Genomic DNA, 66,107 nt, shown 5'->3' with positions numbered 1-66,107 from the left:
ACCAACTACTATGATTTTAAAAAGTAAGTTTTGTTATGAAGTTAGGATTGCATCTACGATGTTATTCGTCGATTTAAGTTACAAAGACATCGGCCTCATTCTTAAACAAATCATACTTATTATTAAAACTGCCAAATGCGCTAGCACTGGCGCTAGGGTTGTCCTTGATAAGCAATGAGTCCTACGATCGGGAGTTTTGTTTTTGTTTTGCCTCTTTATGTAGAAAAAACACACACGCCCAAAAACCAGACACATACCACTGGCGGTGCGTTCTACGAAAAACAGTTACTGCAAAGAAATCCAGCACTATCACTACAGTACACATTGCTCCTGTGCGAAATAGTTTTGATTACTGTAGTGTCATGTGGAATATATTATAAGCATTATGTTTGTGCCGTCTGCACCAATTACCGAGGCCACACATTGGTTATAGTTTGTGTTACTTTTTTCTTTCCTTCATTTTTCTTATGTGTGTTCTTGGTTCGGCTTTAAATAAATAAATAAAACTTACTAGGTATTTTTTACTTTACAGAAATCAGAAATCCTGAAACAAGCAAAATAAAAACAAAAAATTTCAACGCCCCTAATATGTTTAATTAATATATAGAATATATATATATTCTATATATTAATTAAACATATACCTATAGTATAGTATATATATATATATATATACTATACTATAGGTAAATATAATTATAAATATATATATAGTGTTTAGTCCGTTTTTCATAAATAATAGTTTTAAAAGATAGCAGAAAATTAAAAAAATAACCCACTTAAACCATTAGTATGGGTCGCACTGTCAAGAAATTGTCAGACCTCGTGTAGCCAACTGCCAAAATGATATCGCTTTAAGCCCTCTTCTTCACTCTACACCTCACAAACAAATGCAAAACAAGATTGCATAAGCCATGCATTCAATTTTATTACTGTGGTGGTGTGGAGGCCGCATAAACATGGCTCTACGATTGTTATCTTCGCCACTTCTTGGACACTGGTTTAGTAATCGACTATTTCTGATAAGATAAAGCTAGAACGATGAGAAATCATAAATATCGAGTTCCAATTAATACCTAATTCAATACACATCTCACCCTCCAAAATGAAGACTTTGATTTTATTGTTAAGTATTTCCTACGCAACGGCTTGGCTGGATTTAAATGAATTTCCAAACTTCTACCCATTTGATAGAGAATTGCATAAAAGGGTGCTAAATTCAGAATTATGTGAAAAACAGTTAAATTATCTGAGGGATAACGATAGCACACTACTTTTAAACTGTAAGTATTCTTTGTTAAACTTATAATTCACGCCTTAACATAGAGCACGTCACGATAGTCGAATTTTAATATGGTTTTGAACGATGATTGTAGTATTTTTTTTATTTCAGTTCTCGATGCAGGGGCAAGAATTCCAAAAGGAGTTTTTGGAGGCAATTTTCGGGACATGGGTAATTTTTACCAATGCCTCGGCATAAGGAAGCGCGTTGAAAATATGGATATAGAAGGAAAGTACTGCACAATAAATATCCCCCTCACACCCGATATACCATTTGGTATAACCGAAGTGTCACCAAAACCTCTTAAATGGTCAACCTTAATTGAACTCGTGACACAAAACAAACACAACTATTTTAATCAATCCACGGTTGATCAATTCAGTGGTGCAAAATACTTGTCATACGCTCCTTATGTCATGAAATCAACGAGGTACATTATATTTGGTTTGTATGTGAGATCTGCAAAGGTTTAACGCGGCTAATTTTATAATTTATAATTATTTATAGTAGGTCGGCCCGAGACACGGTTCAGACCATAGAGGTCCAATTAGCTTTATGTATTCCAAAAGCTTGCACCACGAGCGAGGTTTTAAACAAAGTGGGAAACATCACCACCTTAGGTCTTCAATATGAGGACAATTTATGCCGACTTCCCAACGACAAGCATTGGGTGACTGCAGATTACATAGCCATGTAAGTGAAACTAAACATTACCGTCATGTATAATATACATCCGCCAACAGCACTGAACTACACACTATTTATTTATTCTACATCATTAGCCTACATAAAAAAAACATTAAAAAAAATATATTTATATACCAAAATCTCATAACTAACAATATAGCAAGCAACTCTTGTGAACTTGTGTCAGTGTACAAACAAATAGGTCTACCTTAATAGAAATTTTGTTTATTATTTGTATTTCTCGCCTGAGTGGCGCTTCGCAAACCAAGTTGGAATGTGCGCGCGGTACATTAGACGGAAGCCTCAGGTTTCTATTTGGTACCCGAAAACCCAGTCTCTCCATTTTATCCAGATTATGAACCCGACCCGTAAGTATCTTAAATAAATACACTGACACAGCTAGCTCTCTTCTGAGGCGTAGCTGGTCGTAATCCACCATACCCAGAACAAACAGGGTCGGGTACATGAGCGGATACAAGGGATACACTCCATACAGTCCCTTGTAGAGGCAGCGAGTGAATTTGTTTTGTACTCGCTCTAACATGAGACTGTATTTAGCCTAATATGGGGCCCACACCATAGCGTTACACTCCAAATAAGTGAATTCTCACTAGCGCATTGTTTAAAATTTTAATTGCACTGATATTCGTGAAGCCACAAACTATTCGTAAAATGAACCCCAGATGCTCTAGCACTGCCTTCGGGGGGTAATACCTCTCCGTTCTCAATAATACCCGATGGTTCTCTGTATATAATAACTTGGGATCTTCAATCACATGTGACTCATCAGCCTTAGTATAATTTTCAAGAGCCAATGCAATTAATTTCTTGACTTCAGCTTTGCAACGGCTAAACTCTTCGTAATCTCCTGGGTTTAGTGACCTTATATCTCTTATGCAGCGTGGCTTTTTGTTATATATTTATGTATTTATTTTAAGCCTTAAATTATTGCCCGATCCACTAATATGTGTTAGTATGTATCAGGAACCCTCTCTGGTAAAGGCCTCCTCCAAGGATTGCCATCTTTCTCTATATTGAGCTATTTGCATCCATTGAGGACCCGACATTTTTTTGATGTCATCATCCCATCGAGCGTGAGGTCTGCCTCTGTGCATATATATATATATATATATATATAGGACAGAGCGTTGTAATTTAGATAAAAGTTTAATTATATATTATTAAGATCATATATTAATTCAATTCTTGATTTCAGCGTTGTTTTTTCAACATTTGGATTAATTATATTGTTAAGTACGACGTATGATTTACATCATATTTTTTACTTAAAAAAAGGTATGCAAGTACTACACTTACTTATTTATACTTTAAGTACTGCAGTTTCTATAATATAGATACCTCGTAAATTTTAATTTTTGAGGAAATACATTATAGTGATAAATTCAGTAACGCTTCTGAACCAATTCCCAAAACAACATTATATCTTAAATAATATTGATTTAAAATTATAAATTAGAATTATAAAAAACTACAAATCTATCTCTAATCTATCTAATCTATCTATCTATCTATTTACAGAATGTAAGTTAAGAATTTTTCTTTTCAGCTTTTAATGACAAGAATATGTTTCGCATTTTTTCTGCGTTTACAAATTTGTCTATGTTATGTAACTTGACAAATAAACGTGCATCATTGCAATGTCTCGATGGTATTCGAGCAATCGCCATTTTTTGGGTGATCATTGGACATGCTTTTGTAGCGAGTAATATAACTGCGTTTAACTTCCTTGATATTCAAGAGGTACGTACAATCACCATCGAATAGAACAAAACAGTGGTACTACAGCCTTTTAGGTTTGGGCCTCAGATTGCTATATCTGTTTCGTGATAATTTGTTTTTTCTAATAGGCAAGTCAGTGATCAGCCTTATGTGCTGAATACAACACACGTTCTCGTTTTCGGTCCACGGCGTGCCGGTTTCCTAACGATCTATTCCTTCACCGTACCAGAAAGTGTTAAATGCGCACATAGACAGAAATTCCATTGGGGCACAGCAACATGAGAGTCGCACAGTGAACGCCTAAGCATTATAATCATCGAACAAGCAAAGTGTCTTTGGCAGGCCTTTTGCTAAATTTTCGACAGGCATAGAGATAATTTGGCGAATAGTAAACAAATAAAAGCAGCTCTATATTGTCATAATAAAAATCACCATGTTTACAGTGGCTATCTTCTATAAAGTCGATATGGATAACGGGAGCACCCATCACAGTGGACACGTTCTTTATGATCAGTGGACTGCTACTGGTATACACCAGTATGCCTAAATATACGAGCCGTGAGTTTCTTTTTTAACATTTGTCCTTTGTATTATGCCTCGCCGTTTCTGAGACAAAACAACACTTAAGTATGTAAAGTGTTTATTAATGTACACTACGAAGTATAAGTATGATTCTACAAATTTTTGATAAGCAAAGTAAATTGATTGATATTTCAGAACACGGCCTATTGAGCTGACTCACAAGTGGATGTTATTAAAATAGTATTGCAATAATAATCACAAAATACACAGATAAACGGAGTTTAAATGTTATCGTAAATCAATACGGACTAATGTGTTTTTCTGTGATTTATATCTCAGATATAAACATACGTACCTAATTTATTCTATTATCAGCAGGAAAAAATTTCCTACCTCAATCTATGAATGGTTTAGCGTCACAACTAAAAAACATACCTATCAAGATTCCAAGGAATCGGCAAATTAAGTTGTTTTTTCCTTGGCGCTTTAACCAAACCATATAGATAACATATTTATTAATGTATCTAATTAGTTATAACACAAATCTTAAAAATAAATGTATTTGATTCAGACAGAGAAGACATCGTAGATGAATAAAAATATACTTTGCAATTTGAAGAAATAATTCAAAATATTATTTAATTTACAGTGGGACTACTGAAAAACCTTCACGTTTTCTACTTGAGCAGATTATTGCGAATGTTTCCCGTGTTGGCATTAGCGGTTCTCTTCGAGGCATCGCTCTATAACAGAATATCAGACGGCGCATTTTGGCATGTCGCGGGGAATGGCGTTCACACCTGCAGAGCTCTTTGGTGGAGCACACTGCTGCATCTTCAGAACTTTGTTAATCCATTAGCAGAAGTATATCACTCTAAATTATGATTGTATTTATTTCCAAATATTCTGAACTTTCAATCAAATTGCTTGCGAATTGTTGAAAAAAGGCACTGTGTACACTATTGTACGTTGATTCAGTATGAAAAGACTTTATTGTTCAGGTAGATTTAAATAAGAGACAGACCCACTTGTTTTAAAATAAAATAGGTGACGCCGTTTTGTATTGGCTTTTCAGCTTCAATTCCGTTAATTGCCGTTATATTCCATTAAGCTTTATTTTTTTGCAGTGTCTCCCAGTTACCTGGTACCTAGCAATCGATGTCCAGCTCCATATTATTTCACCAATAGTTCTATTTTGGTTACTTCGAGGTAGTAAAAGAACATCTTGGACAGCTCTCATCATAGGATTCTTGGTGTCTATAGCTATTGCTACTACATACATATTTCTAACAGATGTCCATAGAAATTATTTTGTGTATTACTACGTAAATGTATTAGTCCGTTCACCACCATTTTTCGTGGGTATGATAGTTGGATACTGTCTCCGTGTTTATAGGGATAGAGAGCTTAATATTTCAACGGTATGTATCAGTGTTCAAATTTATTATGTAATTTTTATATTTAACTTAACGAACAGCTATGTGTCGGAAATTCTTCTTTGCAAGTATATAATAATTACCATACTAATAAGTGCCTGAAAAACTAAAGCATCCAGCTTATGGAATTCGCGAGAAATTATGCAACTGCGCTGAATGACAGATCGGAGCACCAATGTTGACCCCAGTTCCCAAAACTTTTTCTTCTGCATGTCAATGACATTGCCACTAAGCAATATTCAATGCTATGTGGATGATAACACTGGGAATACTCTTTACATTTGTAGGGAAATTAGCCAACAAGAAGCTTGGTGTGCTTTAATTTAGGCCATCGCTTTGCATCAAGCGGTTCGAATCGGTGACGATCAGTCACTTTCCGAGCGGCTAAGGCTAAGATGGGGTCTCATTTATCATGAAAAGTGTTCCGAAGATTTGTTCGGATTAAAACCTACAGTTGAGGAACTGAGTTTTTTTATTGGACGTCGATGCAAAATACAAAATTTCACCTCGACGTGCCTTTTATCACAATTACGGGTTTTAAGGTATTTTTGCCGAGCACCACCGTATTGTAGAACCAGCTGCCGTAAGGTATTTTAGAATCAATACGACTTATTGTTGTTTTCACTTAACATCAGTTGAGCCAGCCTTCTTCCCGTTTGTCCCCGGTATATAAAAAAAAAAACAAAAATATGTAAAACTTTAAAAAATATCTCCACATCCTTACCAATATTTCTTTTTTTTTAGATTCTCAGCGCATGTATGACCACTATTAGCCTTGTATTATTGTGCTTAGTAATATACGTGAACTTCTTAAAGGACTACAGTGCTCATAGCAAAAACTGGGCTAATAGCTCTGTCGCTAACATAATTGACTCATTCACTCGATCTATTTGGTCTGCGGCTTTAGGTTGGATCATATTTATGTGCGTGAACGGATATGGTGGTATGTAGAACTCATTCAAATACATTATTACGCTTTTAAATAATAATAGTAATAAATAAACATTTTATTTACTCTAAAATTTGGAGTGGATTATTTATGATTTAGTAGTACTTTATTTTATTAGGTTAAAACTGTCAATAGTGTTAATAATTACGTATATGATAAGATCGTATCTTGGCGCCTCCCCCATTTCCTTCGTTCCTCGTTCTTATTTTAAATTGAAAAGCCCTTGTCTTGTTCCTTCCTAATAATTAAATTAGTTAGATTTTCTACCTTTCGTATTTTTAGAAGACTTGTTTTAGGTACACGTTTGACAACCGGCTGAGAGACATAGCAGACACGTGGTGTATCGAGAATAGTATAGAGTCGCCTCTTAGAATTTCTTTTAAAGACTAACTTTTTCCAGATATTTTAGGACACTAGTTTACCCAGGTGTAACCTTGAACATATTCTATATCGTTTTCTTGTTTTTCTATAGACAACTATCTATATTGCCCATAATTAAGTTTTGTTTATCTTGAATTGTTTCAACTTTAATCAGTTGAAATCAACTTGTGCACTTTCTTGGTTAGATTAACTCATTACTTGTAGGTTGGTAGCTATTTCTGCGAATAAAACTGGAGCAAATGGTTGTAAAGTTTTGGAGATTTTCAACACTTGAATTCCTAGTCGGTACAAGAATACTTAGTATTGTCTTTTGTTAACACAGCTTTTACACATCGAATGTAAACACTTTTTTACCGGATTGAAGCTATGTATTGTTATGAAGCGACGTTTCGCGTGCTTTACAGCGTGCGCGGTAACGGTGACTGAAGACACCAAGAAGGTATTGAATGTCAAAAAATATCACAGCTGTAGAGAAAGTTGTATTATCTGTATTTATTTCCCCAGAGGTTGACTTAAAGATGACGGATTTTTGCAGAAATGCGAAAATAGAGGACACCGTGAGTCATTTAAATAATTATTTCGATAGCATAAGTCAGTTACAGGGATTTAGTTTTAGGACAAGGGATGAAAGTAGAGTCTTCTGGCTGGCGGAGAGTTATTTTGTTAATGTTGGAGTTGTCAATTTTTCCGTTGATTATCATATATTGATATTAGATATTGATAGAAGCTGGTCATACATTTTTTCAGCCTTGATTTCCTTCTCTTTTGCTGTGTTAAGTTTAATCTTTAAAAGTTTAAATCTTCTTTTACATAATATACAGTGTTGTAATTTTTAAAATAACATCTATGATTTCAAATAAAGATTATCTTGTATTTATTTCTCCGCTAAAAGTGATATGTACATTTCAGGCCCCATTAATAAATTCCTGAGCATGGATATGTGGAAGATAGCATCTCGAATTTCTTATGCGATGTATATAATCCATTTCTCAGTTATAAATGCATATTTTTCTTCTATGGTTGAAAATCATTACTTTACAGTTGGGACGACCGTAAGTTAAATAATATATTCCCATTGAAAGCTTATACTTAGATTAAGTCAATTCCAATATGACTCCTGGGGATACTCAGAATACCTTTTAATATTTTCAGGTATTCATATTCTTCTCGTGCTCGGTCGTTACAGTAGTGGTTTCGATTCTCTTGACTGGACTCATTGAAATACCCTTTTCTATACTGTTCAAGCATATGCTGGATAAAGGTAGTTATGGTCTTAGTTTCAATAACAATAGTATTTCCTAATTACGAATGCAATATGCATTACACAATCATTCATTTAGAGATTATATCAATGTAACTAATTCAATTGATTGCATTTAAAAACAATATCAATTGTTCTACTCACACTGAGTTGTACACTAATAATATGTATTGTCGTCACAGTAAACATAATAATTCTAATAATCTACACAATCAGATAACAAGCGGGTGTAATACCAGTTATGAGGGTTGTAAATAAAAGTAAACAGTGTATTTTTGCTTTTCTGTTTACTTTTTTTAAATGTCATATAAATATAACTCAGACAGTAGATTATAGTTGATTGACTTTATTTTCTGAAATGTTATTTTTATAATTTTTGAATAAATATTATAAACTACTGAAAATAATAATGATTAAATATTAAGAGGATTTTCTCATGTTTAGGTAGTAATGTTTGTGGAATAAATAATGTGTACCTTCTAATAATATTATTTTAATTTCAGTTAGTGTTAACTATGAAAAACCCTTAGTTAAACCCTCAAGACCTGTTGAAATTGAAAATTCTAATAGCAATGGAAATATTAATGACGGATTTCTTTGTGAAGAAACGAAATCTAAAACTAACCTATAACTAAGACAAGAACGCAGTTATGTTTGTGAGGTTGTAGAGGTAACTCGGTAATGGTGTCTGGATCTACTTCATTCTATAATAACAAGAATACTTTTATGACTTAGTTATTTTTTTTACACTACACACACCCTTATTAAATATAACACAACAGGCTTGGTTTTTTTAATATGAAACATGATTTGTGTTTAGATTGATCTGATATGTCATTGAATGATTTTTAGTGTTTAGTTTAAGGGCTACTTATTCAATATAACTTTATGTATTTTATCACAAACCACAGTGTACGATTCTGGATGGCTCGAAGGACCAAAATGTACGGTTGCTGGGTCATCGGGGTGCTTTAAATAATAGAGGTTTCTTGTTTTACTCTATATTACCAGTCGCGTATTACAATAGAATATGAGTGAAATAATGCCGTGCTAATTGCGATATACCTATGTCTGGCTATGCTCTCGGGGTGTAACTCCCATGATTTAGTTAATTACTTTGAAACGCATAACTATAATGTAGAAGAGAGTGCCTGCGCCTGGCTATACTCTCGGGTCATAACTCCAACGATTTAGGAAATCGTGAAGCTTATAAGTGATCAAAATGTACACCATGGCATGTACATACATAGGAATTCGTCACGATTGTAAAAGAGCAAAATGATCCCAATGTACGTGCCAAGGTCCGTAACCATCACGCTTATAAAACTAAGTAAGCCTGAGTGAGCAAAATGTACAGCCTTGGCTCGTACACACAGTATACAATATATATATTGATATATATAATTGCTTCAGCGAAATGTCTGTAATCGCCTTTTAAAGTGATGATTATATTGTCCATAACCGAATATAATATTGACTATTGACCGATAATGTAATATTGACGAATACAATCAATAAAATAAATTGAAAAAAAACCAACCACCTTAACATTGTGTAAATTTATTTATATTGTGAAAAATCATATTTTTCAAATTAATTCATAATGTATTGTAAACACAAGAAACTTACAATATAATGTTGTTAAAGTAATAAACTTTAGTAATCCACTGTTATTATGTTTCTCAAGTATATTATTTTCCTTCATCGGACATACCTATATACATACCTATCAGTATTACCCATTCGGTAAAACGTTATATATATTTACTTATATAGTTTACATACCATTTGGTTCATTCAAAATAAATATTAATAAGAAATGAAATATTGATAATTCACAAGGATGTAGAACTAAATAAACTCGGCTGCAAAGAGGGATTACATGCAAAACATTAAAATAATAAATAAATAAACATTGTGTACACGTCTTTCGGAGATCTATTAAAACATTTCACTTCTAAAAACATTAATGGCGAAGTGTCATTCCTTAACGGAGCTGTCTCGAATATGTGTTCCCTGGCTGTTTGATTTAAAGTCACTGTTCCATATACTTATATTTGATGTAAAGTGTGTGATATTAGTGAACAAATTTATATGGAAATGAAGATCTATAGGTTATTTAATGAAGGGAGTAGAGTAAATCAGTTCATTTGTGCTTTTTTAGGTAAGTTTTTTTTTTAAGTTTTAGTGGATTTGTTTGGTATTTTGTATCTTCTTTTAGAAAAAAAAATCTGTTAGTTTAGTAAAAAAAGTTGTAGAAAAGGTTTAAACGATATAATATTTTCGTATTATGTACCAATGTAGTTGAGAAAAAAAACTCTGATTTGTTTATAGTAAATGTACCAGTATTTGCATATGGCGCGAGCATAGGATGGATGTCCCCGATGACTCTGCTCTTGCAGTCAGATAAGTCTCCCAGAGGGACGCCTCTTACTGATTTAGAGGTAACATTTGCTACATGAGAAAATTTTAAGAGATAAATAGCTAAGTGCCTGTCTTTCTTGTATTGTTGAAAGCAATTTCAATTTGCAGTGTGTGATTCTGTTCTTTCAGGTCTCAACCATGGCTGCAGTGGCTTATCTAGTTTGCATTCCAGGTGATTTCATGATGGCGTTATTAGGAGATTGGATTGGAAGAAAGAAAACCCTTATGCTTATATCCGCATCCTGTGTTGTACGTGAAAACTTCAATTATTGTCGTGTTTATACACAGATGTAGCATATGCTCCGAAACTATTAGATTTTTCAAAAGTAACGTCACCAAACCACCAAAACAATATTGCTATACCATAACACGAAACCTACATGTTATACAAATTCATATTTTTTGCAAAAATCTTCTAGAAATAAGTTTCATCTGAATATTATTTGTTAACGTTTTGGCAAACAATTTGTACAAAGATTCAATGTTATCGGTAACAATTTAAATTATTGTACTATATAATGTCTTATTTACGATACACATCACATGTATATTATCTGCTACTTGATGCATGAATAAATTTACAGGCAACTTGGGTGACGCTCTTGTTTTCTACCGAAGTGTGGGCGCTCGTCTTGGCCCGAGCTTTCGTGGGAATCGCTATGGCGGGTGCTTACGTCACTTGTCCAATTTATACGAAGGAAATTAGTGACGACAGTATACGAGGCGCTTTAGGTTGTCTTGTAAGGATAAATAAATAAATAATATTCATTAAGTCGTGTATTTAATAAATCGAAATGAAAATGGCCGCATTTCAAATTTCAGATTGTTGTATCGCACACGACAGGCAACCTGTTTCTTTATATCATCGGTGATATTTTAAAGTATAGGACAATTCTCTGGATATGTCTTTTTATACCAACCTGCCATCTGGTTTTGTTTATGATGATGCCGGAGACGCCTTCGTATTTAGTTAAAAAAGGAAGAACTGAGGTAATGTCTAAGATTCCTTAATTTAATGATTTATGACATATTTTAATAATTATGCATTATAAATAAAATAAGTCCTTACTGCTAAATTGAGGTAAATTAGGTCGGATATCTTAATCATTACGATATCTTTACTTGGCTTCCCTGTTATTATTTGTCCACTTTTCTCTTGCGGACGTTTATTTTGTGTACCTACCACATATTCGTAAGCACGTAGAAAACGTAACATATATTTTATAAGATAGTCCTACTTATCCCAGGCCCGATTATCGATTCGATAAAATAGTGACTTGCCTATTTACCTTCTCAGGAAGCAGTCAGGGTGATGGCTTGGTTGCGATGTAAGAAAGTTACCGATTCGTCCCTTACAACAGAACTTCAATCATTGCAAAATGAACAGAAAAATGACGAAGGAGCCAATAAGTTTCTGTTAAAAGCAATATGTAAGAAATTTTTATTACACGACTAGATAGTCATCTTTTTTTTTATTTATAGACGCTCTGCACACTCAAATATGTCAAAAAAAAACACTTAGGACGGGTAATTTTAACCTGTTAACATTAACGTACAGCACTTAAGTTCTTTGCTCTCATAATTGCGTCATTGCGTAATATTTTTTTTTATATTGTAGTTGAAATCTTTTTTTAGTCAAAGATAGAACCTTGTCACGAGCTTTCCGCTTAGCAATGGTCGTCACCTTAGCTCGCGAGGTGTGCGGTGCCGTACCTGTCATGAACTTCGCTGGTGAAATATTTGCAATAGCCTCCAAGGAAAATGGATTAATTTTCAGTCCCAATCAACAGGCAATGATGTTGGGTGCTGTACAAGTAGCGGGCTCGGCGTTGGCCTCTATTATCGTCGAGAGGGCCGGAAGGAAGGTATTTTTGTATGATTAATTTTAAACTGTGCAAAGAGTGCAGAGTTGGCCTAGTGGCTTCAGCGTGCGAATCCCTGAGATCGTAGGTTCGATCCCCGTCTGTGCACCAATGGATTTTCGTTCTATTGCGTATTTGACATTAGGTCGAACGATGAAGGAAAACACCGTGAGGAAACCGGCTTGCCTTAGACCCAAAAAGTCGACGGTGTGTCTCAGGCACAGAAGGCTGATCACCTACTTGCCTATTCAATTCACAAACGATCATGAAACAGATACAGAAATCTGAGGCCCAGACCTAAAAGATTGTAGCGCCATTGATTTTTTTAATTTTTTTTTTATCTTAAACTATGGTTACACTTCAAATGGAACTTCACTCAATTGTGGATATTAAATCGGGAATCAATTAATTGCCTTTAGTTGGTTTTTGGTTGCAAATGTTGTTTTGTGAAAGCAAATAACTTGTACTATGAAATAATGACAGAATGTAATAGAAACATACCCATTTCATGTTACGAACGCTCTTCATAAGTGGGGTCGAAAAAGGGATATAACTTGTCACAGATTCAAGTTTTCTTATTACTTAAAACTAACAAAATATTTATTTTTCATATTACAGTTTATACTTTTCACAACATCCCTAATCTCCGGGATAAGTATGTGTGTCCTTGCTTCTTGGTTCCTGGCCAAAGTCTACGAGCTGTATTTGCCTAATTGGTTGCCAATAATTACGCTTTGCCTTTGCATCTTTTGTGACGCATCAGGACTAGCGCCAATGTCGATTGTTATTACTGGCGAAATCTTTTCTTTCAAGGTTAGTAAATCTTTTTGAAGTTATCTAACTGGTTAAAATCTAATTGAAAACGTTAGATTTATTAACAAACTACGAGTACTTGATTTTCGACGCTACCATACCAAAACTATGTTCTTTTTTATTATTTAATTACAGTACCGTGGAACGGTTATGGCAGCAACGATGGCCACTGCTTCGCTTGCCGACTTCATTCAACTTTTAATATTCAAACCTCTGGTGAATTCAATCGGCATTCACGCTGCATTTTATTTCTTTGGGTTCTTTTGTATATTTATGTCTATATATGTGATATTTTATGTGCCAGAGACAAAAGCAAGGTGTTTAGAAGAAATTTACGATGACCTAAATAAAAATAAGCGTAAAACTAAAGTGCAGAACTCAGCCTAATTATTAAAATCTTGTTTTAAATCAAATTGTTTTATTGAACAACTTATTTCTCGCACATGCACCAGGCAACTACAAACCTCTTTCTTATAATCGCCGCGACGCCTTGACTACAAATAATATATCGATTGAAAGCTAAATGGGTTCATACTTTTGTATTTTTTTTGCAAGGGGTTAAATCCGTAGAATGTTTTTTATTCATTATAGAAGGGTAAAGTTAAGTAGTTTATCACAATTATGTCAAGGTATTATGTCTTAATATCAAAATATTTTGTTTTTTTTAGACTCGTCTTCTAATAGTTTACTAAGATATAAGTTTTAGCCTTAATTGAGATTTGCCTTCAATCACGGGCAATTGAATATTCTGTTATATTTTTAATCTTCTTCAGTTTATTTTATACTCTCAGTCACAAATGACATCTTGTAACTTAACAAGACGATAATTAGTTTTTTCTTGGTTCTAAACCATAGGCTGGTTTACTATGTGATTGATTAGATTTCTTACCACTATGTGGAAACATTGAGAGATCTCAAATTACTCCACAATGAAACCATGGTGATAAATAACTGCCTAGATATAATTGCAAAAAGACTTAGGGAACAGAACATGTCACCAGATTATGTAGATATTGTAAAACACTGTTTCACATCAGGATACTTAATGTGGAAAGATAAGTTTTATGTGCAGGTTGATGTAGCCATGGGTTCTCCAGTGTCACCTATAGTCGCTGACATCTTCATGGAGAACTTTGAGGAGAGAGCTCTGGCCAATGCCCCGGTTAAACCTCGACTTTACTACAGATATGTCGATGACACATTTGTTGTACTCCAATGAAAAAAATATCTGCATTTCTAGCGCATTTAAATTCAATACACAGCAACATTAAATTTATTGTTGAACAACAGAACAACAACTGTCTGCCCTTATTGGACATTTTAATTATACGCAAAACAGATGGCGCACTAGGTCACACAATACACAGAAAGGCAACCCACACAGATAGATACCTCAATGGTGACTCCCACCACCACCCTTCACAACTGCTTTCTGTTGGTAATTGTTTGTTCCAGAGAGCCCAACGTCTTTGTGATGCTGCCCACCTCGAGGAGGAACTACAGCATGTCAAACACGTGCTACACCGAAACAAGCTGCGCATCCCCGGCTGCATCACAGAAACAAAAACATGGCACAAAAAGTTCCCCGCCAGCCAGCCTACCTGCCATATGTAAATGGAGTTACAGATAGAATCAGCCGGAAAACGAGCTTCTATTAATACAATTTTCAAGCCGCAGAAGAAGATTCAGCAATTCCTAAAATCAATCAAAACTAACACCCCGTTGCAAGATGTAGGTATTTACAAACTGGATTGCCACTGTGGCCTGTCTTACATAGGGCAAACTAAACGCAATATCTCCAGCAGACACAAATAACACATTGCGGACGTAAGACATAATAAATATAATATAAGCCTGGAATAAATGCTAACGCTAAATATTGTATGTATAAACAATACGAAACGAGAAAACCTAAAATACGAAACCAACGTTACTTCGTAAAATAATTTAACTTTATATCAATTGAGTGACCTTTTATTGCTTAATATGCTTCCATTGACCTATTTTACGGAATAGTGAACATACAATTGAATGATTTATGTATTAATTTAGATAATATTGCGATAAATAGCTAAAAGTTAATTCCTTTGTCACTTTTTTATACATACGGGTACAACTACAACAAATTTATGTGCATAAAACACTGTAAAACTTGTCTAAAAACACTTAATTTACACAAATGACGATTGATTGATGAACTATTTTGAATATTATTTTGTTAGTTATTAGGTTTTTTAGGAATTAGTTAAGGAAGGACACTTATCTTAGCGGACGAACTCGTAACTGCTCGATGTGAAACTTTAGCTGATTCACTGCTCGAATCTTCTTTGTTTTTCGGCTTTCCAATACAGACCGTGATTTTAGAAATATCCACTGCAAGGCTCCATCCACAGTAATGATTTGATGTGACGTTGAAGATCGTTAGGTCACCGCGCTAACCGGTGTCTCGTCGTATTTACGTATTAATTGTTATTATTTCGCGGATTCTTCTTTGTTCCCCTCATGGGCCGCCATGTTCCATGGTTAGCGGATAGATGGTGTAAATTAAATGACCAGATACTTAATAAATTATTTTATAATTTAAAAAAGGATGTGAATTGTACAATAATCGTAGGTCAAGTGACATGAGTAGACAGATTTGTATGAAGAATCTTCAAGCGCCTGATGCGGGTGACGGCAATGTTCCTGAGGAGAAGTTTTTACAGATATAGGGGTAGACGGTTTCTGTTAGAGTATACTTAACAGTGCAAGTTTAAAAAAATAGAGTGAAAGTGTAGATGACAGCTGAATTTTAAATAGTGGTAACATATGGTAAGGAAGATTACGTGCTGAGTTGAGCTTGCGGGTTGTTATAATCTTTGACGGAATCAATAATTTTTGCCACCATGCTTAGGAGGGATTTTATTGTTCAATAATTGACTGAAATGCGCGCCGTTGAAAAGCAAGAAACCGTTTGCCGCGACTATATCTATATCAATTTCTCAAAAAATATCCTATGGGTTGTGAAAAAATATATACTACTAGATAGAGGGATAAATGGCGAATTTAAAAATATTACTGATGATAATATACAAATCATGAAGATTATTCAATAATTGAATGAATTATGAGCCGTTGAAAAGCAAGAAACCGTCTGCTGCGTTGTTTTTAAATCAATAGACACCCAGCGCCATTTTTTAAGCGCCAGTGTTTAAAAATAAAATTATTACTTTGTAAGTAAGTATCAAGTCGTGAATAATCTTTTCTAATATTTTTGATATTGAAGGTAGAATGGATATTGGTCTGTAATTACCGGGGTCAGCTTTAGGGCCTGATTTATAGATAGGTGTAACATTGGCGAGAATCCCGAAATTTTTCATAAAGCCAACAAGAATTTTATCTGACCTTTCTCATAACACTGTCTATTGGTGTTAATTGTATCGAAATCCATTTACTAGTTTTTGAGTTAATGCTCTATTATATAGACGCGGAAGATATTTGCTTATATTTCTGTCAAGTTTCATAAAACCATAAAGAATAATTTAATGTTTAAAGAACTTTACTTTCTCATTATAAAATTGTATTTTATTTACATGAGAAACATTTACATGTATATACGAGCAAGATACACGTCCTAATTTTGGTCCACACATTCACTTTGACATGCATTTTAATGCCTTTTTTGAATTTGTTTAACGCGCTAATATTGCGAAATTTAGATAATTCATTAAATAGTTGCACACCCTCACACCTAATCGACCTCTTCAAATAATTTGTGCGCGGCTTCGGCGATAAGTAAACTCGCTCGACGAGTATTGCGTGTAGTTGTTTGATTTTTTAAATGAGATATGGAGATTTATTTAATTTTTTTAAATTAAGATACAGGTGCTATAAAAATATAGTTGTTTAATCGTCATAATGTTGGTTTCTTAGTAAATTATTAGTCTTTATTTAAATAGTGCTTTTATCAATTTGCCTCGACTGTAGAAGGAGGTCGAAACGGAGTTTGGAATAAATAAAAGCAGATTATCGTGTTATAGTTTATATCGCATCAGTGTCGCGAGTCCGGCGCCGACTGTTGCGGCGGAGCCGTCGTGGGCTGCGAGGCGGCGACGGACTGTTGGACGGCGGCCTGGGGCTGGGCCGCGACAGGCTGAGCGGGCGCCAGATGGGCTAGCACCACGTGCTGGTGAGGGCGGGCGGCACGACGCAGAGCCAGTTGCTGTAACTGCAGTGTGCGCAGCGCCGCCGCTCCGCCGCCGCCGACGCTCACGCCCTCCACGCTCGCCACCACGCCGCCCACGCTCGTGCCGCTTCCGCTCGTCACTATGCTCTGAAACGTGAGAACCGACGTGAGTCGTCAGATTCGAGTCGCGCGATCGACGCGAACGACTGCGAAACCGCAATCACCTGGGAGTGGGGCGGAGCGTGGTGGAGTATCTTGAGATGGTGGCGGGCGGCGGGCGAGGGCTGGCGATAAACCAGGTGAGCGCCCCGCGGAGTCGCGGCGTCCCTGCGCTCCGCCTTGCCCGTCTGCACGCCGCCCGCCGCCACCACGACGCGCTGCGGGGCGCTGGCGGGCCCCGCGCCGCTCGGGGCCGGGCCGCCCTTCAACTTCTCTTTGGCCATTCGCTCGGCGCGTCGCGTCGCCACCTCCATCGGCGTCGGCGGCGCGTCGTAGTCAAGCCCCTGGTCGGCGAGCAGCGCCGCGTGTTTGGGGTTACGCGGCGCGGCGTCGTCGTGGCGCCGCTTGGGGGTCGCACGGCGTCGCTCGGCCGCGTCGCGCATGGCCTCGAGGCGCGAGAGGGGCGGCCGAGGCGTCTCCTCGTCTGGACGACGGCGAGCCTGGGGCGGCTTGCGGTGCTTGCGACGCGCCCTCTCCGGGTCGACGAGCGCGTCGTGGCGGTCGCGACAGGCGCGCGGCGAGCGGTACGCGCGTGACACCTCGTTGACCAGCTCGGCGAGCCACTCCCAGTTGGGCGCGAGCGCGGCGGGCGGCTCGGCAGGCAGCCGCTGTGAACGGAGGGCGCGGCGCAGAGCGGCGTCCTCGCACGGACTCCACTCGGGCGGAGGCACGGCGGTGTCGCGCGCCGTCGGAGGCGGGGCCCTCGGTCGGGCGCGCGGGCGCAGGCCGAAGAGCGACGGGGGCGCGAGAGGCGGGCGCGGAGCGGGGCGCAGACGGCGAGGCGAGCGGGCGGCGCGCGGGTCCCGCCAGCGGACGGGCGGCAGCAGCGCCTCGGAGGCGGCGCCGCGGCGGTAGAGCGCGCGAGCCCACGAGTCGCAGTACACGTCGCCGTCGCCGGAGGGCGGCGTGGGCGGTCCCCACATCTGCAGAGAGGTTCAGTTCGGAAAAGATGTCGCGCGGGGCTATTCGTCTACGTGAACGTCGATTACACGGAAACACTCACCGGCATGACGTCTTCGGCGGGCGAAGCGCCGATCCACACCTGTAACCGTCACGGTACGTTACTCTCGGGCTTCCCATAATCATACGAGTCGCCATCGACCGCATCCTTCTCGGTCAATTCGGGTTACGATCCCGTCTCGAGATTGTCGAACGATCACACTCAGTAAATAGTGATCAAACGACGTCCGAAGGTGGGGAGGTTGAGGGAGGTGGAGGCGGGGAGGGTTCGAGCGGCGGTCGAGGTCGGCCGTAAATGCTTGGGCGCCTTACATCCCTGACGTTCGGCTTCGCCGTTTTGGTGGCTTCTCGCGGTTCTCGCGATCACCTTCGCCGTCTACGGGCCAAGCATTTACGGTCGATATCGAGCGGCACCAAAACGTCGAACGTCAGAAATATAAAACGCCACGTGACAGTCTCAATCATTTATTATCGACGTCGCGGTCGTCGGCCTCGGCCCCCGCCAGCCAGGAATCGAGCGTGCCGTTGCGGCGCCGGGCCGCGCCCTCGCGCTCGTCCAGCGTCCACAGGTTGATGTGCACCGTGCCCCTGGAGCGAGTTCGCGGCGCGCCGGGCGGCGACGGGGGCGGCGAGGGCGGCGGCGGCGGCGCGCCGCGCTTGACTCTCCGGCGCCCACGCACCTTGGTGCGCGCGTCCTCGCCGCCATAGGTGAGCGGCTCCTCGTCGTCGTCGGGGCGCGGCTCGGCGGGCCGGTCCAGCCGCTCGGGCTCGTCGGGCGCGTCGGGGCGTTCGCGCAGAGCGGCCCTAGCCTTCTCCCAGTCGCGCAGCTGGCGCCGCATGTCCTCGAGGGCGGCGCGCTCGGCCTCCGTGGCCGCCTCGCCGCTCTCCACCACGCGCATGGCGTATCTCTCCACGGGGCTCAGCTGCACAAGTTTTTGACGATAAAACCATATTTTACATAAAAGTTATATACGATACATTACGATTCAACTCTAATATTATTTGTGTATAGTCATAACATTATTACGTTATCGAATTAATATTCAAATAAAATAGTATGTGCAAGTGATCTGAGATTGACAGTTTTCTCTGTGTAAGACGTGGTTACTTTGTATCAACGCCCGTTGTCATATGTATGTATTATCATTGAGTTGCTTAAAGATGTAAACTAAATCTTTAATACGTAAAATTATTGTGAAGAGCATTTATTGTTGTGCAATTACGGAAATCTATACTTAATAATATTTTTCCATATACTTGAAAATGAATGTTGAACGTCGCAACTCTGTACTCTGTCGCAACTACACTTTTGTAAATAATGTTGTGCATATTGTTAGAAAATAATATTTTTATTTTATATAGCTTATTTTCAAATAATTTCATATCACCGCTAAAGGAAGAAATGGTGTCTCTCAAGGAAGCTATGCAATTTGCAACTACAAGATAAGAGGAATTGAAATCTTTGGTTGAAAAGCGTGACTCAAAGTTAAAAAACTTGTTAGGGATGAATCCTTGAAATTGCTTCAGACGGAACTATTTGGACGAGAATTGAGCACGTGGAGCGTACGAAGCAAATAATTTGAGGCTTCAATATTTGTGGAATAACAAGTGGGGACCATCATTTTTCTCCAACACTATGAGTAGACGTATTTTACTGAGATTATACGATACATTCGTTTTGACAAAAAAAATCAGAGGAGTCTACGTTTGCAGACAGACAAGTTCCCTTTACTCTCAGCAGTTTGGGATAAATTTATTGAAAACAGTAAAAAATGCTTCAACCCGGGAGCTTATATTACCGTGGATGAGCAACTTTTTCCAACAAAGGCCAGATGCAGATTTACTCAATATATGCCAAACAAACTCCAAAAATTTGGCATAAAATTTTGCTTGCCGTCCGATGTAGAGACGAAATATGTGGTAAATGGCTTTCCGTATTTAGGAAAAGACGAGACACGAAATGCATCAACCCCCCTAAGCGAATTTGTCGTGATGAAACTTCTTGAATCATATACCATGAAGGGTAGAACTGTAACAACTGATAATTTTTTACAAATATTCCCTTGGCGTTTCAATTACGATCTAAAAACACTTCGTTACTTGGAACAATACGCGCAAACAAGCGGGAAATGCCGAAAATTTGCAAACTGAAAAATGACAGCAAGGCACGTTTCTCAACGTTGTTGTACCAATCTAATGGATGCACACTTACTGTTTATAAGAGCAAACCTAATAAAAAAGAACTTCTACTAAGTACAAAACGTAAACACATCAAAATTTATAAAGCTGCAAAGAAATTACCTGAAACCGTATCGTTTTATAATAATACCAAATTTGGCGTCGATGTTACTGATCAAATGGCACGAAAATATACGGTGAAATTAGGTTCCAGAAGGTGGCCTCTTCAAGTATTTTTCAATATTTTAGATTATATTTCACGAAAGGACTTGACAGTCTTTTCAGTCAGACAGAAAAGACAAAAAAAGTCTATGCGGAAAGTGTACACGCAGCAAAATCTACACATGTAGAAATTGTGAGCAACAAACTGTAAATAATTAAGTGTTTTGTTATTTGGAAATGTATATAAATCCATGTATCTATTATAATTAATATTGTTCAACTTTATTTTTGTCATTTTTAAGAGTAAATATAGACTAGAAACCACAAGAAGCCTGTTTTTTATGCACCAGTCATTTTGACTGGTTTGGTAGAAATAGGTATATTCAAATCGCTGGAATATATCTATTATTAAAAAAGATATAATACACCCACCACTCGTAATATGTTTGGCTATGCATACTTCATGTAAGTCTGTTAAAAATAAGACAGCTACTAAATTAATTTTTAAGGCAGGTTGATTTTAAGAAAAATCTTAAAATCAAACTATCCGCCGTGGTTTGATAAAGCTCTCATTGGTCTACTTAAAGAGAAAAATTAGCTTCGGAAAAAAAAAACGAAAATTTGGTAATCCACGCGATTAGTATGAATTTAAATTGCTCCGCACTCGTTGTGATAAATTAATCAGTAATAATTACAAAGCGTATATTAGTAATATTGTTAACATATCTAAAAATCTAAAACATTCTTGAATCTTCATTAAGCACAAAAGAAAATACTCGTATACAATAGCACAAGAAATGTATCGAGGTGGTGAAAAGGCCACACAAACTAGCGAAATGGCTAATTTAATTGCGGAGCACTTTAAGTCCGTTTTCAGTAGCAATGATAATAGTGAAATAAATGAAGTTCAAAATCCCGCTATATGTAATGTCATGCCGTTATGCAATGTTATAATTACTGATTTGAAGTTGAAAATAAAATTAAGACTAGATATTTGTAAAGGATGTGAATCAGATTTTTCTAGTGCCTTCGACAAAGTTACTCAGTGTTTTATTGAAAAAGTTGGATTACTTATATGGTATTTGAGGGGGTTTACTAAAATGGTTTACGTCATATTTGACAGATAGAACTCAGTTTGTGGCAGCTGGTGGTATAGAATCGCAATCATACACTTCCACCTCAGGTGTTCCACAAGGTTCTCATCCTGGCCCTCTCCTATTTACTCTTTGTTTGTAAAATATAATAATTCTTCATTGTATGCGGATGATATGAAATATTTTAAAGTAATTAATAACACTCGATATGTGGAGTTGTTGCAAAGTGACGTCATGGGTATACAGAGGTGGTACGATCAAAATGGTTCTAAATGCCAAAAGATGTTCGCAGATTATTTTTTCTAAAAAGAAACTGCCAGTCCCCTCTAAATACACTATCGACGGAGAACTACTACTCCAGGTCCATGAAATTAGGTATTTGGGAGTTATACAAAATAGTAACTTATCGTTCATACCGCATTATAATTCAAGTCAATAAAGCTTCTAGAATGATAGGTTTAGTAAGGCGGTCGACGGTTTTAAAAATGAAAAGCCTAAAATCATACTATTCAATTCTCTGGTCCGAAACATTTCGGAATATGGTAGTGTTGTATGGAACCCTCAATCTTCTGTCCATATTGATAGAATCCAACAAATTAATCAATGCCGATAAGATTAGCTATAAATGCAAGTATGAAAAAAGCTAGCTTTCTTACACCTGCCATCACTCCGCGATAGACGCCGCTTGATCGAGAAATGAAGCAAAAATTCACCTGCTTAACGAGCGCGACGCACTCGTCGGGAGCATCGACGGGCGCTTCGGCCACGTCGTCGAGGGGCACGCTCTCGTCAAACTCGGCGAGGTCGCGATGTGCCTCGGCGCGCGCGGCAACCGCCGCCGCCGCGTCGGCCTCGTCCTCGCACGCGGCCAATGCGCTCTCCAGCTCCCCGCCGTCGGCCGCGGCACCGCCGCTCTCGCCGCCGAACAGCTCGCGGACGTTGGTGTCGCGCAGGTACGACGTCGTGAAGTGACCGTCCTCGATGGCAAGGTGCCCCAGCGCCCGCTTCTGCTCCGCCTTGCGCAGGATGTTCTCCTCGACGGTGGCGGCGGTGACGAGCCGGAACACGTGCACGTCCCGCGTCTGGCCGATGCGGTGGCAGCGGTCTTGCGCCTGCGCGTCCATCGTCGGATTCCAGTCGGAGTCGTAGAACACGACCGAGTCGGCGCCGGTGAGGTTGAGGCCGACGCCACCGCTGCGAGTGGACAGGATGAAGGCGAAGATGCGCGGGTCCGTGTTGAAGCGGTCGACGAGCGGCTGGCGCAGGTCGACGCGCGTGGCGCCGTCCAGTCGCAAGTACGTGTGCCCGTGCATCGACAGGAACGCCTCGAGCACGTCCAGCACGCGAGTCATCTGCGTGAAGATGAGCACGCGATGCGCGCCCGCTCTGAGCCGCCGCAGCAGTCCGTCGAGCGTCTGCAGCTTGCCGCAGTCGTACTGTAGCAGACGAGGGTGCGGAAAGGCCACGGCTTGGCGCTGCGCGGGCGCGTGTACTTGCGCCAGCGCTCGCCGCAACGGCGGAGCCAGCGCCCGCTGCAACCCGAATTCGAGGCGGCGCCAGGCCCTCGCACCCTCGCCGCTGCCGCAAGCGAGCGACGGCGGCTCGGCACGGCACGGCGCCCAGCATATACCGAACCTGATTGGAAACGGACAGACTCAGTCACCTCTACGTCATTATATTTATAAAGTTTTTACGTCCTTTGTCTTTTATTAAATAAGTGATGTGACAATAGTGGGAGAAGCTTAAGAACCTTGGGGTAATATAAACAAATCTGTAGCGAATGCTAAATGCGCACATAGAAAGAAAGTCCATTGGTACACAGCCGAGAATCGAACTTTACGGCCTCAGGGATGACAGTCGCACGTTGAAGCCGCTAGGCCAACACTGCTCTAGACAAGAAGCTAGAGGTAGAAACACTAATAAACTATAGGTACAAATGTCAATTCCAATTTTCTTAGAGATCACTAAAAGTTAACAGTTAAAGTGTTAAAGTTAGCAGTAAGTTTCTTATATTCAGTGATGATTACCTAATTTCGCGTAGGAGTTTGTTGTAAAAACGTATTTTGACTTTACAGATGTTCATTTAGTCTTTTTGTCTGATTGTGTGTGAAAGTGATTTTCAACTGAAATAACAAACTCTATCTGTTGTCGCTTAAAATAAATATTTTTGCTACAAATTTGAGTTGAACTCCCTTATATGTATTTTAAGGAATAATTAATAAGCTAAAGAATCTATATGAATAAAAGCCAGCATCCATTTCTTCTCAATCAAGCCATGAAAGTGCACCCCGAGCGAACCCTCACAAATAAATAAAAATAAAAGTTCACCGGTCAATGGCGTCGTGCAATTCCGCGAGCACGTCGTCCACGGTCTTGGGCGCGAACGGCGGTGGCGGCGGCGGTACGCTCAGCGCAGCGCGCAGGTCGGCGCCGAACAGCGGCAGTCGCCAGCACCTCCGCTCGTTGACGCGAGCCGCGCGTCGCATGCAGCTCGCCCGATGGGCCTCTAGTCGTTCACTGGCGCCGCCTTCGCGCGGCTGAGGAACGAGGGGCGCGGCGGCCTCGGACGCGCGCGGTGGCGCGGACAGGAGTCGCGGGGGCTGAGGCGCGACGGCGGGCAGCCGCGATGGCGGGGCGCGCGGAACGAGGCGCAAGTGCAGGCGGAGGGCGGCGGGAGGAGGCCGCGGAGCCGTCGGCGCCGGTCTCTCGGCGAGCTCCTCGACGAGGCGTCGCGGCGGCGCCAGGTGTCGAGCTCGGTGCGCGGCGAAGGCGTCGACGACGTGCAGCTCGAGCGAGGCGAGGTCGCCGCCGAGCCGGGCGGCCGCCGCCCGACGCTCGTCGACGGAGGCCAGCAAGGAGAGCGCGGGCACGCGGAGACTCAACGGGGTCAGGTGGAGGGGCGAGGTCACGGGGCGGGGCTCGAACAGGTCGGGGTGGTTGCACACCTTGCGCAGCTGCATGAGCACGTTGATGACGCTGAGCAGGTTGCCCGAGGCGAGGCTCTCCTTGGTCTTGGCGCGCGACATGAAGTCGTCGTACAGAAAGCGCTGCCGCTTCGCGAGCCGGCAGAGCAACACGTGCTCGTGCTTGCGCGGAAGCTGGCGCTCGACGTCCGCCTTGAGGCGGCGAAGCAAAAAAGGGCGCAGCACTTCATGCAGGCGGCGCAGTAGGGCGTCGGACTGGCGCGAGGTGGCGCCCTCGGCGATCCCGGCCACGGGCGCGAACCACTCGCGGAATTCCGAGTGCGAAGCGAACACGCTGGGCATCAAGAAGTGCATCAGCGACCACAGCTCGAGCAGGCTGTTCTGAAGCGGCGTGCCCGTCAGCAGCAGCCGCCTGTAATAGTACGGGACGCACCGTCATCGCCATCGCCACCGGAGGTTAACGACCCGAGGTCGTCGTTTGTTTATGAAGTATATCTTTTCATTTAGTAATTATACGCGGATGCAATAAAAAAATTTACACATCACTTTCGTGCCTTAAAAATATATAAACGGAGATCTCCACTCCAGGCCGACGAGATGAGGACTCAGGTGTCGGACATTCGCACCACTTGCTATAGGCTTTAACTCAAGGAACGAAATCGCCGAATCGATCCATTCCGGTCTGCAAAATACCGCGCGAGAAGTCGAGTTGTGACGATGAGCCGCGAAACGCAAAATCGAAGTGCGTCCAGTGTGGTGCGTCTGAGAGAAAAGTTTAACAGTCTACAAAAAGACTTCAAAAGATTGCCAATTAAAATGAATCTCGACAATACGGTAGGTTTGAGAGTACCTTTAAAAAATGAAGAAACATACAACAAGAGAAGAAATAAAGGAACGAGTCCAAAAAGACAAAAAGGCACTGAACAAGATGAGGAAAAATTGTCTTCTATTATTTAACGCATCCCATTAGCCCTGACCCGTGCTTTTCTCAGTTTGTCCCACTGCTAGTTTCTCTTTGCCAATGGTGACGAGCAACTATTAACTAAACTAAAGAAATCAAAAGACAAAAGCCCTAAGTGCTGCCGTACAAGTTAAACTAAATAGATGACTTTGTTGTTTGACATTAAGAGAGAGCGAGAAGTCTTACCTCTCGGTTTGAAAATTAAGCAGCATCTGCCAACGCTGAGATTTAAAGTTCTTGATGTTCTGCGCTTCGTCGAGTATTAAATATTTCCAGCGCTTTCTCCGAAAACTCTGATGATCTTGAACGACTAGTTTGTAAGACGTGATGCAGACGTGGAAGGAGTTGGCTTTAGTCCAGCCGACGCGCTTCAGCTTGCGCTCTTTGATCGTGCCGTAATAGGTGAGCAGCTTGAAAGCCGGACACCACTTCTTGAACTCGTACTCCCAGTTGAGCACGAGCGACGTGGGCGCCACTACGAGATGCGGGCCCCAATCGTGTCGCTCCAGGGCCAGATGCGCCAGTAGCGCGATCGTCTGGATGGTTTTGCCCAGGCCCATCTCGTCGGCCAGGATGCCGTTGAGGCGGCGCGCGTGCATCGTGGCCAACCAGTGCAGCCCCACCTGCTGGTACTCGCGCAACGTGTGGCGCAGCAGCCGCGGTACCGGCGTGCCCACCGTCGTGTCCGACAGCGTGGTGCCGGTGGGCTGGAGCGAGGCCGCCAACGAAGCGGCCGCCTCCACTCGGTCCTCGCCGTCCGCCTCGTCCGCCACCAGCGACTCCAGCGGCGCCCGTTCCGAGGCGCCGGATTCGGTCTCGCTGGATGCGGAGATCGCGTCGTCCTCTTCAGCTTCGTCGTCGAGGTCGGAATCGGCCTCGGCTCCGACGGGCCTTCGTGGATATCGGCGTAAGAGCTCGTCAATATCGAGGTCGGCCTCGCTGCGCAGCGCGGCCAGTTCGTCGGCCGTCTCATCGGGCCGCTCGGCACGCTCCTGCTCGTCTATGGTGCTCTCGTCGTCGGCCGAATCCTCGTCGCCGTCGTAGTCGGAAGGCGGCGGCGAATGCTCGGGAAGGTAGCCGGCCGGCAGCAGCTCGCCGAGGTCAAGCCGCGACTCCCGTCGCAACGCGTCGAGTTCGCGGCTGTGGTCGGCCGGGTCGTCCTGTTCGGCGGCGGCGATGGTTTCCTCGTCGTCGTCGGAGTCGCCGCGCGGTTGGAATTCGTCGTCGGAGGCCGGTGGCCGCTCGGGGTGCAGGTTGGCGGCGAGCTGACGCGAGTAACGTTCGGTGCGGTCGACGATGTAGCTGAGCTGCTCATCCAGCGCTTGCTTACGCGCGCGCTCTACGCGGACCGACCGCTTCCATTCCACCACCTGAGAGGGAGAGGAGGCATATAGCTTTGTGCATGAGTTGGCTACTTGGCGAAGGAAATAAAGAATAACCATTACCTTTTCAACGTTGGCCCAAAAAGTCCGGATCTCTTTAGCTGCAAATGCCGCGATTTTTCTCAACTGTAATTCTTGAGCTTTTTCTGCTTTTTGTGCTGCTAAGGCTTTATCTTGGAAATATTTCTGCACAGCTCGCGCGCACTGTAATCGAATATATTATTTAATACGATGTATGTTTTTCCACGTAAACGTCCGAGCCGGTCGAGCTCAATTACCTTCTTAGCGGCCTGCTTTTTCCATTTGCGCTCGTGCGCGAAATCCTGCGCAAGCCAAGCCATCTCTTCGAGCAGGTAGTCCCAGTGCGTTTTGGGGCGGGGCGGTTCTAACACCCGCGGCAGCCTCCGCTCGGCCCAGAGGCCCCCTCGCGCCAGAGCCGCTATTCGAGCCGCCACCGCCGCCTCCGCCCGCGCCTTCTCCACTACTTCGTCGGCGCCCACCTGCGGCTCCGGCGCGCTCGGTGGCGTTTCGACAGCCGTGTCCAGAGTGGCCGCCGACTCCGCACCTCCACCCGTGCGCCGCGCCTCTACATACGCCGCGAGCGCGGGCGCCGGCGGCCTTTTACGCCACGCCACGTAGTCGATCATGTTTCCGCCGGCCTCCAGAAAGTATTGCTCCTTGAGCAGCTCCGTTGACCTGCAACAACGAGCGTTAATCACGAATAGCGCGGCCGCGAGCTGACCGAAGCTTTCGGTGAAAACTAACCTTTCGCGAAGATTCTTGAGCCGCAACAGCTTATATTCGAGAATACGTTTTCGCAAAGCGGAGGCATCTTCCGCGAGAATTAACTTAGGCCGTTTGTTGGGGGGTTCCTCCGGGCGATCCGTTGGAGAGCCGTTGAGCGCGGCGGTCGCACCGGCGAAGCCGCCGCCCGCGCCCTCACTGCGCTCCACACCCTGTCGAATTATAAAAAGGATTAATGGAAAAAAATTACTAGAACAAAAGTACGAAAACAGTAATACGCGTAGCAGAGGGAAATAATTTGGAATATAGCTGCTATGCTATTTTTGATACTATATAATGCACATTTGGAGATAGATTCTACAGCTGCTTGAGCAGTTTAAGCATTAACCCTTTATAGACTTGCTATACCTATTTAAGGTAATTAACGGACTTGTAGATTGCCCAGAAATTTTAGAATGTGTAATCCATAGAAGTTCCTCAGGTTGGGGGTTGTTTATACAATCGAAGATGTTTCCACATCCCACATTGTCGAACATACATTGGCAGAAACTCTACTTGTTTGTATTAACACTGTTTATTGTATCTGCTGGTTGTCTCCACATGTTATAGGGACGGCACTGCTTACTATCTTTTATGTTTAATATAATTTTGTTTGTATGTCAATTTATATCCTGTGTTGTCCTAATAATGTGGTCTAAATAAAATAAAATAAAAAGTTTTAAGCAATAGCTTTGGCATATAACATCTTAATATAAATTCTGTTATTCTAACGAAAGGACACACCTCCAAATAAGATGCAATACAGTAGGACCTCAACATATGAGTTGCTTGTTTGACAAATTGTCAGTTTCTCAAAGAAATTTTCCACATTTAAATAATGGAAAACATAAGAGAAAAAGTAAAATGCTTACAATATAATTGAAACACCCTAAACACCACAATAATTGAAATTAGCAAGCACTAAACCCTTTATCAACTCCTATTTAAGTGCATATTATTGATGTGCTACGCCCGTATTTCCTCGCCAAGTCAATTGCACATCATGTTTTTCTATGAATCCAGTCTTTAATTAAATATATAAAATTCTGTAAATGTATAAAAAATAAAAACATAGGGAACCAACAGCAATTGCTAATATTGTAGCAGTTTATTTTTTTCAGACGACGTCTGTAAATGAAGCCATTAATTGATATTTTCACTAGGCCTGACAGTATCATTCGATGGCTTACCATGAGTAGCACAGCCGAGCCCAACAATTATTGCACCAAGGCGGGCTCATAACGCCCGCTGACACTGCGACATATTTCTGTTATTCACAATGCACTTATTACAACACAATAGTTAAACACTATCTAGCACATCCACTGCACTGTTTAAATTAATAACTATAGTTATTCTATTTGACTTGTGTATTGTTTTTTCTATATGCAATCGATAATTGTACCAACTTCTCCAACTCATTTTAATGTCATGTTGCTTTCATTTCCGTGAAATAATAAGTTATATAAATTACGCTGAATAATTAGAGAGTGAATTTTTAAAGATATTATTTTTATAAAATCAAGTGATTCTTGTCAACAATCCCGGCGGCAGCCATATTGGATGGAACAAAAGGCCCCTAGTGTTCAAGAGCCCATTGCAATACAGGTTTTATCACCAAATAACTTATTGTAAAAGACACATCACTCTGATTAAAAAATATTAAAAGATCTAGCAGATATTTTTTATAAAGGTACGTTACATATTTTAAAGATATTTCCTTTGGAACAATAATACTAATAAAATTGAAACGGTAATGGTGAATAACGAAGTACATAGATATATACAGCATACACAGATACACGATACAGATAAAAACGTCTTTGCATTATACACAGATGATAATCCATAGATTATTTAAACCTACATAAATATAGGCATTTTTTTAAAGAGACAAATAGTGTACAACTACTACAAAAACACAAACAAATATTAAATTATTTATTTGCTCATCAGACTCGATTCGTAATTATTGTCATTGTCCTACATGGTATGGGAGAATATACAAAACAATTGATCTCAACCGTTCACTCATTCATGATATACGATACTCATTGCCTCAATCACATTTGGCCTAGGGTATTACTACTTTCAGACTTAATAATGACGATTCTAGGCTTTTATTTAAAATACATATAAAATATAAATATATTTTGTTTACCTCTTGTGGTACTTTCAAAAACAGTCATTCAGAGTCAGAGGAATTCCTATATGCATACTATTAAATATTAATGAATAATCTGTGATTCGTACAGTTTTATTTTTTCTTATCTGTGTTATTCTACTCTAGAAATCATATTTGGTTTGGTACATTAGTACACTATAATTCGTAGGGTATTTAAGTAAATTAGGAATTTAACTATATATAATTGAAAAATTAAACTATTTATTGTATGACCGAAATTTACTGCAAGTGCCAAGTGTTGTCCATACTAAGAGTATTACAAGGTACGTGTTAATAATTTTTCAAGCGTTGTTTTCCTTTTCACTAAATAATATTAAGATATTATATTCACTTTTAAGGCTCTTATTTACAGCTTATGTTTCTGTTTTAGGTCAATATCATAATAATATTTTTGTCTAACTTGACATACGAAAATTGTCACAGTTATAAAAAAATAAAATGTTGCGTTGGCAAACAGTAAAGTGTTAACAGCAATGAAGTTATTGACGTAGGTGAGTACCGAATTTAAAGGATTTATTCTTTAATGTTTAAAATTGCAATATTACCTTATTAATATCGAAACACTTTTGTCTCGCAACAAGCACACAGTAACATCTGTAAGTGCTTCAGAACAAACTTGTTGACTTCCAATCCAAATAAATAATTATCAGATAAATAGTTTTTTTAAAAAATAAATTTAATAAAATGCCAAAACTTTGTCTATAATACAACAATCTGTATGATAAATTTTAAGATTACCATACCATTAATTAATATGATTTCTTTTTGTTTTTAAATCTAATTTGTTACAGGAAGTGTTAAACATAATATATACAAGACCTATATTGTTTTATTGTAAGTTTAAAATTAATTATCCAATTCAAATGGGAATAGTTATTTTTTCTTTTCACTTAATGCTTAAACAACTCATAAAACAACAACTACATATAGATATTGTGTGTACCAAGAAAAACTGAAAAACCTGATCAACCTGATCTTTTTGTGTAGAAACAAATATTTCAATATTGATATAACTATTATTGACTAATTGGTCACATGAATGACAATTTATTGTTCAGAAATAGTAATCCATCATTATGTTAGTATAAACTTTCAGACTAGCTACTAAAAAGCTAAACAAAACTCATGAAAAAGTTTATCATACACCAGTCTATCGGAACCAACAAGTGTACATACAAAATGCCTCATGTTAGGCAAAGACAGGTCATCCCCCCCATACTGAGTATTCAGATACTGAATATTCCCCTCAACAAGAGATCCTGTTTTTAATTCTAATAATTTGTTTGTTGTGTCCAGAAATCATTTGTTTGGGTGAACATCTCCGAAGCACTGTAGATATGAGGCAATAACTAAGTATTTGAGTATTTAATAAGGATACATTTAATTTCGATTTAAAAATAAATGATTAATATCTACAGAAAGATTTACAAATAAATTTTTAATATCTCACATGAAGCAAAAATAAAACACTGCCCAGGGAGTACATCAAGTTAACTAAAATTAAATGATTAATTTGGAATGGGGCAGGTGCGATGTGGCGCGGGGGGCGCGGGCGGGCGTTGGCGGCGCTGGTCTTGGTCGCGGCGGGCACACTACTCCTGCGAGCGTGGCGCAGCGGACCTGAGGTAGCGAGACGTACTGCCGGAGCGCCGGTGGAGGGTCGAGAGCTGCCACTCATTTTCATCGGTGGAGTACCGCGCTCCGGCACGACGCTGATGCGCGCGATGCTGGACGCGCATCCAGACGTGCGCTGCGGGCAAGAGACTCGCGTGGTGCCCCGTATCCTACAAATGCGCCAGCATTGGGTTAAATCGCAGCGAGAGAGCGTGCGTCTAGAACAGGCCGGCGTGTCCAAGGCGGTGCTGGACAACGCTATCGCTGCCTTTTGCCTCGAGGTTATCGTGGGCCACGGCGATCCAGCCCCTCGCCTTTGCAACAAAGATCCACTAGTCTTGAAGATGGGCACTTATGTGTTAGAACTGTTTCCCAATGCTAAGTTTGTATTCATGGTCCGTGACGGTCGGGCCACAGTACATTCCATCATTACTAGAAAGGTTAGTGGTCTTTGACAATATTTAAAATTACTTTTTTAACATATAGTAAATTAATATTATTGACACTTGAAATAAAATTCATACACCTTGGCTTGTTTGATGTAGATGCGTTTCTCGGTACAGGTGACGATAACGGGCTTCGACCTGACGAGCTACCGCCAGTGTCTGACCAAGTGGAACCACGCGGTGGAGCTCATGTACCAACAGTGCAAGTCTTTGGGCCCGGCTCGTTGTTTGCTCGTGCGCTACGAAGCGCTAGTGCTGGCGCCGGAGACCACGCTGCGCGCCGTGCTGACCTTCTTAGAGCTACCGTGGAGCGAAGCTGTGCTCCACCACGAACGCTACATCAACCGGCCGGGCGGAGTAGCACTGTCCAACGTGGAGCGCTCCTCAGACCAGGTCGTTCGACCTGTCAACCTGGACGCGCTCGACAAGTGGGTGGGCGCACTCCCGCCCGACGTGCGTGCCGACATGGCTGACCTGGCGCCCATGCTCTCCGTGCTCGGCTACGACCCTTGGGCCAACCCGCCACGCTACGCTTCGCTGCCAGGCCTACCCGACGACAAACGCACGCAGCCACCGTGAACCGTTTACTTTTAATATATTTCGTTTTCGATTCCCCTTGTGTCGTTTTACCTCCCCTCCTTCCCCCCGTTTGCCCGGGACGCCGTCAATTCGACCTTTACGAAACCGGCTGTAGAGAGAGGTCGAGGCCCGGCCGTCAGACGTGTTGCAGCTGAGGACGGTGGGAAGCCCTCTCGATGTGGACGAGGTGGAAGCCGGTTAACACGCGATTAAGCGGCTCCAGGGCGTCGGCGAACGCCAGCCACAGCGGGCGCATAGCATCACGCAGCGCTAGCGCGAAGTGCGTCGCCAGCACTAACGGAGGCCTGGCCAGGGCGTTGAAGCTCAGCGCCAGCGTCGGAGTCAGCACCTCGTCTGCCAACGCCTGCAGCGCGCCGCTCGCCGCCCACACGGACGTAGATAGGGTGCATCTGTCAGAAAACTTGTTTTTAATGATGTTTGCGACACGTCGACGGTCGAACGCTCTTAATCTATATACCTTCCAACCCTGAGGATGACGTGCACGGGCAGGGTGAAGAGGATTCGCAACAGCGCGAGCAGTTCGTCCAGCAGGTCGACGGCGGGTGCGGCTAGCTGACGCGCTAGGCGCTCGACGCGGGAGCCCCGACCCGCCGGATCCCAGCTGCGAACCGCGCTCAATACCTCGCCCCTTTCCAGTCGGAAGAGCGCCACGCGTGCTGGCCCTGCACACCACACGCCTCAGTTTACCGCCTAACCCCACTTCGGTCGCCAAACCAGACTCACCGTCCACTCCACACGAAGTCTCCTTGCCGGCGGCGACGTCGCCCAGCTTCTTCCATACACCGCATTCGGTGTTTTTCTGGTGACGTAAAATGAGAATGAGTGAGAATGGAAACGAAGACAGAATAGATTGCGATCCGAGATCCCTCACACATTGCTGCAATAGCAGATTGGCAATGGGTAAAACTAACCGCGCGAATAGGGCCATGGCCAGACGGAGCGTCTGCGCCGGCAGCTTTTGCGCCGGGAGGCAGTTGCAACAGCGCTCTGAGGCCAGGGCAGTGCGCCGCCGCCGCCGCTAGCCGCGCGCCCGTCTCTCCCTCCGACGCTTGTGTCATCTGCTGCACCTGCGGGAATTTCCCATTTCTGTTTTCCTATGTGTTTCTCCGACTTTAATCTTATATTAAAAATAATCCTTGAGACGTAAGCGAATAGAACTAACGGCCGACGGCGCGCCGTCCAATCTCGATGGCGAACGACAGGGACCACGTCTTTGCTTCTGCACGACGACCTGAGACAAATCCATATTATAAATACTAGGAGTGCTGTAAGGGATTTAAGCAATAGAGGAAAGTCTTACCTGCACGTATGAAGCGGAGGAGAGGTCAGTTGCGGGGGGCGAACGACTCGGCGCCTCGCTGTCCTCGTCTGTTTTGTCATTAGCAAAGGTTAAAGCAAAAAACATACAACAATAATTCACATCTAAAGCATATACCATACCGAGGACGTTGTTCGCTTTTGCCTCCACACCTCTATTCATACAATTTGGGTGCATAGATAATTTCCAAGGCGACATTTCAAAATTATGTTCTTGTCTCGGTTTTTCCAGCAAACCAATAGATTTCCGCATTATGAACTTTGATTAGCATTAATTAGAAAAATAAAATGTATCCGACGGTAATGACGTAAACCGTTGTACAATATCATAGACAATATCGAATATGACTGCCGTCTCTAGAGACCCAGAAGCTACATCGCCTTTAACTGTTCATGTTAAATATGTTTAAATTTAATTCTTCAAAGTTAAATATGTTGAATTAGGATTTATGTAAATGTCAAGTTTTGCAAACAGTTTCGGGAATAACAAATTATTTAAAGACAAATATTTTGTTTATTTATTGGCGTGATATAGGCGATAGGCTTTTTCCCGAAGGGTTAGGCAGAGACCACTGATCTCCACTAGATACTTCCTGACATAACCTCCACTTTGGACGAAGCGAGAGATAAGACATTTACCATACACGCTCGTTGGTTATGGGCAATTTTTACTTCTACTATATGTTTGGTTTTTGGTCCTTTAGAATTTAACATAATATTTATTACTATTGAAACAAACAAAATAATAATAATCATAAAAGGAATATGTACATTTTAAGTGGTCTTTGGTCCAGGTTTCATCTACGGCTAGTGTATATATCGTACTTTTTAACAGCTTAACAACAAATATGATTACGATAAACGGTTTCTTATTTATTTATTAGGGTCACCTTTAAGGCCTTTTGCTAATAAAACGAGAAGAATAACGTGGATTTCTAACAGGAGTTTGAATTTCAAAACCTCGCAAACTTCACCTCTTGAGAATATTTGTATAAATTATTTAGAATCGTTATATTACATTTTTTTTTGCCTATTTGTCAATAATCGGGAGCTTAACGACCTCACGGTTGAGAAAGGCGTGCTTAACCAATTAATATACATATCCTTTCGTATAGTTGCATATATGTATCGTGTATATATATATATATATATGACAATTACTGCTAATGATTTATCGACTAGGCATAATGCCTATTTATACAACTGAATACGACAAAATATATAACTTTTGTTATTACAAACAATCCAGAAAACATTTTTTTTTTCTATTTGCTTCTGATTAGGGCTTATTGCTAAACGAACAATAGGATTACAGATACAAACAATTATTTTTATTGAAATATTGTAAAGAATTTATTCCTACTGATAGAGTTGTACATTCAAAAATATTGAAAATTAATTATTAGTAAAGAAGAAATATCACGGTACATTATAAAGGCGATAGATACAACAATAGTTACCAATTTACATATTAATCTGCAGAAAAAGTATATTTGTCACTGTCAACTGTCAAATGTTCGCGATGTCATTGTCAAGTGCCGACAATGACTCGAGGAGTGAGGACTGGGGTTAACACTGTATGATTACCAAGGCGAGTACTAACCTGCGTTAGTAACGCTTTGATCGCCGTGTTGAGAGTTCGCGTTAATTTTACACAAAACTCTGTTCTCACGTGTTATTTACTCGAACGACGAGCGAAATATGTTTATGTTAATGTGTCAGGTCCCATTGCATAGAACCTTAAAAGAGCTTAAATAGTGTGAATAGGAAACTCTGGTCGTTTAAAACATGTTAATTTAGTGTCGCCGGCGGTGGTGGTGAATGTGAAAGTGCGGACGTTGAGTCGCGACATGTTGGTACGGGTGTTTGCTTCGCTCATGCTGTGGTGGGCCGCTTCAGAGAGTGTTCGGCCCGCACCGCTTGCTGTACCTCGCTGTTGCCCGCCAGGTCACGCGCTACCGTCAGATCTGTTGCGGGGGTCCCGTGTATCGGCGGCTGGCCTCCTCGCAGCCTGCGAATCAAGGGAAAACCCGCCACCCTGGGCTCCGCTTGTGTATGCGCCCGCGCGCGGTGCGTTTCTCGAGCGCGGTCGTCTGCCTCAACACTGGCGACTCTCAGAAGCAATAGTGCCCGAATGCCCCGAACTGCGTGTGGTTCTAGAACATGCGGCACCATACGCATTGCTCGCTAATAATGCGTCTCTGCTGCTTCGTGGGGCTACCGGGGCCATTCCACCGCAGCGTTATTGCGCCGAGTCGGGAGCCGCTCTCGTGTGCGCCGATGAGGTGGAAGACGGCGGCGTAGCCAAGTGCTGCGCTGAAGGGCGCGCTTTAGATGGTGCTCGCTGCATCGAAGATGATACGCTTGCTTCGGCAGCGCTCGACGAGTTACGAAGAGCGTGGAACGGCAGCGTTTCTGTCGGGGGATGGCCTTCGTGCGAAGGTGGCGAATATGCAGTGGCGGGTGCTCTCGGTGCAGCTAAATTGACCCCAAACGGGGCGCTAGAGTTGCCCGGCGGTAAGCTGGCAAGCGGTGCATGGTGCGCAGAAAGCGTACGCGGAGAGAATAGCGTGCGCGTGCTGGCGTGTGAGAGCGCTGCCCGCGCTTTACGTCCCGTGCGGGCAGCTCGGCACGCGCTGTACGGTGCGGGGTTGGCAGTGGGCGCAGCGTTCCTCGCGGCCACACTCGCGGCAGGATTTGCATTGCCCGCAGCACATCACGCTCTACACTGGCGCTGCCAGACTTACTACGTGGCCGTGCTAATGTTGGGCGACGCCCTACTGGCAGCCACACAGCTCGTAGGGGACGCAGTGCCGACGCCGCTCTGTCGTGCGCTCGCTGTCGCTATGCATTTCCTTTTCCTCTCTGCCTTCTTTTGGCTGAACACCATGTGCTTTAACATTTGGTGGACTTTCCGGTGAGTCATTATTTTCTTTAATATAATCATCGAGTATGAACAGCATTTAGATCTTGAAACGTAAATATTTTTAATTGAAAGCGTAATCAAACAAATATATTTTTTTACACCACGTATTTATTTATTTCCAGTATTTATTTATATTATACCCGCGAACTAAATATAGGTGCAATTACGAAGCGGCGAATTTATATATATAAAGAAGACAATATATTGTCAATTAATTTAATTCACATTGAAAGCCACAGTTCAGTTTATTAGAAATACATACTACTGCTAGAGTTAGCTTTCTATGAACGTCATTTGCTTCGTTCCATGGATTTTGCTCACTCAAATTCATGAAGTAACGAGAAAGTTTCTTGCCGCAGAGACTTCCGGCCGACGTCGTTGGAACGCGGGCAGGAGACTGTGCGGCTACGCGTGTACATGGTATACGCGTGGGGCGGGCCGCTGCTGCTGGCGGGCGCGGCGCTCCTTCTGGACCGTTTGCCGCCCTCCGCCGCCCCGCATCTCCTGCGCCCACGCTTCGCCGTGCAGCGCTGCTGGTTCTACGGTGATATGGAGATTTTGGTGTACTTCTTCGGGCCCGTTGGCGTGCTGCTCCTCGTCAATCTCGCACTCTTCGTGTCGACGACCCGTCAGCTAACTTGCGGCCTTTGGCGGCGCGACGAAGTCAAGTCGACTTCGGAGCGGGCGGCGCTGGGCCGCGTGTGCGCGAAGTTGGTGGTGGTGATGGGTGTGACGTGGGGCGCCGACGTGGTGTCGTGGGCGGCAGGCGGGCCCGAGTACGTGTGGTACGCCACCGACCTGCTCAACGCCCTGCAAGGCGTGTTCATCTTCTTGGTAGTAGGCTGCCAGCCGCACGCATGGGCCGCCTTGAAGCGCGCTGCAGCCGCTTGCTGCGCGCGACCCTCGCAGCACGGCGCCACTTCGTCGTCGCACCTGCCTTCGTGCGGCGAATCACTCACGCACACGACGGCCGCCCCACCGCCCGCGCAGCCGCCCGCCCAGCGCCTGCCCATGGAGACGGTCTGTTAATAACTTAGTATTACCCGTGATCTGTAAATGACTCCGGTCCGCTCGAGACCGAACCGAACGAGGCTGTACATACGTACATATAAATACATTGTGTAATTAAATTAGTGTTAAAGGTATACTATATTTGTATCATATTGTTTTAATTTTGTATGTCTGTGTTAATTTATACAGTGAAACTGATGACGTTTAGCCCATTCGATTGGCTGAAAAATAAAATGATTGTGAGATTCGAAGTATCATCACTTAGTTTTAGTTGTCCTCGTGTCCTTGTTCTCGAGTCCTCTACCATAGCTGCTGAGCAGAGGTCCGAGAATTCTTACGCAAAGAAAGTATATTCACACCAATTTTCCGATATTACGTAAACAGGTGCCGTGCCGCTAGTATGTAGATTCTGCATACATGAGAAAGCGGGACACCGGTTCTCGTACAACTTACAAGATTCGTCAAAAAACGTTTCGACCTTTACATGACTGTTGCGTGGCTGACCGTTTGCATGAGCGCGTTTAAATCTTTTATCTTACACGCGGTCAGTACTCACTGGGTTGTTCGATGTGATTTCACGGCTAAAGATAACTTAGGATTACATTACCAAACTCATCATAATATAAATTTAACAAAGCAAACATCAAGTATTCATTAGGACTGTTTTACGGAATCCGTATATCCGTCTTTATCGAAGCAGAAGAATGCGCGCGAGTCGTTAATGACGGGGTGAGTCAGCGAAGGTCGCGTATCGATTTCGGTTTTCCTACAACAGTCCTGTATCGATATCATTGCAAAATGATATGTACTGTTAGTGAACGCAAGAAATACTAACGTTTTTGTTGTCCATGCTAATGATTTACATTTTACGACCACGTTTATCCCCACACGTTTGTACTTAAAAAGTCTTGTTTCGGCGCGTACATTTAGGCAAATTTATTTTTTTATCACTTTTGTGTCGTAATATAGTAACAACAATCTTTGTCATGTGGTTTTTTTACATTTTCCTTTCATATATGAATCTCTCCTAAAGATCCATTATTGAAATAAGGTCTAATATTAATATTTGCGTAATAATTGTGGACACTCGTGACGATCAGGCTTCATGATGCTTCCATAGTATCATGGAACTAATACTTCAATTAGACAAAGCATTCGTTGTTACTGTTTTCATTTGGAAACCGACACAAAGCATTCAGTGTGTATTTGTAGTAAACTAAAAAGGGGTTGTTTTTAGATTCGTCCCGTGTCCAAATTGTGCAGTTTGGAACCTTTTTTTGAATTTCGCCATTATTGTTTTTTACGCCGATTTTCTGTGTTGATTGCTATTTACGATTAGAAGATCTCCGTCTCTCAGTTTCTATTTATTCTGGTAATCAACTACAGATACCTCTTATCAATAAAATCGTGATTTGTGCCGATGACCCAGCGTCAGAGGTCAACTATTGAATAATCCCATGAAGCAGAGCACGAAGCGCGCCAACAGCATTACAATTGTGATAGGTTCACTGCTCCATATGCCCCGTGAAGGTCGTACATTAATTTTCTGCATTATTATATCGCATCGTGTCCCATTTCGCATTTAGCAATGGCAAAAGATATGTGAATTGTAGAGGCAAACCGGTTGTGTGGCAGCTGCTCGAGCCCGGTCTCGGGGAACGACCGCGACCGACATAACATTCACTATGCTTTATCAAACTACATTCTCTGACATAACAATCGTTTCTCCCATATGCCTAAAGCAACGAACGTCGAGTACGGAAAACGCAACTTTCGAATTTGAGTTCGCTCCTCGTACCTAACAGTAATCGAACATCTACAAAATTGCCCTGTATTGTGTGATGTTTTCGCTTAATACTCATTCCTCGCAATTGTTGATTAATGGTTTCCCGAATGCTATGAAGGAAGTGTATAATATATAAATAGAAATAACAATGGCGATTTGTGCGTGAACCGTTTTAAAAGTAAATCTTTGCAACGAGGCCGAGCGCAGATGCAACATTGACTTAGCCGAGTGCGATACGTGAGCGGTGAATGTCTTGGTCTTATCTGTTCTACTTGTTTAATTATTGTTAACGATGATATTCATTTAAATAATGGCTCGAGGGAAGAGCTCGGTTGCGTCAATATTGTCATAATATATTTGAGTATTATCGCAAGACCTATATTGATATCGCTATTGTTTTATTTCAACAGAAAACGTATTTTATTGATTACTATCACACGTCACATGCGGTTTTGTACTCTGTAGTGTTGGCCACTCCATCACCAAAAGAAGCTAGCATCCATTTGTTTTTAAAAACACAATATTAATCCGTATCTAAATAAATTTTCTAATGTGCGTTGGGATTAAGGATTTAAATGCGAAGTGAAAACAAGCATGGCTGTTGCAAAGTTGTTTGTTATATTGAACAATAGCTAAATTAAATATGCAGCCGTTCATGCGGAATGTTAGCATACAGTCACGTAAAGTCGCTTTTTAGTATATACCTCTATATTTACATAATTAGGGTAAACGATATACTCGTTGCAATCGGGCGACGCGGAAGTTGCTACAACTGGCCACACGTCAACACCGAGTCGAGGAATGTGATGCAGAGAAAACGGTTTGTGCGTTTAAGAGGAGTATTAACTATTTCCTAATTTGATATTGTGATTCATAAAATAATGTATAAGTGTAGTGAGGGTGAATGGGAGGCCGGCGGAACCCCCCAGGGTGTCGCAGGAATTTTTATTACTTTCAGATATTTCGCTATCTAAGTGCAAATTGACTGATCACGATCCTATTGAGTATTATGACACGGTTTAAGGTATTAATAAAAATATTGAAGATATAACGATATATGCCTCTGTTGTTAGCTGGCACTTGTTGTTAGTAATGCTGTGATCTAGAACTGAATCTGATCTAAGTATTTCTGTAGTTGGCTGATAATTTGATAGAACTGAAATGAATGAATGAATGAAGTATTTAGGTGTTCTCTATGCGCACTGACCGCCAAGACTGGCCTTTAAATCTCAGATTTATTAAAATTATATATACATTCGCTGTAAGAGCCGGCACTCACAAATCTGTTTCGCGTTGTGCATTTAATTGATTCCGATAAAAAATAAGAACATACATACGTATGTACCAAAAGATCTCATTTATTAATATATTATTAGCATTCAATCCAATGATAGTACGATTTGAAAAATAATAAGATTTAAAAACGCAACGTAGTAAGTGCGAACAGCGCGTCTCCCAAAATGCAATCCTTCGACAAGAATCTCCTAACAACAAAGCATGCTTTAAGTAATTTAGCCTTATAATACATTTATGAAGACCGCAATTTATATATTCATTTCGTACTCCTACAGCTAACTAAAGTTATATAGGTATAGGCAAAAAAACAGTAATACTAACGATATAGCCAAAGATGGAATACATAATATATACAAAAAGGTTCAAACGTTTACGAAACTTAGAAAATAATACATCAATAAATATTACTACATACATTTAACTAAGTAGTAATACCTAATTCGGCTGTGTTGTGGGGTGTGCTCTTGATGCAGCATAAGCGTATTCCGCGATAGCTTTAACAAGTCGTATAGTTTAATAAAAATTGTGGAAAGTAAATACAATGTCTTTAAATACCGCTAAGCATTGTGAGTGGCGAGTGGTACTCGTCTCAAAGCTGCGTCGAGTGTCGACACTGGCCGCTAAGTGCCGAGGGGACAAGCACTTTAACTCACCGTTCATTGCATTTGTATGTGGTTTATGGTTCCTACATCGATTGTATCATAAACACATTGTAACTATTAAGGTTTCAATTGAACGAGAGTACAGCTGCGACTACGGACTGTGGAAAATGAGTACTTATTTTACGATAAAACGTTCTTTTTTTTCAAATACTATACAACTGAATTTTTATTTATAATTACATGTACATATTATGTGGATGCAGTAAAAAATAAAGCCAGCGAGAAATCGTTACATGAGATCGTGGTGACTGTTATACCATAATAGTTGTGTGTCCGGTCCTAGGAGCCGGGGCTCGGTCAGTATAACTGTAAAGTACCTGCGTCCTCCTCACCCCACACCTTTTGAAACTGGTTCCCTAGAGCTACCTGTGCCTTTCTAGTGTGTAATTCAATTCCCAAGTTACCCCTGCTAAGCTACTTTTAAAACAAATCTCGGTAGACAGATTGCAAAACAATTTACAATTTTACAACATAAAAAGGTACCAAGATGTGAGTGAACCATTTTGCGAAACAATGGAGTGTATGTTTCCCTGGATATATCCGGGGCCGAGAGTGGGGTATGTGCATTGTGTACACGCGACACTACAATGGCTGCTTTGACCCGAGACGTAAGCTGATGCCACCGGCTGCCCTCCGCGGCGGTGTAGCGTTACACCACCTCCTCTTGCTTTACTTCTCGATATCGAATTTACTCAAATACGAGGCCAGACAGTTACATCTGTTTTCTGCGTATATTTAATTGTCGGCCGTCAGACTCATCAATAAGTATAGAACTATGCTCTAAGCTGTTTCATTCAGTGCAATACTGTTACACAGGGACGTAGGCGTATAAGCTTTAGCTTGGAAAATAAGTAATGAAGAGCGTAAGTACCATTAGATACATTTAACTTTGCAGACGTCTCGGATCTGGGTCATTAGGGAACAAGAGATAGCACTTATCTGTCGTTAGCTTTGTATTCTCAACTACCAATCTTGTCATAACTTCTAATTCTAGTGAGTAGGTAGTTGGTATTGTAACAATACTTTATAGTGGTCTCTCTTTATAATGTCTTATCCTTCAATAGAGGCCGCCCTTATTTCTGTGTTCTGATAATCAGTTAACTGGTTCGTTGGTTCGATTCCATTTGCGATAACAATTCTTTCACAGAGTTAGGTTAACTAACGTCTTCTAGAATCGTTTAAAATGCCATTTGGATGTAGGAATATGTAAATTTGCTTATAGCGTTAAAGACTTCGGTCTTATCGAAATTATATAATATCTACATGAAACCAACAACAGAGCTGGAGCGGCTGCTGAAGCGACTGAAAAAGCTAAAGCATGCAAAGCAATAGAGGGGTCTAGGCTGTGAATATTATTTTGTGCCTTTCGGTCGGATTTCGGTCATAAATCCCGGTGTCCTCCAACTTATTACTTAAACAACTTGTTACTCATTTATTACTTAATGAGGTGCAAACGCACCACGCATTTATTAGAATATTCATTATAAATTACTCTGCCTCATAACGATTTAGTTTCTAAAAAATAATTATTTGTCAAGCCGATCCCTTTTTAGTCTTCAAGGCGTGCGTCTATCCTTTAATACAAAAACTTTGTATTAAAGGATAATTAATAAGAATTAATTAATTCTCGAAGAAAGGGCAACTTTCGATCACACTTTCGCCTTCGCCCAACCCATCGTGGCCTTCAAGATTTATATACAGCAATAATAATTCGTTTAACAAATAATTTTCAAAATATATTATGTGACATGTGGTATGGCTGAAGTTCTAGCAATCATGCAAAAACTGCGCTGAATTTCTGGGTATATAAAGTGGTGAGTAGGCCAAGAATTGTGAACTGCACAGTGTAAACTTAGCATTTGAATAAACAGCTTACGCTCCCAAAAACTTAGACCTAGTAAGGATTGACAAAATACTAGATTAAAGAAAGGCAGGAACGGTTGACAAAGCGTTAACCCGCCAGCTAACGGTGGCTGCCGAGCTCCCACCACGGTAACGCTTTATGCTCATGGGCACTGAGCACTCAGCACTGTTATAAATGCTACGACGAACGTGACGGTAATAGTCTGTGACATTACATAACGGACTACTTACTTTATTATAAACAGTTTAAAGACGACACCGACATAAATCATTGAATATTATTTATACTTAATAAATTAGTTGTTGTAAATTAAATTTGTAGTATCAAAGTTACTTGTGATTTACGAGTCATAAGTTGTTTTGTTATAAGTATGGCTTTACATCAAGAAGTCACTCGGATATGTTTTAATTTTGTAACAAAACACAACATACTTACCTCATATTTAAGAGAAATAATTTGTATAACTAAAATCTTGATAAACACACGAGTTCATACCGACTTCGTTCCTAACGTATCGTAAAGTTGAAGATTTCAGTGTAGGTACCTACACAACATCACAAACTATGTTTCATAATATTCAATGAATTGAATGTATGAGGTATGCAGATAGTATAACAAAAGCAATAAAACACTATTCCTTAAAATATCATATTTTATTTTAATCCAGCTTTCGCCCACATTGGTAAAATTTCTAACGAATTCTCTCTCTTTCGAGTGGTTGTGTTATGTGTTATGCCCATGTTTAACCCTTTTATTTGAAAATTTTCATGTTTTCAAGTTGACTGTAATTCATTTTATGTAAATAAAATATGAAGGTTACATCAATAAACACATCTTCATAACTCAAGGCTTGTATAGGTTTTTTTAAGAAACCACTTCGATATAGGTATTCATTAAAAAAAATAAAAACATAGTAAATACTACTTACCCTATAACATTTAAGATAAATGTAACACTAAAGTTTTAAAAGTAACCAAAATACCAAGCTCATGTCAAAGTTTGACGGAGTTTTAAAAACGTTAAAAATGTGTGAAGTATCACAGCACCAATCAACTTTTCGTTTATATTTATAATTTTATTGAATTATTTTGTAATATTAAAATATAATAGCTAAATGTTATTAATGAATTAAACATAATCGTTCTTTCTTTCGGTGTTGCGATTCCAATTCATTTTAGTTTATAGGAAGGACGTCATGGTACGAAAAAAAACGATTTTAATTTAGGAACCTACATTCATGAGCAACTGAACTGGATCGTCTTGGCAATGGACATGGTAAGCCAGATACCAGGTACAGATACGTACATCGTAATGCGTTGTCGGTTGATAAAACGTATACCAGAGGTTTTCAGACGTATACGAGTTTGTTAGCAAGACGTTAAGAATCTGCTCGAATGCCTAATGGCTGTCTCCATAGTAGATATGCAAGCTCAGAGCGTGACGCGTCACAGTGCAACAGTCGCGGGCACCGATCATGCAAAACCGAGTTATATACGAAGACACGACAAAAACAATGTCTGTGTTACGTTATGAATTAATAATTATTTGCGGCATTAAGTAACTGTAAAACTGTATCGAGTCAGCACAGAGTTACCTGTTAACGGTGTTTTAGAACTAAACTGATACTTGAGATCAGAGCGCATTTCAGATTGCAAAAGCGGTCTAATACTTTCAGAACATATTGCGCGTGTAACCAGCACATAATGGTCCTTGTGCAGAATAGCGCGAGGTGTAATTAGTGCAATTTGTAAACATCGTGTGCCTCACATGACGCAAACAGGATTACATTACCATAAATACATGGAGATTGATGAGACACATCTTTTGATTTGCTGCCGCTTCCGCTCGTTAACGTTACTGTATTTATTATTATTATTATTCCACTCACTCGCAAGTAACATCTCATGCGCACGAGATAATCCATATATTCAGCACTGTTGTTGTTTCTATGATAAGTTAGCCCGAGCGAAGTTCTTAATCCTCCTGAGATCGAGCGCAGTCCCTCTGGCGCCGACTTCGTGCCGCGTCATTAATAAGGTCGCATTAATTTGTTTGTTTTACTTCCGGCTCAAACTCCTGATGAATAGCCGTCGTAACAAATGTCGGTACTTCACATAAACGATCTTTTCAAAGGAGGAAATCGCATTATCATGTAAGCCCATGGAGTACAGCGACTATCATCCAGCACAGCATTAAATTTCAAGTACCGAATGCTATTTCTATCACAACTGCACAGTGAGTCAGTTATTAAGGCGAACCAGTTGTAGTAGTCTAATCGCAGTCGTGAATTATGTGACTAAAAGGTTCGCAAGAATAATGTGTGGTATAAATGACTCGTCACGGATTATTTATAGGCCATATATCTTTGTTCCTTTTTGTCCAATAGAATGTCAATCTGACGAAGTCGTGGAAATAAGCACTGCTGTTTCCACTCGGAAAGTATCACGAATATTGCAATTATTTTTAATTTGATACGTGAAAGAAGAACATTATTTAGTTGGAACCACAACTAGAAAAACGATGAGAGATACGCGCGTACAACAAATATAATATATTCTTACATGGCGAGTAGTTTTGAGGTACCTATGAATGTTATTACGAGTCTGAACTTTTATGCAGTTTGGTATAATAACCTAATCAGTGGCGAGTGAAAGTACCTACCAGAGCCGCGTGGCAAGTGCGGTCATGGGGTTAAGAGTGGTCCATAGGCCAACATTGTAGGTCTTTATCGTATTTCGAGTAGAAAGATATTTTATTTGTTAGGATGAGCGACGTGTGTTTATTTATTGATTTAATTTTATAACATATTAAACGTGTTTGGTACAGCATAATATAGGAAGGCTCTGGCGATGACGACATTGAGACTGAAGCTCACTTTGAGATTGTGAAATAGTCGAGAATGCTGCGTGGGATGGCTAATTTGTGGTCTAGACGTGACGAATAAGAAGAAGTTCCAACTTGATAAGGAAATCCGCCCGCACGCGATCGAATGCCGGTTGCGCTTTTAATGTCCTACTATTTCGTGGCATAAAAAGGGATTTATTTGTTTTTCCTGTCAGATCAACACTAATGCATATGGAACATTATTAATTGGAAGGATGGTCCCCGTTTAGGTCCTCTGACAGTTTTGGATCATTTAAGAAATTATTGTGTCCTAGGTGCTTTGGCGTCGCGCCGAGTCGCGTACCATGGTCTGATTTCGCAATCCGCAAAGCTTTTTATAATAACAAGCCATTCTAGCCTTCCTTCGATAAAAATAGCGAATAAAACCGTATGTGTTCAGGAAGACGTTTACGGGACGAGTGGTGCTTTGTATACGCACTGCGGACGTTCCTCTTACGGCGCGGAAAGCGCGATTCAAACTGAAATCTCCAAGTCGAAAGCCCACTTGAGGTTTTTCTGTATGGGTTTGAAGTAATATGTAACTTTAATTATAGCGATGAATAACAATATGGGAGTTGCAGCAAGATTCTATAAATGTATCGTTTTCTAATACTTAATACTGAAACAATTAGTAAAACTGATTTTTAGCTTAAAAGGGGACAAACCAGAGCAAGCATTTAGTTTGATCTATGCATCAAATATAAATGTGAGTTCATTGTAATGTAATATTTGAAATTGTTGCGCAAGAGAATACGCAGAAGGCAACGTTGCAGCTCGTCGATCAATTTAGGTTAGCGGCGCAGGCGCATTTCGTACGCGATTTATGGCTCAGAGTACCTTGAAACTACAATTCAATAAAATCTTATTATACCATATAATAATTCGCTATTTAAAGATGGAGATGTGAGTGTAGTTTTTGTGGTTTCTTGTAACAATAGTATTGTGAGCAAATACCAAATACCTATCTCAGTATTTAGTGCAATCGAGCACGTGCTGCAGCAGACATGCGTCGAAGTTTCGCAGGATCATTGGGCTAGGCTTGTAAGTTGATCTAGTCGAATATTTGCCTAATAATATAACTCTGACAGGCTGATTAAAAAAACCGTAATGTTAAAGATTGCATTACGTATGTCTCTGGGAGATAAGACACGGATGTTCTACGAGTGAATTGAATTCGTAGTAAAAGAGCGACAGATCGAACAAACGCCTCAAACTGGCGTCCTTCCAAAAGTATTTGCTGTCGTCTCAAATGTCTAATGTTTGGAATCCCACTGATTGGGGATAAACCTATTTATGATATTGACACTACTTTACCAGTCTGTGTGCACGAAACTCCGTGTCTTACCTAACCTATAGTCAGTTCACACTTAGTACACGCTCAGTTCAGCGTTCTTTGTTCACCATTATTGTTATTTGTTATTGTTAATCGCATGAAATAAAGCCGACGATGGTAGCCAGAATTGGGCTAGTGTACGGGTTTAGCGTGTCCGAGAAAATAAGTTTTTATTATTGTTATTATAAGACAATGTATTAAATTTAGTATATAATAAAGAGCAAATAGAATATTATTAATCTTTTTGTATAAATCAGCAATTTTGCGATTCAACAACGGAATACAATACGATAACTTCTATTATTCTACTTTCCAGGAAGTTGAATCAAGTGGATATAATTTTACCGTAAATTGTAATTTGAGTAAAAGTTTCAAAGGCTGGACATAGTTTGCGTGACACACCGCGAGGGCCACAAAAGTATTTGGTCACTCGTAATGGTTAAGGCGTGGTATTATCATGAAGTGATTGCGTTTCTATAGCGATTGCAAGGGATATCAAACAGCTGTTGTTGACACCTGTTTATATTTTTACTCCAAAACTCAAACAAGACAGAGGGCGCTGTGTGAAAGGTTCTCTCGGTGCTCCCGATAACGCGGAGTGATTTATATGCGGTTAGCGATGTGGCCGCGGCTATCGGCGCCGGCGCTGGCGCCCGTGACGTCATCTAACCCTCGCTCTTCAGCCTTAGCACAAAGGAGAGATAAGCTAATGGATCTAGTCAACTTGACATATTTCTGCAATGACGGCACGCATCTGCTCTATTATACTTATTAGAACCGTTCTAAGAAAGAGGTGGCCATAAATCACTGAAAGCAATATATGGTAGCGGTAGCCATAAATTAAAGCTCACTTTCACTCGGGCGACCTATGAAACTAAATATTAGGGACCCCGACAACAACATTGTTACGTGACACGACGTGAGGCGCGGGGCGACGCACCCATTTATCACAGCGGCGCAGATTTGCAAATACAATTAACAATAAAGCAGCAGTTACGACTTAAATGAGGGTGTAACCCTACCGCGCTTTGCGACATCGCCTGATGTCAATACGATATGTAACTTCCATTGACGCCTCTAGCTTTTTGTCCCGTTTTCGAGAGATCTTAACCCAGCGATGTATGTGGCAACAGAAATGAAACTGAGTATAAATCCTCACTCGATGACAGCAGGAGTAGACAGTAAATCAGCGTGAGCTAGGCGGTGCTTCTTCCAGTTCGTTTGTATGCAGATGCGCATTAGGCGCACAATGAACCGCTCGACTCATGACGCTTTCTTTTATATCAAATAAAGAAATATTAATTGATCACGATATAATACATATGTATTTCAATATAAACATGGCTCATTTAAAAGCGGCCGTCGCCATCTAAATTGCGGCAGTACCAAGTACTAAACTGTCCAGCAATTGAAGTGGTCCAACCAATATAAAGGGACTCTTATGTTTACCACACACAAAACTATATCGTGTTAAGTACTTATCAGCATTTCAAGTAAATATGTACTGTACATTTCTTCTGTATTTCTATAGATTAATACTAGTTAGTTTAGTTAACTAGCTGCACTCCGTTCGAGGAATTCATCAACCATTATAACTCGAAACCTCTAATCTACAGCTATGCACGTGCAACGAAATATTCTGTATTCATATTGCCTTTATGTTTTTTCGTTTTAACCAAATTCTTAACAAACACGTAATAAGGAAAAAAAATTGCAAAAAACAGCAACGAGATGGAAACAAGGACTCTAAGAAGTTGTAATTAATTATGTTAATTATCAAGGAACAAGCTGTACTCGCACAGACACTCATTAATATTGTCATATAATGTAAGCAGATATATGCCTCGACGTTTCCTGTGTATTTTAATAATCTTAAGAGAATAAAAGTTATGCAAATGAAAGTAGCACGGGATGCAATTGCCGTTTAACTAGTCCAGTGCTTCACGTAAGCACGACACGAAGGGTTCAAACTAATCCGTTCAGTAGTAAGATAAGAGTCTCTGCGAGCGACGCACTTAGCGTATGAAAGTGGAACAAAACGTGGTGGTCGCCCTTTTTGAGTTCGGGGTGCTGGCTCCGTTTATTAATTTAGCATGAGCACTGAGCGAGTGGGGCGGGACGGGTAGGATCGTTATCACTGTGAAATGCCACTCTGTTTAGGCCACCCAGAATGGCCGACTTTTTCCAATAATAATTACATTTCGTGAATTCTGTTATACAACTTTTATCGCCTAACATTTCACAAATTTTAATTGATGGATAATTAATTAATTATTAAAATAAGACTCAAAGTGAGAACAATAAAGAGCACTCTGAAGTAGTGGTGCGACTGAAGCAGCGTATGCCGTGTAGTCGATGTCTTTCGTTGGGCCGCGCCGCGTGTCTCTCCTAGATTAAACTAATCCGAATTTATTCGTTCGGAGCCCACCGCTATCTTACAGTTTTATACTATTTTGCTTGCATTATTACTTTCAGCGACTAAATAATTAATATTGTCGATGACAGGATAAAGAGTAAGCCACGAGGCTACCGTCGCGTCGAGGCACCAGGGGCAGAAGTAGGAAACTCATGAGAACTAGATAGGTCTGCTTAGTTATCGGCGTTCTCGGAATAGGCTCCCGAATTATACGCTAGTCTATACCGCTCCACTAATACTAGAGTTGGTTTCCATTTTCAAGGAAACAACTCAAGCGAAGAATAATAATATGAAAAAGTTTGTGACGTGTGGCTCGCTCTGATTAATTACAATCAGTGCGGGGCTATTTCACTTACCGAGAACCTTCAATCGGTCTAATTGTGCATCTTATTTAGCTTCATTGGTTCAGATTATGTTCGACGTCACTACCGTGCCTAGTTTATTAAAAACCCGGCCCAGTATGCCATTGAGTCAATTCCAGTTCAGGCAACAGTGTCCAAGCGCCATTATCTAGTTTCGGCTTGACTGCTCATTGTGATTGGTTCTTCGCATCATTATTACTGTGTTGGTAAATTTTATTGCACTTCAGCAAGTATTTTAAATGTAAATAAAGTGTTTTAATTGATCGGGCGTCAGTAAACAAGACGGGATGACGTCACCTAGCATTGGCCACTCAACAAAGAGCGCATTGTGCGCACCGTCTTGGGCGTGACGTCACTCAGCGCTAGGTCAAGTTCATCCCTTCACGCATCGCATTTCTCCCATCAACCGAAGAGTTGTGTACAATTCATCATGGTTACGAGTAAACTCATTACATTTTCACTATAAAATCCCGCACTGGCCTATTCTTACTTGTGTTGAATTTCTTTAACTCCCAATGACTCTCTTTGCTGTAACGAACTACAATTTTTTATTGTTAAGATATGAGAAATTGACAACTGAATGTGATAACTTTATATAAGCCAATTATAAAATGATTTCGGTTGTGTATAACAGAGAACGGGGCATACACAATTACACTGAAATTCGAAATTCGTTTCTGTGCAACGTACTTTATAATTATGTATATACGTTATACGTGTATGTATTCGATACGGGTAAAGTATAGGACAAAGGTTGTCTTGGATGCCTGTATAAGGCGGAGGAATTTACAAGGCGACGTGTTTGTGGGCATTGCTGAAACGCAAGGTTCATTGCGCATGTTTAAGTCATTATTCAATAATATCATGTAGGTAATCATTGTAAAGGATACTTTTATGAATTATGTCATCATTAGAGAAACTGCCTCGTAGAAGGGAACAGGAGTTTCTATGTGGTCACGCCGGGATTAGAACCCCTGGCTGATGTACATTAGGATTAATCCTTTAATCGTTTAATGGTTCCCTCGTAAACCACACAACGCGCTCGACCAAAGATGAAATCCCGTGACACCGCGTTGTAAGCATTTTTAGAGTTCTGATAAGCCACATCGTTATATATCGTTTCATAATTGGGTCGTAATGTGTATTTCGATGTTGTTTATTTTGTTAAACGATATACAAAAAATCGACCCAAAAAATTGTTTTATATATCCGTTTAAAAACCTATTAGTCGTAGTATGATTTTGTACTTTTTCTACATATTATAGAGAAGCATTATAGAATGTACTGGAAGTCAAGGGATAGACGGTGACCCGTGATAACAGTTTCATGGCTATTAGATCTATTGTTTCCAATGTCAGTTGATAAAGTCATTTCAATTGATTAAGTATTTTCTTCATTTGTTGTTGTTGAATAAATTTGCATGCAATTCGAGTGACATTTTGCTTCCGCACGACAAGCTCAGAATAGCTGCAAGTGGCCGAGACGAGTCTAACTTCCCACTCACAACTTTGACTGCCTACTTTGGCAAGCTAATATAATGTTTAGAAGTGTCTGTGTGCCTTATATTGAAAGCCAGATGTTCTAAATATGTTATAGGAACGAGACGAGTCGAAGTCTTTAATAAGAATAACCCTATAAAGGCCTACAACGTCAAATAACAATTAAGTCAAGGCATACATTTTAAATAAGTTAAGTAAGAAGTCGTGAGCCGCATTTTGATGTGTTTATATTGAACCTCGAAACCCTCCAATGAGGCATTTTACTTGGGCCTTTAACATTAGTCGTTAATTGTTTCAATAAAACGTAAAATCCTGCATGTCGTTCGCATTCGGAGCGAAAACACTATAATCATTGTAAATATTAACAAAGTTGTTTGAATAGATGAGCGAACATGGAGCATAGGAAATGCGTCTGATCTCGTGAGATGCACGCTGCATTATGCACGTCCGCGTCGCACGTTCTATGCTCAATCGTAACGCCATATTCTACCGCTAGCAACACAACGATGTCAATCCTTCAATGTATTCATTTGGCTGGAATAGAATACATCTTTAAAATAATGTATGATAAATGCCTCGTTTTATCATTTTGTCACCGATATTTTTTCGACGCCAAATAAATAATTAATATTATTTATTTGCTTTTTCAATGCAGATATCTAATCTATCTAAAAATATTGATTTAACTTTAAAATTGGGTTCTGTGTGAGTAATAATAAGCCATTTTTGCCGATCTGCAAACGAAATACAACCCAACTAGGAACGGCTTTCAGAGCTCACACAAAGAACCACTTTGTGAACTCATTGCTTACAAATCTCTGGACCTACTCACAAGTGCCTGTAATTAATTAATACCAAACAGACATCCCATGATACAATTTCTTGTGAGTACATCTGGAAATGGAATCAATATTGCCTTTTAGCATATAACTAAAGAAAGAAGATTTTATTATTAAGATACAAGTCTCGATCATTATCATTGAACACATAAGTTTGGAAAAATGTGTGATACAACTCAAATGCCTTGTTTTGAAGCTAGATCTAGTTTTAAGTTTAAATTTGATATTTTTCAAAAATAAATATTTGTATATTTAATTATGCGACATTCGTACCACTTTATTACATATCAATACAATTGCCATCCTATTTGGTTTTTCTATAAATATTTATACGAGACGAGATTCGTCAGTGCTTGTATGTGCAATATACAACAAATTTCACTTGCATCGCCAAGATCTAATCTATGACAACTGGCGTGACCCAATGCGATAATTTCGCACAAAGTGGCGTCCCTATAGGAGCATGTTCTGACGTGTAAGTGTCCACAGACACACAGGAGTGAAGTGAAGTGTGAGGTGAAGCGGCCCTCTCCCGACCGGATGTGCAGTGAAAGGGCATGACTCGCGAGACGATAACCGGTGAAATATCGCGCGGGTCAACGACCGCGACGACGACCATTCTTGTTCTGTCTTATTCGCGATAAGTATGCCGATATTGTATACGGTAGTGACGGAACCACTCAAGGTATAAATAGAAGGAGTAGGGACTCGTTGAATGTGTACTCTGTACCATTTGATAGCACTATTTGCATTCACAATTGTCACATTCATAACTGTACCAAGCGAGTTAGCTGTAGTAAGAAGCGGCAGTCATTTATGTAAATCGATTGTCGTTATAGTTTAATAAACCGATATAAAGAGTTGCTATTGCTTTGTGCGATTGATTCCGCAATATCTAACTCCGGATGACAGCCGCAATGTCATCTTTATTTAGAATCCGATATTTTAATCTTGGAATATGGCATTCTTGTGAGTCCGCTCGGCCCCTGCGCAGATCCTCTTTCTGGGTCACCGACGCAGATTGATGAAAAAAATTACAGAAAGGTTAATCCATATTGAAGACGGGCCAAGCCTTGAAAAAAGTTCTTGCTGCGAGGCCAGTAGTGCGTACTTGTCAACGCAGTTAAAGACGTCAGAGCGATTGACGCTCAGTGAAACATATTTTAAAAGCGGAAACGTGAAATCGCAACAGCTGTAATTCCTGGGCCATTCTATTACATTAGATATTAAAGTGCGAAAGTACAGTTGTTATTGCTTAGAGATTACGTGTTATTCAACGATCACTTTCTAATTAGAAAAACTAATAGTACAAAAAAGCGGTAATTAAATAGCAAAATCCGAAAAAAGAGCAGAAAAAGTAATGTGTCGCCGTGAAATATATAGTGACGGATTTAAATGAGTGTGAAGCTGAATGATTGCGGCCGCCGCGATGACAACGAGTTGGTGGAGGCTGAGTGTGGTGACGGCCGCTGGGCCACAGGGTCATTAGGTATATTATATATATATTTCAACAATGATTTTTACATAAAACTCAACAAAAGACGAATTCAGTGAGGTGGTAACTCTTAACGGTGGTCTTCTAGGTGACATAACTATTTGGATTATTTTCGGAATGGTTAGGTATCTATATTTAGTTACGTCGCAGTAGCGTGATCTAGGCCAAAGAACCGAATAGATAAAGGCTTGCGTATGAACTAAGTCACAAATTGTTTAATCTAGTTGTAAGCTTTCGTCGAAAAAGAGTTGCTCAAACAAAGTTGATTTGTTAAGTACCGTGTAAGTATTATGTTATCTTGTTATGGTGACGTTGTCTTCTGACGCCCTTTCGAATACCGATCGTCTTCACAATAACTTTAACTGAATTAATGTCCTCTTAGTAGTTCACGCGGCGTCAGTCTACGGCACGAGTCACTGCACCGCTGAACATGTGGCCCGAATTATACCCATTATTTTCAACCATTCAACCGTTGGGTTCCCAACAAAAACTTTGCTGAATTCCCAGAACATTATGCGATTCGAACTTGAATAGATTTAAAATTACATTGTGAATCTGAACTCCTTCATCCTGTGCTCCTGGTGCCGAGCAACGTTGACTCAGTTGGTGCACCTTGACTGGAACGCTGAATGTTACAGTTCTACTTTGCCGTCACAAAGAACATTTTTAAATTAAACCAAGTAGGTATAGTATTTTTCTGTCGGTCAACATTCTTTTTATGCCTATTGCTAATAATTGCAACGAAGGTAGAACACGTTGACATTTTAAAGGATAATAAGCGTGTTCACAGTAAACAGGTTTTCAGGAACCCGTACCGATTTGTTTGCAGCCTCTCGAGCGACTTGTTTACGTATAGCTTCACTTATTATTATTTTATTTTGTCTCGTGGAAACAAAGCGATCAATTAAGGCATTTAATTAATCGAGAAATTCCACAATATTCAGTGTAAAGGTCGTCGGTATGGCGATTAATTGGGGTTTAGGTATAAGTGAAGCCGAACTGAACTACACGACAAAATTGCCTAAAAAGATATGCAAACCTGGGAGACATGGTTCAGTGGAACTTTGCACTTGCCTCACTTTCACAAATGTGTTTCGTAAGTTTTGAGTAATTGTCATTTTAACTCCAAAAAGTACATATTTCTTTTCAAAGTTGATATCCAAAATTGAAAAGAAAATCCGTGGGTATGCGGATACCAAAAGAAGCTGTAGTGGAATAGGGTAAGAGTAGGAGATAGCTCTTCATTGTGACTATTGTTATTCATAATCGTGTAAATAAATATTCATACGAGTACATCACTGAGATCTGGCTCAAGAAGCGACTTAAGGGTCATTAATTGATGCTAATAATCAAATCCACGTAGCTATGTGGGTAACACTGAAAATGTTTAGAACTGGCCAGTTAGAAACATTGTTAATGAAAACTTTTTTTGAATTTCAATTTTAGAACTCTTTGGTAACCTCATTAATTTGTCATTTGTTTTTGTGAATTGGCGGCAAATCTAATACTCTTGTTACACGTGAAAATTTTCGGTCAATGATTTATTATGACTCGGTGTGGGCTTACTCAATAACAAAACTATGATAAGCTGCGATTAGCATTTTTTAATGAAGCCCCATGTCGTGCCAATATTTACAATTGGTTTAACGAGTTTAAGCATGGACGTAGCAATCTCAATGACGTGACGATAACATCAGTGCTGTGCGACGCATGATAGAGGAAGATAAGACAGTGACCTATCAGCAGATACGCCTACAGCAGACAGCCTAGGCATTGGTATGAGTCAAGTTCAAAAAATATTTCACGAACAATTAGGCACCAGGAAGCTTTGTACCAGATGGATTCCCCATACTGTAACCGACGAATAGAAACACCTTCGCATGGACTGGTGTCGCCAAATGTTAGATAAGTTCAACGGCGGTGACTCAAATGCTGTATTTGACAACGTCACAGGTGATGAAAGCTGGATATATTGCTACGAACCTGAAACTAAAAGACAATCAGCTCAGTGGGTGTTTCCTTTTAAGGATCGGCCAACTAAAGTAAAGAAAGGAAGAAGTCAAGGAAAAAAGATGATTGTCTCATTCTTTTGTCGGAAAGGTCAATTCTCTACAGTTGTTCTAGAAGATGGAAGGACAGTTACTGCAGACTGGTATGTCAATCGCTGTTGACCTGTTGTCTTGGGAAAAACTCGACAGCTGCGCCCTCGAAGCAGGATCCTCCTTCACCACGACAATGCTTCAGCGCACTTCACAAAACAGACTGTTGTATATTTGACTATCGCAGGTGTCGAGAAAATGAGTAATCCGCCATACAGTGCGCCCTGCGACTTTAATTTATTCCCAAGCACTAAAGATAAAATTCGAGGTATTTGCTTTACGAGCCCTGAAGATGCGGTGAAAGCGTACGAAAATGCCATAGAAGAGACCCCTAAGCAAGAATGGACCCACTGCTTTTCTCAGTGGTTCCATCGAATGCGACGATTTGTAGACAGGAACAGAGATTACTTCAAAAAGCAATAAAAGTATTGGCAACTTTCTACATTACCTGTTTTTATTTTTCTAAATATTTTCAGTGCTACCTAGGTATTTCCGCTCTAATTTACTTTTACGTTTTACCTTATAGTATTATTCAAATGCATATAATTTGTTGCTAAATACGTGAATTAAACAGGCTATACAGGTAGTTATTCACTGCAGATTTTGAATAGAACTATTACCTACCTACTTGCCAGAGGGAGTATGATCCAATATGACTATAAATTCTTTCATAAGCAAAGTTACAAATTGTGACAGTTTTATGTATTAATTTTGAGGTGACATGTGGTTGTATGAAACTTAAATTATTATTCGAAAACTTATTGCAAACTTATTAATTTTACATCTCATGCATTGCATTGAGATGTAAAATTAATCCTAATATAAATATAATAAAATCATTTTACAAAAACATTGAAGTGGCAATACTCAATGCTTATGCGACTGGTTTGACATATAAGGCAAACGTTAAAGTAATAGTTACAAAAAGAAATGTTTATTCCTATATTGTCAACTCAGTTCCTTAGGGAAGATGGAAAAGTTTCACGTGTCTTATTATTGACCCTCAGATTCGTTAAGTCTACACTTGTTAGACTAACTTAAAACTTTTTCCATTTCTCAGTAATTAAGTGATATATTAATTTGACGAAGAAACTTTTTTAAGGATTCACGTTGTACAAAATGTGGGAAAACTTGATCAATTAACACAAGGTCTTCGTGTCTATGTTTGTCGTAAAGAAAATATAGAAATCTTTAGATTTTTTTTTAATTTCCTTACCTGTTCTTAAACAAATTATTAAATAACAAAATTCAGTTGAAAATGTTAAAGCTTCATAAATCCTTGATGCAATATGATATTCTGTTAATCTTGTAAACATATTATTTCTCTGAGACTTAAAATCAATAAAAAGCTCTAAAGAAATAATTGGATAGTACATTGAATTGATGTCGAAGTCGTTGGGTACCGCTAGGCTATTAGCCCAAGGACACATGTACCTACTACGTAGTTTAGTGGTTTCAAAGAAAGTATATTCCTCATCTAATATATTACTACTTATTATAATAAAGTTTTTCGATAATATTTGGTGTCGATATTGACGAATTCTTAGAGAGGAGTTCTTCAGGACCGTCCTCCACATTTTTCCCACCCCATTACAACAGAACAGTAGTATCAGAAGTAAATTATCAGTAGTACATGTAGTACTGGCACTATGGTTATCTTGATCGGTGGTGAACAACGCTGACCCTGAAGAAGACAAATAACAGGACAATACGGTCTCTTTGAAACACTCAAGAGAATTTTATGCTAAAATGTCCGTTACGATTTCTTAAAATGGGGTTTGGAGATCTGCTCGTATATTTTATCGCTTTACGATTTGGCCAGTCTTTCCGTTTCATTTCGACAAAAATAAATTTGTTGATACTTTAGCCAGTTACTTAAATTAATTAAAATTTTATGAAAACTTCGTGTCTCAGGATCAAGAAACACTTTTGAGTACTGGAATTAACTAGCTTTTACGAAGATTAAATTACGACAGTGTTTGTGCAGAGTGTAAAGCGATGCTCTGCTCTTTATAAAGATTTTTATATGATTAATTCTTAAATTATGTTTCATCGAACATAGAACATAGTATAATATATATTGTAAGTGTTTCGTAGATACGGACGATTACAGACTTTTTAATAGAATAACAGTAACCTATTTTTTGAGTTATTGTAATGTGTGCTTTTAGGATTGTTTATATTATCAATGTATCATCAGCATCGGCACTATGGGTATTTTTCAATAATATTTATTCAGCGGCCGCCGACCGACATTGAAGCCTAAATATTTTGGATATCAGATAAACAGAGGTTAGCTGGAGGTAAAAATATAATGTTTACTTAATCGAAGGTGATCTCTCACCTCCATCGGAACACTTAACACATGGCTGCAGGTTGTAACTCGTAGAGGTAAATTTAGATTCAATCGTACCAAGGATACTCTTAGTACTTAAAGCTGATATTCATTTGAAATTTTATTGAATAGACTCCAAAATTATTGCAGTACTTGGTGGTACTTGGACATTTGTTACTACATAAAAACACAGCTTACAGCTCATCCTTCTTAGGCAATTTGTTTAGGATCTCCGCTTTAGTTGTGGACTAGGCTGCCCAACTCCATACGATTGGCTCCTCCCTAACATCTTTTAAAACTCTTCTGCATCAACATTTCTTAATCAATCGTATATCAATCTCAATCGTGACTTGTGTAATTCTTGTATTTCCTTTTCTTTTGTATTGCATCGCTATTCATGATTCCGTGAGATTAGCTTTTTAGTTTTTAGGTCGTTCTATCAATATTGTTTTTTATTACTTTAGATTAAGGTTCTACAATATTTTTATATAACATTTGTTTATACATTTCTTGCACTTTACTCATCATATATCTTTTTTAGTTTTTCCCCAACTGGGGTTGTCTGCAAATGATCGCTTGTTAGCGGTAAGGCCGCCTGTTAGCATAACAGTAAAATATTCTGAAAAGAGTGATTTTGATACAAAATGTATGTTCAAGCATAATTTGTAAAGATTACATTTAAATTCCACGTTTTAAGCTAAAATATACTATGCTATTGAAAGTCGTAAATTAAAATAAGAAGCTTAGAGTTTCAATTACATCTGTACACATACGGAATATGTCCAGAAAGACTCGAGGAAATCAAATATTGGGAAAGCCAGAGTCCGTTTTGGACAAGTTGTATTTTTGGTGAGAAACGTCGGCACCTGAGAGCACATAACTAACTCGTAGTGTATACAACGAGCAAACATACGTACAAACATTAGCCAGTTACAGATATTTAAGAGAGTTTTTGAACGTGTGGGTAGCCGCGAGAAACGCTGAACTATCAGTTACTTTGATTTACAATTGTAAACATTTTAACGTATTTAACTGATGTGGCTTAATTGTTATAAAATGGCCAAAAATTGCCACTTGATGCCGCACGTGAATTACAATTTGCTGTTTATTACTATTACATAATACTTTTTCCTATTGGAGAAACCCAAAAATAAATTGGATTCCCGGAAACTAATAGGAAAGAATTGTAAATAATGCCAAACAATGCTGGCAGGTAGTTTGTAATGTAATTATATGAAAGGATTTTTGTGGTCCGAAATAAATTATTCAGGAGATCTGGGCGCGAATAAGTTAGTAAAGTTCCGGGTTCAAGTTTTGCAACAAAACTTATCCCTATTGTACTCCCATGATATAAACAAGCTTCAGACTCACTATAGTCGGATTACCTCTTCTGATAGAAAAGAAGCCCAAGATAATATTTACACAGACATTTCTGTATCAGGCGCTAGTGAGGACTTCTCAATTATATACACCCATATATCATCATGTGTTATCAGTATATCGATCATAATTTACGTATGTCATTTGTCAAGTACAAATATCTTGTGAAAGTATCCAAATATCCCGAATGTTACTTAATATATACTTTAAATAGAATAAGTTTTAATTTAATAAAATAATAATAATTTCAATGAAATTTAAAACGAATCTACACCTGGACGATTGTACCGAGAAGTACGAAATCTTGTAGCGTGGAAAAGTTGCGGTTAGGTTGGCAACCTACTATCGTCGGCCGATTATGATAAGAAGCTTGTACTAAGTCTAATACTTTGGTGACTTAAGTAATTTAGGAAATTAAATGAATTGTTGACAGATGTAACGAATCCCGTGAAAGTTGCTCGGTATGCATTCTACGGATTAGTTTATATTCATGACGACTTGCTCAGCACTTTCTGTTTATCATAATGTAGCTGTAGTAGAGGTAAAAATTACTTCTAATGGAATAAAAGTGTTTGAATTAAATAATATTTTTTTATCTCCAAAATATATTGTACGTGACGTGGTGAATTGTGTCACGGCGGGATTAGGTAATGGCTAGGTAAAAGATAATGATGAATATTTAAAAAGCATCGTATGAGAGAACATTGAGTCACTCCAGACGTGATATTATTTTCACGAGCCAAATCGACCCGCGGGATTGGTCTCCTACCATATCATAAGTAGAATTCAGCATGTGCTATACTTTATACCCTAGACATAAATAAAATAATCTAAGAATAGATTGAGAGCTCAATTTGCGAATTTTATGTGGTCAGTCTCGTGATATCATAATTTTACTGTCGACGATAAATGGCTTCCTGCATAGAAGTAGAAATGCAAACACATCAAAAATTAATACCAGGATGTAGGTTTATTCCGAAACACATTGCCTTAATATTTTATTTCTTTTTCGTACATATCTACTGGTGTAATAATAATAATATAGGCTAGAGCAGCGTTCGTATGAGAATGACGTCAAGAGTTCGCAATTACAAGATAAGTGGCGCCGAGATACATTTGACTTTCTTGGAAACTGACTACTTGTTAGTAGATCAGCGGCACAAATCGTTCGAAGTTCCAACATTTCATTATGTTTTTATTTAATTAAAAGATCATAAACTTTCCTCCCTACTGTTTCAGTGAATAAGAGTAGTCACAGTAATAAATATATACATAGTATATTCAAATAAGACACTAAGAAACTGTTTATTCTTTTTTGTTAAAATTTTCTAATGAATCATATAAAATTGATAAATCTTCTGTAAAACACTATTCCCTAGATTACTATTTCAAAGATTACGTGATTATATTTATTTAACAATATATAGTGTGCTGATGTAATGATTTTAGATTCCAAAACTTTAGCGAATTGTCATTGTAATTGGCAGTATATACAAAGTAATATTGTACAATAAAGGTACCTATTTGAGCAAATAAAAGTATTTATTTGGATAAACATTACAACTTTCTCTATTATAATGCAGAATAATTTTATATCGAAACGCCAATTAGAAGGCAGACAAACAGACAGACAACAATAATATGAGAGAGAATGCGGGCGTGTGGGTGGGTATTTCTGTGTGTGTGACTGTAGCCTGTTTGTTGAAATTGGTTGATTTATAGACATTAAATGTTTCATAGTGTTTTAAGGATACCTTTTTGAATGAGTTGCGAGGTTAATTTAATAAATGTTTAGTGTTTAAAAAGGTTGTAAAGTGCAGGTAGTAAAGAATTATTAATTTTAGTGTAGGTAAGAAATGTAGGAGTATTTCTTGTCCCTGTCGCAGGAGTATTAAAAGTTTTATAGCGCAGCAATTGAGGACAATCGAATTTATTATCGAGTATATCGGTATAGAAACATAATGTCCAGAAGTTGAGGCTATTCCTCTAAGGTTCTGATATTAATGAAGGTACACAATTCCCGATAAGCTGTTTAATAAAGATGATAATTTTGTAATTTTTAAATAATAAAAATCAATTACAGTAATTAGAAGCAATTTTGATAGTCGCATATGTCAATTCGATTAATAAAAATCCTGGTGGTATAATATGTCCTGCGAATAACTAAAGCTAAAGCCACTAAAGAAACAATCGGCCCGCGTCAACAGCCGACTGGTGCTAACCAGACTTTAATGAAGATGTTCATTGACACGGCACTAATTGCTTCACAGCTCGCGGCCAATCATTTTTCTTTAAATCATTTACAGATAAGTCACACCTTTGTGCGAACTGCGCTAATCGGCAGTTTCGAAGTAAAACAATAGAAATACTCTTTGACAACTCGATGCTATTTATTGATCAAACTTATTTTAATGTTATAACATTAATTAAAGATAGTGCTTCTAAGCCTTTGAATGTCCACTTTACAATGAAAGCAAATCAGACCGACAACCTTGATTTGAAGAAAGATTGAATTCGAAACCAGAGACGTTTATATCGATTGACGATTGTTATTATTTACTTGCGACCCGACTTACCTTCAGGAACATCATTTTATATATTTAATAACATTATAATATATATTATATAAGGAAAATCTCGTGAAAATATATCAAAATGAAAGTGTTTGGATTGCTATGACTGCACCGAAAAATGGACTTTAGGAAAATGGTAATTTTCCACCGACGCTTTTCTCGCCGACGTGATACATCACTTCCGCTATTTTATTCAGGTAATATATATATTATTCTTTTTTTTTAATTTCAGGTTTCAATAATTATTAAACCACTTACCAACTTTAATTGGAACCTAAAATAAAAATTAATATGTGAAGTTTAAACATTAATTGATTTTCAGTTTATTTAACGAATAACGCCAATTTAAAATTATGATTTTTGTTTTTCTTTCGGTACCTTCTAATATTAATTTAAACTTTCGTCAAGTAGAATTTAGAATCAGACTAACAAGACAAGAACAAAGAGAAAAAATAACTAAAATATAGGAATCCTAACCGGAAGGAGCTTTTTATAGAGCACTTTGAATAGGTTCTGGTTATATATTATTATATAACAATTTATTAATATACGCCAAGTAATGAAACGCAATATGGACGCAAGGGCAAACCACCACCAGTAAAAATAATGTTCAAACTAAACAAAGATCCTCAAGCCAGAAGTAGTAGCATTTACTCCGAGACATTCTAAACTGCGAAAGAAATTTAACACGTCTAGTTTCTGACACCACAGGGCTAGTGCGTAGACTCGGTAGACTTTTAAGGTAGTGTGTTGCAACTAGTGTATTGAGAATTTTGAAGTGTTAAGTATATCTTTTAATTATTTGAGACCACGAGAAGACCACTTTGAATTAAGTTTAAAATATTAGTAATTTACGTTAGACCATATGTGCTTATTAACTTAACAAACTAAACTACACAAAAATAATAGTGCTACCAGCGCTGTCCTTAGTGTAATCTGTAATATGTAGTGTAGTTTGGCGAGATGTCGTTGACACTTTTATCTGCGTTATTGAATCAAGAGGCAATCAACGGACGGAATATTGGTGTTTAGTTTGTTTAGTTCGGAGATGAGCGATGCCTTTGGGACCACTAACTAATAACTAATAAAGATATTGTATTAATGACGGCGAAATCAAACCAGATTCATTATAAATAATCTCTTCATATAAATACTTGGAATACAAATTGTATAACTAGTGAGTCGTTTATAATGACGAGACGATACTATTGCTACTATTTTGGAACGTGCCGATTGAGCTCTTACGGATTTCTAGGTATTTCTAATGAAATACTCCTCAGTTTCATACGTAATATATAATATACAAATTTTAGTGCGAAGATTAATAAATGATGTTGAAATTGGCAACGTACTTGTTCGAATCGTCTCCCGGCGTTGCTGATGGGTAGGTACGGCTATAAGGCATATAGCTCACTCGTGATGATGATGCTTATTTGACCCCGTACCCCTATGACACGTACGTTCTGTATGGTGACATGAGCTTTGTTGAGACTGCATTTGTTATTTTTAATGGAGATACTTACATATAATTGAGTGATATTATGTAAACTTGACAAAACCTGTTAAATGCGTGTTTGTATTTGCAACGCAGCAGAGCCCGATTAGTAATACAGAAATGCTTACTTCAATGTCAGCACTATATAGTGTTGACATAGTTCTAATTATATATCGTAAAATAAAGGAAAGAAACAGCCTGTGAAAGAGTGATTGCAATTAAAAAGTGGTGGAGAGTTCATTATTAGTCCTTCTCTTCCGTTCTACGTCCTTGACTTGAGAACTGGCTGTAAATGTAAAATGAGAACCATTTCATATAAAATTATGTTTTTGTCGTTCATAGGTGTACATTGTGTCACCTATATGAATAAATGATTTTTGACTTTGAATTTTTGACCAATTAACTAACATTCGCCCATACGAGATGCCCAAAAGGGGATCTTATACAAAGCTGCGATCACTGTTTAGTTTCCGATCGATAATCCGACAAATTTGATCAAGTGAATCATCCTGCGCAAGCACACCATTGCGCACTATTTCCTTTGTTTATCGAGCACCTATTTGTCCAATGATTAATTTCGCTGTAAATTGTAAATTTAATTTTGCTAAATAAAGACAAGTAACACAAATATTTTATTTTATATTTTTGGCTGTTAAAAGTGAAACTGAAACATCTGATAAATACGATGACGATGACCTTTGACCTGTAGAACATAGTTTAATAAACCAACGACGTATTACCGACTAATCACGACGCGGCGGCGCGACTTCCCAGTTCTTCATGCGACATTTCAGCTAATCTTGAAAACTTTTAGTCTGATTACAAAATCTGTTTAATCACTGCTAATCCGATCATTCAGATTGGTGCCCTTTTCTTTCTACTCGTATGCTTTTAACACTCGCTCGTAAGGTGAAGGAAAACATCGTACATTTAGACTAGCTAAATCTCGAAGACCTGTTTCAGACGGAGACTAGGTCATCACTAAAAAAGTAGGATATACAGCAAGATATACATTTTGGCCATTCATATTAAGACATATATACTCTTTAATATAAAAATAGATACTGATTGACTAGAAATAGCCAACTTTGATCGTTATGTAAACATTGAGCGATGCTGCTGGTCCTGATGTCCCTGTTGGAGACGAATATGAATTTTTGCGCTTGAATATCTAGTAAATATAAAAATGGATGGTAGAATCCTGAACGGCGAGGCGTCGGGTGTACAACGGGGTATTGAACATTCTCGAGCTAAATACCACGCAGTTCGTACTTTCACTCATTACGAATACAAAGATCTTTCAATAAATAACTCGGCTGACACATTTCTGTGCCGCCCTGTTTACGTCGGCTTTGATCTCCACCACTGACACATATTACATAGATCTATGTACTTGTTTTGGTTTATTCGATGTATTTCACTATGAATGTATGCTTATAAATTATTCACGTACGCCTTACAGAGCTCCTTTATTTTGTTTATCGCTCGAGTAGACTAATGTATTTA

General features: G+C 39.8%; 6 protein-coding genes across 15 annotated transcripts; 4 read left to right on the top strand and 2 right to left on the bottom strand.

Annotated features, from left to right (window-relative positions):
• The first annotated feature begins 884 nt into the window (after nucleotides 1-884).
• LOC123708016 (O-acyltransferase like protein-like) lies at nucleotides 885-9,806 on the top strand. Of its 4 annotated transcripts, none has more exons than XM_045658443.1 (12): nucleotides 891-1,283; nucleotides 1,394-1,712; nucleotides 1,793-1,975; nucleotides 3,186-3,265; nucleotides 3,537-3,730; nucleotides 4,153-4,267; nucleotides 4,881-5,095; nucleotides 5,359-5,652; nucleotides 6,412-6,610; nucleotides 7,907-8,049; nucleotides 8,150-8,258; nucleotides 8,762-8,992. In XM_045658443.1, exons 1-12 carry the CDS (start codon nucleotides 1,106-1,108, stop codon nucleotides 8,887-8,889), a joined length of 2,157 nt encoding a protein of 718 aa, XP_045514399.1. In that variant the 5' UTR covers nucleotides 891-1,105; the 3' UTR covers nucleotides 8,890-8,992. The 4 variants fall into 4 exon arrangements, with proteins under 4 accessions (XP_045514400.1, XP_045514401.1, XP_045514399.1 ...); XM_045658442.1 differs by having other exon boundaries at nucleotides 896-1,283; nucleotides 1,790-1,975; nucleotides 8,762-9,806; XM_045658444.1 differs by lacking the exons at nucleotides 8,150-8,258; nucleotides 8,762-8,992 and adding an exon at nucleotides 7,402-7,554 and having other exon boundaries at nucleotides 885-1,283; nucleotides 1,790-1,975; nucleotides 7,907-8,048.
• A 133-nt stretch (nucleotides 9,807-9,939) lies between these two features.
• Nucleotides 9,940-13,257, top strand: LOC123708348 (solute carrier family 2, facilitated glucose transporter member 8-like). Its single transcript, XM_045659024.1, has 8 exons — nucleotides 9,940-10,422; nucleotides 10,593-10,702; nucleotides 10,812-10,931; nucleotides 11,267-11,422; nucleotides 11,505-11,672; nucleotides 11,980-12,112; nucleotides 12,473-12,547; nucleotides 13,163-13,257. Exons 1-8 carry the CDS (start codon nucleotides 10,353-10,355, stop codon nucleotides 13,255-13,257), a joined length of 927 nt encoding a protein of 308 aa, XP_045514980.1. The 5' UTR covers nucleotides 9,940-10,352.
• Nucleotides 13,258-17,362: 4,105 nt separating this feature from the next.
• LOC123709123 (helicase domino) lies at nucleotides 17,363-29,961 on the bottom strand. Of its 2 annotated transcripts, XM_045660255.1 has the most exons (11): nucleotides 29,376-29,961; nucleotides 28,168-28,358; nucleotides 27,681-28,098; nucleotides 27,466-27,606; nucleotides 26,207-27,390; nucleotides 24,464-25,471; nucleotides 22,849-23,770; nucleotides 19,382-19,624; nucleotides 18,745-18,783; nucleotides 17,747-18,664; nucleotides 17,363-17,669 (listed from the first exon to the last, which is right to left on the bottom strand). In XM_045660255.1, exons 1-11 carry the CDS (start codon nucleotides 29,376-29,378, stop codon nucleotides 17,388-17,390), a joined length of 5,349 nt encoding a protein of 1,782 aa, XP_045516211.1. In that variant the 5' UTR covers nucleotides 29,379-29,961; the 3' UTR covers nucleotides 17,363-17,387. The 2 variants fall into 2 exon arrangements, with proteins under 2 accessions (XP_045516211.1, XP_045516212.1); XM_045660256.1 differs by lacking the exon at nucleotides 24,464-25,471.
• Nucleotides 29,962-31,902: 1,941 nt separating this feature from the next.
• LOC123707973 (protein-tyrosine sulfotransferase) lies at nucleotides 31,903-33,045 on the top strand. The gene is made up of 2 exons (XM_045658347.1): nucleotides 31,903-32,424; nucleotides 32,548-33,045. The coding sequence occupies exons 1-2, from the start codon at nucleotides 31,903-31,905 to the stop codon at nucleotides 33,007-33,009; spliced, it is 984 nt and encodes a 327-aa protein (XP_045514303.1). The 3' UTR covers nucleotides 33,010-33,045.
• Nucleotides 33,046-33,134: 89 nt separating this feature from the next.
• On the bottom strand, nucleotides 33,135-37,641 carry LOC123707972. Of its 6 annotated transcripts, none has more exons than XM_045658344.1 (7): nucleotides 34,471-34,690; nucleotides 34,331-34,398; nucleotides 34,193-34,261; nucleotides 33,942-34,097; nucleotides 33,754-33,829; nucleotides 33,488-33,692; nucleotides 33,135-33,419 (listed from the first exon to the last, which is right to left on the bottom strand). In XM_045658344.1, the coding sequence occupies exons 1-7, from the start codon at nucleotides 34,598-34,600 to the stop codon at nucleotides 33,146-33,148; spliced, it is 978 nt and encodes a 325-aa protein (XP_045514300.1). In that variant the 5' UTR covers nucleotides 34,601-34,690; the 3' UTR covers nucleotides 33,135-33,145. The 6 variants fall into 6 exon arrangements, with proteins under 6 accessions (XP_045514300.1, XP_045514298.1, XP_045514297.1 ...); XM_045658346.1 differs by having other exon boundaries at nucleotides 33,327-33,430; XM_045658342.1 differs by having other exon boundaries at nucleotides 33,135-33,430; nucleotides 33,488-33,829.
• On the top strand, nucleotides 35,810-38,541 carry LOC123707971 (probable G-protein coupled receptor Mth-like 1). Its single transcript, XM_045658340.1, has 2 exons — nucleotides 35,810-37,264; nucleotides 37,633-38,541. The coding sequence occupies exons 1-2, from the start codon at nucleotides 36,198-36,200 to the stop codon at nucleotides 38,300-38,302; spliced, it is 1,737 nt and encodes a 578-aa protein (XP_045514296.1). The 5' UTR covers nucleotides 35,810-36,197; the 3' UTR covers nucleotides 38,303-38,541.
• The last annotated feature ends 27,566 nt before the right edge of the window (nucleotides 38,542-66,107 follow it).

The sequence above is a fragment of the Pieris brassicae genome, chromosome 4, assembly GCF_905147105.1.
Source record: "Pieris brassicae chromosome 4, ilPieBrab1.1, whole genome shotgun sequence".
Classification (NCBI taxonomy): Eukaryota; Metazoa; Arthropoda; class Insecta; order Lepidoptera; family Pieridae; genus Pieris; species Pieris brassicae.
Note: the sequence above shows the minus strand (reverse complement) of the source record. Positions and strands in the feature narration are given on the sequence as shown.

Coding starts and splice junctions, on each gene's coding strand:
- LOC123708016 (XM_045658442.1), top strand. CDS start 1,106: ATGAAGACTTTGATTTTATTGTTAAGTATTTCCTACGCAACGGCTTGG. Junction 1,284..1,393: donor TAGCACACTACTTTTAAACT/GTAAGTATTCTT, acceptor TTTTTATTTCAG/TTCTCGATGCAGGGGCAAGA. Junction 4,268..4,880: donor TATGCCTAAATATACGAGCC/GTGAGTTTCTTT, acceptor TTTAATTTACAG/TGGGACTACTGAAAAACCTT.
- LOC123707971 (XM_045658340.1), top strand. CDS start 36,198: ATGTTGGTACGGGTGTTTGCTTCGCTCATGCTGTGGTGGGCCGCTTCA. Junction 37,265..37,632: donor AACATTTGGTGGACTTTCCG/GTGAGTCATTAT, acceptor TTCTTGCCGCAG/AGACTTCCGGCCGACGTCGT.
- LOC123707972 (XM_045658341.1), bottom strand. CDS start 34,600: ATGCGGAAATCTATTGGTTTGCTGGAAAAACCGAGACAAGAACATAAT. Junction 34,399..34,470: donor AAAAGCGAACAACGTCCTCG/GTATGGTATATG, acceptor ATGACAAAACAG/ACGAGGACAGCGAGGCGCCG. Junction 34,262..34,330: donor CCTCCGCTTCATACGTGCAG/GTAAGACTTTCC, acceptor GATTTGTCTCAG/GTCGTCGTGCAGAAGCAAAG.
- LOC123708348 (XM_045659024.1), top strand. CDS start 10,353: ATGGAAATGAAGATCTATAGGTTATTTAATGAAGGGAGTAGAGTAAAT. Junction 10,423..10,592: donor GTTCATTTGTGCTTTTTTAG/GTAAGTTTTTTT, acceptor ATTTGTTTATAG/TAAATGTACCAGTATTTGCA. Junction 10,703..10,811: donor CGCCTCTTACTGATTTAGAG/GTAACATTTGCT, acceptor CTGTTCTTTCAG/GTCTCAACCATGGCTGCAGT.
- LOC123707973 (XM_045658347.1), top strand. CDS start 31,903: ATGTGGCGCGGGGGGCGCGGGCGGGCGTTGGCGGCGCTGGTCTTGGTC. Junction 32,425..32,547: donor ATTCCATCATTACTAGAAAG/GTTAGTGGTCTT, acceptor TTCTCGGTACAG/GTGACGATAACGGGCTTCGA.
- LOC123709123 (XM_045660255.1), bottom strand. Junction 25,472..26,206: donor CTTAATTTTCAAACCGAGAG/GTAAGACTTCTC, acceptor GTACTATTACAG/GCGGCTGCTGCTGACGGGCA. Junction 17,670..17,746: donor ACGCTCCGCCCCACTCCCAG/GTGATTGCGGTT, acceptor CTCACGTTTCAG/AGCATAGTGACGAGCGGAAG.